Here is a 70,285-nt window from a genome sequence, read left to right as displayed (position 1 = left end):
TTTGATTTCTGTCTCATGAAAAGACTTTCGATTGTGCCTCTCTTTTAAACCATTATCAGCTTATAGGGTATGAGTGACTTCAAGATCCAGATAAAGCAGTGTGCATTGACTGAACCCTTTTTGAATTTTATGTGGGGGAGGGGTGGCCTGTCTTAAAGACCAATATGAAGATAGGACCAGCTCTGGTCAATGAAATGGTTTGCTGGAAAATGTGATTCATTGTCCCCAAGATCACCTTAGGGAAAAACAAATCAATTACAAACATCAAGTTTTAATCCCCATTAGTGGGCTGCAACAATGGACAGAAGAAAGAGATAATAAAAACTAGCACTGAAATAAATAGCCTGTAAATACCGTAAGAATAATATTTGAATTGAATATTACATTTTGTATTGTAAATTTATATTGTAAATTTGAATATTATATCTACATTACATTTATTCATTTTGCAGATGCTTTTGTCCAATATTATATTATATTATATTATATTATATTATATTATATTATATTATACCCCTATTGCCACCATGACCCTAATTAGGACAAGTGGGCAAGAAAATGGATGGATGGATGGATGGATGGATGAATTATATTATATAACAGTATATACTGTTTCACAAGGGGTAACTCAAACAACTAAAATGTAAGTCTGCCAACCTTTGGGAAATGTTGATGACACCACAGAATGCTCCCCCAACTGGAACTCAGTTGAGTCTTCCCTTTATTTTTACAGTTCATGGTCAGTAGATGTGAATTCATTGCTAAAATTGTACAGATTCAGGTAAACTGTTGATATATGGCATTGTGCGTGGCAGGATTGGTCCATGAAACAATCCAATTTCTCTTTAGTACTTAACAGTTGCATCAGTTGCTGGAGGCTCAGCCCATCAACACTCACACAGAAGCCACCATCGTTATTCTGAGGTTGCATGAGGCAAGTGCACAGTCCTTATTTCAAAGTTGGGTCTACGCTCATGAGCTCCGTGCAAAAGCAGATCGAGTACCTGGTGTGATAAGACAAAAGTGCTGAACAGGTGATTCCTTTTAATCAATGCAAGGATTATGCATATTCAAGTATACCGCCTCAAGGAAAGGGCACAGGTTCGGACCCACATCCCTCAGAAGCATCTTACCGATGCCCAAAAAGGGGGTAATATAATGCCAAAACCCTTAATCTCGATTTGCTTTTAGCATCGCAATATTTTCTCGATGATATTTTTCGTTAAATCTGTAACTTTCTTATTACCGTTGTATTTTGTAAAAAGTCTTCACTTGAAAGTATCCAACCCATTTATTTTCAGCCATCTACAAATTGCCTTTAAAAGCACATTTGATCGAGTGTTTAGGAGACCATAATGTATGGCAAACGTAAGCGCTTGAGTACATCATTCTGATAAATTTACAGCATTCATATACCGAGAGAGCCTTTAGAAATCTAAATTAAGGGACATTGTTATTTCAAAAGGAATGAATTCAAGAGCGGAACATTTTAAACAAGTTATATAATCTCGGCCTGCAAACAACATGTAGGTGTTATTTACTGTTTAAAAGATGCTGGAATGACTGTGTGAAAAAGGAGGGAAAAGAAAGAGCTGGGAGGAGCGGTCATGGAACAATGTTGCAAAGCAGGGGGAAAAGAGGGACGGGATAACTGATTTCCACTTTCTTTAATCGTGTAAATGTCATCGTGTTCCACCTCCACAAACATTTGTCATCTCCCTCCTTGAGGACAGCTGCCTCTGACACAAGCGCGGTGACACGAAGAGACTGGAACCACGCGATGGAGAGGCCTCTGCCAATCTATCCAAACATCGTGCGTCGCGCCGTCATCAGAAGGCCACACATTTCCCAGCAGGGACTTTATTTTCCGTCTGGCTCATTTCGGATGAAGTTACATAAGTCTGACATCCCAACCAGAGGAAAATTATTGGTAAAAGATTGAAGGTGTGCTCTTATGTAACCTTACCACACAAAAACACAAACAAACACACTCGTGCGTAACATCACGAACGTACTCATACGCTACCGTTCACTGGCTCATACACCCGGACTGACCGAGAAATCGTGCTTTCGAAAAGATCGCCGATTCACTCGTATCGCACCCTGAAGAAGAGGAGTAGGCTCAGCCTGATTTTTCCCAAAGGAAAAAAAGATGCTTGTAAATGCTCTGGGATCGCATTGCTTCCGCTATGATCTCATAGTAAGGTATGGATCTCGACAGCTTTTGAGCTGTCAAAGGATCTGAAGCCTAAGTAGAAACTGATTACGCGCTTGAGCGTCGATCGATACCGCAGCAGAAGCGTTGACCGGAGGGAGAACTTCAGAACAAGGAGAGGGGTCATCGAGGGAGGTTCATGTGTTTTAATGAAACACACCAGGGTAGGCAATATGCTGACAACACCATTAAGTTTTAGATGTTTAATCCGGGGGCTCCTTTGGACCTAGGGAGCCTTTCTACTAACACGTTGTGCCTTATTAATGGATCTCGTTTGCTGGAAGGTTCAGGACGTGATGGAAAACATGTTTGGCAAAACATATCCTTGTGCATTTTAAGGGCCTCAGTTAGCGTTTCCACAAACTCGGGAGGAGCTCGTTCTCTGTTTTTTTTGCCGCTGACTCTCCCGAAATGCTGACAGCATGACTTTTTCCACATTGTAACTGTGACAGAAATGCGCACCAGTGTTTGCATCCTAATGAAGCGCATTAAGTGTTTTTTTTTTTTTCTTTTTTACCCAGACCAGCAGATGTGAGCTTCCGATAATTTCTACACTGACAGCACATTTATGACATATCCATGAGCAATTATGCAGTATTGATTGTGCTCAAAAGTTCATAAATGCTGTCCGACACGATACCCAGCACTTAGAATCCCCTCCTCGATGAACGATCGTTAAGCCTTCAGCGCTAATAGCTACGCATTTCCCTTAAAAATGCGACTCCTACACTTCCCCCTCTCCCCAACCTGGTCCAGAATACCAGAAAAAAGGCCGTTTAGTGTCATCATCTGCAGTAGTCAGCATGATCTGGTTTTCATTACACACAAGACATTACTGGAAATGAAGTCTAAAACTGGGAAAGGTCGCTACTTACCTGCTGCACGGCTAGCCCATGCCAAACTTGCGTACCTGCACAACATTCTATCGACATAATTTTTTTTTACAGTTTTAGTACAATACATCCTGTTGTTTATACTGTGAGAAAGAATTCTGCAGGATCCCAAAGGTTTACACACACACACACACTGTCTGAGACCACTTGTCCCAAGCGGGGTTGCAGCAAACTGGAGCCTAACCCAGCAACACAGGGTGCAGGGCTGGAGGGGGAGGGGACACACCCAGGACGGGACACCAGTCCATCGCAGGGCACCCCAAGCGGGACTCAAACCCTGGACCCGCCAGAGAGCAGGACCCAGCCAAACCCGATGCACCACTGCATCACCCCATCCCAGAAGTTAAACGTTGAGCAAAAGGCAGAGAGCAGGTCGGAGAGGATAACCTGATGCATGTGCTTTCATAGTTGTGCAACCAAGAACATCTTATCAACATTCATAATTATTATTTGTCTGGTTTTCATTTTCGTTCTTTTATTTTTATTTCTTCAGTTTAAAGGCTAAAATGCACAAATTGTTTTTCTCTGAGATGCACATCGTTTTGGAGAAAATTATCTGCCAAATGAATAAATGTAAATGTAAAATTATGGAATTTCTGTGTGATGTTTGAGAAAAGATAGCCTTGAAGTATACACATTAAATAACCATTAGTAATTATAATTAATAACTATATACTATTAAGTATTCATAACTATAATTATGTTATATGGTACAATGCACAGGATTCTGAACTCAAACAAAGCATTTTTATATAATGTTGACTTTTGTTTTTGCTCTGAGTAGTACGTAAACTTTCGGTTTCACTGCGTTAGTCTGTGATCACTGTTTTTTCTCTTATAATGGCTTAGTTTTCCTCCAGAACAATTTCTTAATCAGTGCTAATTTACTGTAACAACACCCGCTTATCTGCAGGACCCACGTTTAGCTGTGAACAATCAGATTTCAGACGTTAGAATTTAAAGAGGACGGATGTATTTTTAATTAGTTTTCTGCATTTTTACATTTTGAAAAACAGGAAAAATATTATGCCTTTCTTTGGGAGTGCCGATGACTCACGGGACCTTTAGGATTGTTCCGGAAAAATTTAGAAAAGCTGGTGGTTAGGCCGTAGTACTGATGAGGAACACCGTGTTTGTGTTGTTTATTGCGAAGATAATATCGGCAAGTTTTGCTCGGGAAATACAGTATATTGGATAACCAGAACAGTTGGAGGAGGGTAATAACAAGAAAACAACAACAAGATTTTAGAGAAGGGGATGTGGCAGCAGGTCCAGGGGAAAGGATTCAGCAGCAGGACAACTATATTTTATTAAATTATTGTATTTTTTTCAGACATTATACGTTTAATAATTTACTCCGATGGGTACATTCATCCATAGATCCATTATAAGTAACGGCTTGTCTTAAGCAGGGTTGCAGTAGTTTGGATATCGTCCTGGAAGTATAAAGTGTGGGGCAGGGCACACCATGGATGGAGTCAGTCCACCTCAGGATCACACACACACACAAAGGGCAATTTATAGTCAGCAATTCACTCAAAACACGTCTTTAGACCGTAGTAGGAAAACCCCACGAACACGGGGAGAACATCCAAATTCTGCACAGGCCGAAGCCGAATCAAACGTCTGAATGAACAACCCGGGAGCTGTGTGGCACCGGGCTACCCACCGCACCACCTTGCCACAGGTCGTTTCAGTTCTTCGGAATTTCACCAAAGTGAAATAATGTAATCTCCTCAGGCAGATGAAAACCCATGAAGGTCTGGCACCATCTAATGAAGAACCAGTTGAGAGAAATCTCCCTAGCTGATAACCAGGAGGAGGGCGACCCTTTGCAGATACGGATCATATGCCGTGTAGCGAAGAGCGTGCGCCGCCACCCTCTGCCGTGCTTTCATGCTCCTTAGGAAGCACATGTTCCGCAAAACAAACGCCATCGCAGCCACTTAGAGTTTGCCAAGAACAAGCGCTTCGTTCTCTGGATGAAGGTCTCAGCTAATTAACTTTTCATCAGCATAAAAAGATTTGTGGTAATAGAATGAGAGACAGAACAGATTACATCCCTTTTCCCCATCCACCGCTCTCTAACAATAGACGGGATCGTATTGAACCGAAATGAAGTTCGCGCGCACTGTATTTCCCACATACAAAGTGCTGAATATGTAATTATATTCGGCTCCTTGTCCTTCCAGATTCCAAGTTGTTTCCAAAAAGAAAAAAACTTCCTTTTATGCAGATGTTCGTATTTTGCCTGAAGTTTGTGGAGAATATTTGAAAAAGAAAGAGAGCGGATTGGTAGATGGACAAACCACAGGTGATGTAATTTCTGGCAAATTTCTTTTTTGAAATCACGGGATTACAAATGACAGCGGTAAAAATCTCATTTTAACCGAAGGTCCAAATCTAGTGGTAGAAGTTGGTACATTTTATCCTCATAGATACTTTTGACAGTTCTTTCATAACTAGAATTGAGTATTTGTCCATTTATGTACTGTAAAGCAAACAAACTTGTCATAGGTTGATGGAACTGTTTGTTCCAAAGGGGCTCCTAAAATTGGAAACACTTTAGGAGCTCTATGGAACAGATCATGCAGCTAACCAGAATTTCTCTGGTTTTCCTCTCTGTCTCTGTCGCACACACAATGTTTCATAGTCTGAATCCTGAATGATAACTGTACTTTGCAAGTAGGCCTGTGGCAGCATTAATGTCCTTTTTTCTCATTTCTCCATTGCAGATTTTCTCCAGGTCTCCAATGATACACAGAGAGTATCAGTAGACACCCATTGCAGGATCACAGTAGGTGGTCAGTGCATTCAAATATAGGATGTGACTGGACTGTTTCAGAATACCAGTATTCTTACTTTTATGCCATTAGGTTGTTCTTCTAGTTTTTTTATCATAATTATTTGGAAACCTGAATATTTGCCCTGAATGTAGATCTTTTGCAGAAAGAAACAAGTTCTCCTACAGGAGATGTACGTGATTCAGTTCATTTCACTCTTGATGACTACGTACCAGGACCCTCTACTGCAAAATCTTAAAAAAATAAATAAAAAATGTGTTCTGGAATGAGGGGCGCAGTGGCGCAGTGGGTTGGACCGCAGTCCTGCTCTCCGGTGGGTCTGGGGTTCAAGTCCCGCTTGGGGTGCCTTGCGACGGACTGGCGTCCCGTCCTGGGTGTGTCCCCTCCCTCTCTCCAGCCTTACGCCCTGTGTTGCCGGGTAGGCTCCGGTTCCCCGTGACCCCGTATGGGACTAGCGGTTCTGAAAATGTGTGTGTGTGTGTGTGTGTTCTGGAATGTCTCACGGATTGTCTTATGCTTTGATGCTGGACTTTTTGAGAAGTGGTTTCAGTGTCGTCTCAGGAGTTTCAGTTGTGAGGGTTCGCAAAGTCAGTAATATAAACAACGGGTGGCACGGTGGCACAGCAAGTAGTGCCGCTGTCTCACAGCGCCTGGGTGGTGCGAGAGGATGTGGGCTTGATCCCCGTTCAGTTTGCATGTTCTCCCCATGTCTGCATGGGTTTCCTCTGGGTGCTCTGGTTTCTTCCCACAGTCCAAAGACATGCTGTTCAGGTTCCCCCCCATAGTGTGTGAGTGACGCAGAGAGTGTGTCCCACTGATGTATGGATGAGTGACCCATTGTAAGTAGTGTATCTAGCACTATAAGTCACCTTGGTGAATAAGGTGTGTGGACTGATAACACTAGATCAAGTTCATTGGAAGTTGCTTTGGAGAAAAGCATCTGCTAAATAAGTAAATGTAAATTATTAAACACTGCAGAAGGGAACTGTATGAAGGTGGCCCTGCACTCATCTTCTGCTTGAGTGCGTTTTGTTTCTATCTAACTGACAGGTGTGGAAATGCAGGTTCCTTTGGCTCTGCAGTAGAAATTTGATTTTTTTTTTTTTAAAAAAAAAAGGATGACAAAGAAAATGACTTTAGGAAAAAATAAATGTTAGTGTCTTGAAAAAATTTCTACGTTGAATGTTCTTAGTATGAAGAGTCCAAATATGCAGCTTGGTCTTGTAACACAAAATAATGAGAGTATGGGGTAAAAGCTGCATAAGCAGAACATTTTAAATAATGAAAACCTAAAATATAATGCATAACATTTTTTTAGTTGCAGGAAATGTTTAAATGTGACCATTTTTATTTTTTAATGCTCTATGAGATCCATTATATTGATGTTTAGGTATTTACTTACTAGAACTGCCTAGAAAATCAGAAGGTACAGTAATATTAATACTTAGATATTGTTTGGGAAAGATTTTGACAGTTGGCAAAAGGCAAGAAAATCCTGAGATTAATTTTCAATACAAATGAAAGTATTTGAGGGTGAGGAGCTCAGTCACCCGGGAGGAGCTCGGAGCAGAGCCGCTGCTCCTCCGCATCGAGAGGAGCCGATTGAGGTGGCTCGGGCATCTGTTCCGGATGCCTCCTGGACGCCTCCCTGGGGAGGTGTTCCGGGCTTGTCCCACTGGGAGGAGGCCTCGGGGCAGACCCAGGACACGTTGGAGAGACTATGGAACTGGAGGAGGTGTGCGGGGAGAGAGAAGTCTGGAGGACTCTGCTCGGACTGCTGCCCCCGTGACCCGGCCCCGGATAGCGGAGGAAGATGGATGGATGGATGGATGGATGAAAGTATTTGCATATAGAAGTATTAAAAACACAAGCAAAAAAGATCCATTGGCACATGTACCACGAAACACACAAAAAATGTTACTCTTATTCATTTTCTCTTTTATTTGTATTCTAATCCAGAGAATCTAATTCTACAGGGCCATCATAACAAAACCAAACATTTACAGAATGTCCAGTTGCCCCCCCCCCCGCCCAGTCCAACAGCTTGCCCACCCCACACCTCACTTCTGTGGTTAATGAGGAATTTTTCTCTCCAAAGGAGCTTGAGAAATGACACTCATTCTAGTCCTCTCAGGAATGACCTGAGATACAACTCAGTACACAAGCCTTGATTGAGTGTTCTGTACTTCTGCTAGCTGTGATTATCCTGGACAAGAAACATGATCCTCAAATGTGGTAGTAACACTTATTCATTCTACCGAAGCATTCTTAATCATAGCTGTACAGGAATTTGGTTCTCATGTTTTCCGTTACAATAAATCCTCGTTTTCCCTTTAAAATGACACAAAAGAAATGAGAGGCTTTATGCTAACAGGCACCCAAGTCTAAAATGCAGGTTATTTACATGACAGTACAGGGCAAGAGAGAAGTAGATGTTGAGTCACTGTATCTGAAAAGGCTCTGATGTATCAATTAAGGTGCTACAAGTTTTGCATAATGTGTGCATGGAAGAGTACATGGAAGTACAGGGAGCTTACTAGGAGCATCAAAGATTTCTACGTTACAACTATTGCCATATGTAACGATCTGGAGGAGTATGTGTAATGAATTTCAAACTTTGGGTGCCTATGTACTGTATTTACAGCTATTATTCCCACTCTTTGCTCTGAAATGCATTTAAAGTGCTATGCAAATCTTTTCTCTTCTAAGATATAGCTGAAGTCTAATGAACAAATATATGATGAGTAAAATTGAGAACTCTTTTTCAGACAAAACTTGCTTTCAGTTGAATCGTATTTATATTCTTTTAAATAAAATAATTTATTATATCATACTTTTCTATAAGAAATATGATTTTAAGTTTATTGCCATGATTCTAAATCCACATAACATTCAGTGTAATTTCCAGCCTTATATCACCGTTTAAATCTCCGTTTAAATAAATCTTGAAAGTAAAAGATTTTTGGCTAGTGAACTGGTATGAAAATGGAAAAAGAAAGTGTGCATTATTTTCTGTAAAGATTTAAGTTTTATACAGCAACATCTGGTTCAAAATTAAAATATAGAATGTGATTTAAATACAATGTTTAAGGAAAAAAAGTAGTCAAAAGCTCTTCTTGCATAGCACAAAGCAGAATAGTGAAATGTAATTTATGCATCTAATGTGCAAAATGCATACAATATTTATTAAGGAGTGTGTCAGTGTGTATATATATATATATATATATATATATATATATATATATGAAATCTTTATAGTCATGAAAGTAGACATACAGGTTTACATCTGTATTTATACACATATTTCAAGGGCTTAAATCAGTCTGAAACGGACCCAGTAAGCCCAGTTGAAAATGGAGGTTTGAATTTCAATGCAAACATCCCCTTTCAAAACTAGTAAGTGGACACACTGTCCATTCCGATCCTGTATTCACACTACTTAAGGGGTCTTCGGTTTCTTTTGCAGTTTTTCTAACACTTTCTTTAGTTCCCCAGAAACCACATCACACTTCCCTAACCTTCTTAAAATAAATAAAATTCATGATTTTTTTATTTGATTCAAGACCAAAGAGCAAAGGAGCAAAGAGTTCCACTCCTCTCAAAAGTGTCCTTTTAAATTTAATGTTGCACTAAAGTACAATATAGCTTTCAACACAAAACTATGATTTCAATTTCCAGAATATATAATGATTAATTTTAATTTAATTCGGATCTCAAAAAGCCCTTTCTAAAGAGATATTGCTACATTAACACAATTTGATATGCAGTAACTAAGGTAACTTTTCGCAGACAGTTTAGTTTGGTTTCCTTTTTTTTTTTTCCTAAATTGGGACAAATCACTAAGAAAATAAAGCCATTAGTTATTATTATAACACTACAAGACATTATCTGCAGGTTGCAGCAATAACTTATGTGTTTATTACACATTAGCTTTTTAAAATCAACAGACAGTAACAAATGTGATGAAAGAAAGACCTGCCTGTATCTATTGAGAAAATGATTAAAGGCAGTGTAGCTGGTACTTTTCCGAGCATTTGTGAAACGGTCAACAAAAGTATTGAACTAGTAGAAGAATATGCTAAATGATGTTTTTGCAATGTACAAATAACCTTTATCCAATCCTTTAAATATGAAAGGCACTGCTCTGCTCTCTTTGTTCTCAATAACTTTGCTCCAAGCAAACTGCTACTTTCAGTTTTAGAACTGTCTAAAAATATGCTATGAATCCTTCAAGACCAAAGAACCATACATCTCTCTTCCACTAAAATCACAAATCAAAATACAGAATAAGTGATTTAAATCTAAATATAAAATGCATTCCAATAATGAAATAATACATTTACATTCTACCTCCTTACTAATCCATTCTTAAAATGTGTGTTAGAGTGTAAATACACACATATACATTAGAAGGTTTTTAAAATTATTTTTCACTACGATTTTCAACACTGGGAACATAAAACCAGTATTTAGTGGAACACGAACTTAGTGAAGAAACAGTCACTCTGAAGTATCTGTAATTTGTCTCTTTTCTTTAGCTTGAGCTTTCTGAAATCCATGTTTGGAATATGTATACCTTATTACATTTTGAAAAGCTTAAACATAATACTGACATCTCTAACACTTGATAATATTTACAGTAAAACTAAAAAAGCAGTATGCTTAATGCTGCATGTAGTAAATGGTTTTCAAGTCCATGAATAGAATCCACTGAGACATGTTTTATTGCTATTGCTGAAACCCTATCTTGACTGTTGTTAAAAACAGTAATAATAAAATAAACAAAGTGAAACATCAACTATGAAATATGAAGAATTGCTGACTTTGACTGAGGCAAACATTTTGCTATGTAACTGAAATAAACCAGGCTATTTCTTATAATGGTCTTGAGAATACATTAAAAAAGTCCCAGTCCATGCAAATACAACTTTAAAAAAGGGGCGGTGTAGTGATAATGTAATTTGAAAAGAAGGAATCAAAACAAACAAGGGAGATCCTTAAGAGTTAGGTTATGTGCATTTGTAGAATAGCATTCTCTTGTGTGTATAAATATTTTGATATATATATTATATATATAGTAGTATGCTGTAGAAGTAGATTAACCACCCTTAATGTGTCCCATTTATTTTAACCACACTGCTCAGATTTCTAGGATCCTGATTTAGTATGGTATGGTAAAATCTGACTGACACAGAAACAATGTGGGAACTGGACATCTTTTCTCGCAAACATAAAAAGTAATGAAAAATAAATCAAATATTGGGATTAGTGAGGCTGAAGATTCCCCTGCAGTTTGGGCTTTTTATTCAAGTAGGTGGCCCAGTATACGAGGTTGAAGGTTCCAAATAGAAGGGGGAAAGCTATTCTGGCAATCCTGTCGATCTTGCTTACACTGTTGAAGGTCTTCTTGGCCTCTGGTGGCTTGGGCTTGGGCTCCTCCTTTGGCTCAGTGGGTGGAGGTGGAGCACTTTTAGCGATTGTGGCCAATCCTGGGTCTCTGGCAATGTTTGGTGCAAAGGTTGTAGCTGTGGCGGCGGTGTATGTATTGTTTTTCTTTAGAAGGGATTCCTTTTTCTTCTTTTGCTAGGCAGAATAACAACAGGTTAGTGAAGAAACAAATGTGGGGAGTGTGCACTGACTTTTCGGATATCAAATTTCAGTACAGATTAGACCTTTCTCATTTATGTACATGAACAGATTGAATCAGACAGTATTAAAATTTTGCACAAAGAACCTTATACTAGTATTATGTCAGTACCCTACCAAGGTCTTTTACATCTAATTCAGAGTAAGAAATATTTATGTTAACTGTCAAATTGCAAAAAAGCACTATTGTTTCCATGTCAGGAGGAATGAAACCAATAATTTGGTAACCTGTGCCTCACAACTCCTGGGCTGTGGGTTTGGACATTGGTTCGATCTGGCTCACTCTTTGTGGGGTTTGTATAGGTTTCATCTGAGTGCTCTGGCTTCCTCCCACTTTCTCGCAAGACACGTTTCAGGTCAATTGTTGACTCTAAATTGCCCTCAGTGCTTCTATTAATATACTTTATTGTGTGGAGTGGTAGATTAATTCAAGTTCCTTAATGTACTATAACCAGTTTGTAAATGAATAATAAATATTTCTGAGAAACAGTGACAGAATAACCTATAAATGCAAAAGTACATGTCCCACGACACTCTTCAGTTAATTGGTATAGTAATTAATAAATGTAAATGGCATAGTAATCTCATTTTTGTAAAACAGTCACTGTTTCATGACTTAGATCAGTACAGCCCAAAAAATGTACAAATACAAGTAGTTAATATATAATAAAGGTGCCTATATTCAGTGTGAAACTATGTATTTTAGATTCTCTAACCAGATTCCTGCTTAACAAAAATACACCGCCCTTTCCCTGTACATTCCCTCTTCCCTCCATTTTAAACCTCACATCATAAATTAGGTCTGATGATGGTATCATTCTTGATTTTTTCATTTTCACTTTGACTTTGACGTGAATTAGTCTGTTGTTAAATGCTGTTTTTACAGAAATGCAACAATGAGTGACAGAAATGTGCACCACAGGTGTAGTCAGATGTATATGAGAATAAAGCACACACCTTCTCTGGCACCACACTTTTGCCATCCCAGGCATAGCCCCGTTTGGTGAAGTAGTTGACTGTAGCAAATTCGATAAGAGCAGAGAAGACAAAGGCGTAGCACACAGCGATGAACCAGTCCATGGCAGTGGCATATGCCACCTTCGGGAGGGAGTTTCTCGCACTGATACTGAGAGTAGTCATGGTCAGTACAGTTGTAACTCCTGTGAGAATGAAAAAGAGACTTTGTAAAACACAGTCTGAAGACATTGTATATTAAAATCCCAAGAGGGGCAGTTGTTGCTCTGAACAAGTTGTTTAAATCTGAATTGCTTAATGTTTAAAAAAAAAAAAATCTTCAAAAAGAAACACAAAAAGCTATCCTGTACTAGAAGAGAAAAAATAATAATTAATTATTTTGTCCAAGGGGGCGCGGTGGTGCAGTGGGTTGGACCACAGTCCTGCTCTCCAGTGGGTCTGGGGTTTGAATCCCGCTTGGGGTGCCTTGCGGCGGACTGGCGTCCTGTCCTGGGTGTGTCCCCTCCCCCTCCGGCCTTACGCCCTGTGTTACCGGGTTAGGCTCCGGTTCCCTGTGACCCCGTATGGGACAAGCGGTTCTGAAAATGTGTGTGTGTGTGTGTGTGTGTGTATTTTGTCCAAACATAGTTTCTCATGACTTTGTTTATGTGGATATTTACACAACTTATATGGAACTTCGCTGTGTACTGCATACAAATCCACTGAATACATTCTGCTCTTCAGTCCTCAAAATAATAAACATACTGCTGTGGTGAAACGTGTGATTTTGTAAATCTAGACTTGGATACAGTTTAGCTGGCCATGAAATAAAATTGGTTAAATGGATGAAGTTTAAGAATAACATTTAGTGTGTAAGGCTTGCAAACTCTCCTGGCATCACAATGACAAACAGCACTGCTTACCCATGCACATACAGTATGCGTTCGTATTATAAACATACAAAATTTTTCGATTCGTCAACATTATTACATTATAAATATCCTAATACAGTTTTGTAAAATGCTTTATAATCTATTATGATTAAATATATACCTTACATATCTGTTGTTTTGTCTTACAACATTTATAAGAGATTAGAAAAGCTTTAAATTATAATAATCAAAAATAAGGTTTCCTAAAATTTGCTGATGAAATAATGAAAGGCAAAACATAGAGTCATGGGTGAGGGGGAACTGGTGTGTGATTAACAAGAAGCATGTTTACGTTTAGATTTACATTTATTCATTTTGCTTGACACTTTTCTCCAAGTGACATATATCTAAAAGAAAAAATACGATGAATGCACTACATCAACAGAAGAAAGTTTCCAAGTTTACTGTTCCAAGTTTACCAGCATGTTTCTTGTTCCCTATGGATTTTAGCATGTTGCTTTTTAACTGGAACAGCTGACGGATGCTTATGACTAACACTATGGTCCAACTGTCCATTGGGCGTGGGGGGGGCACGATGGCACTTAGAGCTGGAAATGGTCACAAATCAGAAAAAGTTGTCTGCAGTATCAACTCATATACTTTTTCACTGGAAGAAAATATCACCAATCCTGACATTGATGGAAACTATAATGTAATTTTCCTAGTTGCTAACTAGAAAAAAATTTTAACATTTTTTTGCTTTCAAGTACTTATACAGAGGGGGGCGGTGGCGCAGTGGGTTGGACCACAGTCCTGCTCTCCAGTGGGTCTGGGGTTCGAGTCCCGCTTGGGGTACCTTGCGATGGACTGGCATCCCGTCCTGGGTGTGTCCCTTCCCCCTCCGGCCTTACGCCCTGCGTTACCAGGTAGGCTCCGCGACCCCATATAGGACAAGCGGTTCTGAAAATGTGTGTGTGCGTGTGTGTACTTGTATAGAATAGAGAAATGATGAATTTGTATTAAAAAAAAAAAAGTAATGCTTTCCATCAGAATATTTTTTCGCTTAACACCTGCTGCTTTCAAAAAAAACTTTTGCTACTGAGCTGCTCATTTTGTAATGGCAGAGAATAGGAGGCCACTGTGGAAAGCAGTAGGCTACCTCTCTCGTTGGTCTAATTTAACTACCCAGATATCCTGTTCTTCTGGGGTGCTCTATGGCTTTCTCAGAAGCAGGAGGGAAAAGCTCAGTCTTTGGAACAAATGAGATGGTCTACATAACACTGTGAATGGTGACATTTTCTTTATGTGCCATGCTGTGGCCTTGGCCTAGACTGCATGGCACCTACTGTGTCTGCAGCACTCACCACAAACGAAAACAGTGTTTTTCATCCATTGCCAGCGCTTTTGCATCATTCTGCATGCAGTGTGTGAAATAAAGGAAAAACCCAGAAAAACTGCCCCACTGTTGACATCCGTATATACAAACAATTAAAATTTGAATAACACCTGCTCTATAAAAAATAAACATTAGCTTTTATAAAAAATAAAACCTATTTCCGAACCCATCTCAGAAATTATGACCAAGATCCTACCTTGTATGTGGTGCATACTATTTTATTGGGAAATTTACTAAAACTTTTTAAACCCATATTTGTGCTGTGACGAACGCTCAAAAACAAAATCACAAAAGCAGCCAACAGTGAACAATTACATTCTGCTTCCTTGTCACTTTCCATCAGAATTATTTAATTGCTGCTGTTCTGAATAACTGCAGATGACTCATTCTCCCTTTACTCATATTTAGTCAATGCTGGGTCAATAGCACCACATCAGGCATAATAAATGGGCATGGAAGTGATGATGTTTCAGCTCATTGCAAACTATTCAAAAGGCATGTTTGCCATTGGCTTTATCACTGTGTGGAATGATCAGTCGGACTGCATTTGCTCGAAGACGTGGATGACTGCACTGATCCGCCAGGCTGCTATGAGAACTACCCATGTCTCTTTGCTCTTCCTGGGTGAATGCAGTGTCTGTTGTTTTCACCATTATCTATCTGAAAAGCAACCATCTCACCGCTTCACTACACAGATGTCTTTGCTACATGCGATGCCACCTGTGGCAGCCACAATAAGGATTTGAACCTTTTTCTCAGCTGCATTGCTCTGGCTGTCTCGTTGTATTGCCACATCAGGTTGAAATCTCTTTTCTACTGGTGCCCTTCCCAGCTCAGAATTTCTCCCATAATGGAAGCACATTTTGTGTAAGATTTTGGCTTTTTGACCTCAGTCTTGCCGTTGAAAGATATTCAAAAAAAGATATCCACACTATAAATTGGACAGAATGCTGAGGCTTCCATAGGTCACAATTTGATGAGCTGTCTAGTTGGATATATACATAAGTAAAGAGCTGGGCACTGCCACCTCTCAGCAGAGAAGGCCCTTAGAGAAGGTTAAACTAATATGTGACAACAGATCAGGAACACGGGATTGCACTATACACCAACTGAGTTTGCAGTCCTTGTTCCACATGGGATCTTAAAGGATACACCTTTTTACGCATAAATGTAAAAGGCCCTGTTGCCATAGAAACCATTTCACAGTATTAACTTTGTTTTATGTGCACTGCAGAAATAGTGCTGGGGATTTTCACTCCCCTCTGAAATAACAAAATCCCAAATGAAATTTTGGTGACACATAAAGGAAGGCTCATTGCTTAACATGGGTGCATTTCAGTCATCCTTACAGATTATGAGTGACCTTCTCAGTCAACTAAATGCAGGGCTTTAGAAGGCCATAATTCAGTGCCAGTTTCAAAAAGGTTCCGTCTGACAGCTCGGACTAGCACACTAATGGCCTAATGGGCTGTAGTATATTCACAGAGGCCTAAATGACTATAGTCACTCATCTGGAAAGTTCTTGAAAGGACTGGATGGATAACTCAATTGTTGGGACTCTTCCACTCAATTTAGTTTCATGTATGAAAACTCTAAAACTTAATTAAGATGACACACATCTTTAAAAAGGTTTACTGTAGAACGCAGCACAGAGAAACAAAAAAAAAGCCAAGATTAATCAGTGACGGTAAGAAAAAACACACATCGTGGAAAAGACATTAGAGACTGGGTAGTTACAGATAACTAATACAGGCTAAGGTAATACAGCAGTTATTCTGCTCTCCTAAACCAGAGAAGAAAAAACCAACTGACCAGCACAAACTAAGTCCATCTTTGAAAATATCGGCATACCTTGATACCAGCCACGAATTGTATACAGGAACAAGACAGGCAAATTATTTTAAACATATATTTTTAATGAAATACATAGACTTATTCACAAGCACCGGAGAACAGGCACTTTAGCCTTGACATCCACTATGTCTTAACAACTGAAGCATAAAGTGGCAGCAACATCACAATGGCCAATTACATAATACTCTAGCCAGGACTGTAGTTTATTAAATCACTGAAGTACGAGCATTAGTTCAACACATTTGAAATTATACCACAAGCTTGGCAAAACAGAATACATCTCAGTGAACTGCATATAAGAGAAACTGTGCCAGTTCTCCCACTCTTCAAACAAGTCAAGATGATCTCTAAATGTAGACTCTTTGTATCATTCAGAGCCAATATTTATTTGGTTCTATATGTGGTTAGTGAGTAGAAATGAGAACAGGATAACTATTCAGCTGTGTTATACTCACACTGTAAATATAATCACATAATTTTGCTATTAAAATAAAGATGAAAATAAAGCAATGTTATATTTTTATAAACTATCATGTGCATAAACTACAGCTTACTGTACAGATTTATCCTGGAACACAGTTGTGCTTTAATTTTGACTGAATTTCAAACGTGTTCTAAGACAGTGATCTTATGTGTATGTCTAACTCTTAATTTGCTAATTATTATGAGTCTGACAATGATTCTGACAATGATTAGGTTGAGGGTGTTAAAACAGGGATCCCTCTTGACTAATGAACTAATCAAATCATTAACACAAGGATGCATATTTTTTCAATGAATGGATCCTAATCCAAATCCTCTGACTGAACTGACTACCTATCAACTTCATACCTATTTTGTACCTTTGTCCCCTTCCTTACTCTCTGATGGGTCGTAAATCGGATAACCACTCCTCAGGTGTCTGCAATCTCTTTTCAAGTGGCATCCTCTACTAGGGTGCTGATGGATCCCGCACACACAGCTGACCCTTCCCATCACTGCATGTAGTGGCATCCATTCTCATTACCCGGAAGAAGGCATGATGGTAATTAAACAGAAAACAAAACAGCATTATCTCTAGCTGTTACCACCATTGGCCCAATTTCCCTTGTCACCAGCAGATCAGCAGACAGGGACTCATGTGCTTTGGGCCTTAATCAGCAAATACATCAAACAGCAGACTTGTGCAGGCAGTAAACACAACCAAACCACTCTCCGAGTGTGGAGGAAAGAAAGCTAATCTTCTAAGTGCCACCGATGCTGATGACAGCAAGAAGAAAAACGATGGGCTCTGGGGTGTAAAATAAAGACTAATAGAACACATTAATTTGAGCTGCCTTAGAGTGTATGTCCCCCCCATACCTGTTTTTTTGTGATAAATGCATATATTGAAAATAGTTACACTATTTGAGTATACTGTAAACCACAGATTGATAATATTACAGATAAATATGTCATCTTACCCAATGCTGTAATTTTAAACTGCCTATTTATTTAAAGGGTAGTGTGACACCAAGGCACAGGTTTAACACACTGAATGCTTTACTGAAATACTTAAACATGCAACTAAAATACTTAAAAAGCTAAACTAGCAAAAACATTATTCAGTCCTGGCAAATGTCCAACATTCACTTTATAATGCACAGTAATGGGAGTAAATCTCCTCTCATGTTTTATGTGAATAATTATTAACCTTTTCCATAAACATTGGTCTTAGTTTGAAGACTCATGCCACATATAATGCCACTTGTTACATTTTGTTTTCATAAGAGCCAAATTCCACAAAATAACTTTAGTATCCATTTTGTATACCCTAGGTCAACTATGTTCTTGCAGACATAACAGTTATAATTAAATGCAATGTTTATCCAGTTTAGCAAATATTATCTGGGTGGCACACTGAGAAGTGCTGCTGTTTCTCAGCTCCAGGATGGTGGAAGAGGATATGGGTTCAATCCCCACTCAATCTGTGAGGAGTTTACATGTTCTCCCTGTGTCTGCATGGCCTTCCTGCCACAGTCTGAAGACATGCTGTTCAGGTAGATTGGTAACTCTAAATCACCCATAGTGTGTGTTTCACTGATGAATGGATGAGTGACCCATAGTAAGTAGTGTATCTAGCAGTGTAAGTCACCTTGGGTGAATAAGGTGTGGGCTAATAACACTACATAGTGTTCACTGGAGGTTGCTTTGGAAAGAAGCATCTGCTAAATAACATAATGTAAATGTAGCACCAGCAGTCTTGTGCAGTGCATTTCAAGTAGCTACAGCTGTAAGATTAGTCATTCAATGCACTCTGGTCCAATCAGATTACTGAATTCTGTGGAGGCAGGCAAAATCATATTATTCATAATATTTCAACACACACAAGTTATTGTTGTGTCATTTGTCCAAAAGAGCCTTTGTCTGGTCAGCAACAAATATTTCCTTGTACAAAAATCATTGTTCATTCAATCAAACAAGTGCATTTTTTCCTCACGTAGGAAATGTGCGATGTTTTAAAGTATCAGCAGAAAAGAATCACAAAACCTACATAAGAACAGTAAAGTCTAGCTAGAGTACCTGTAGAAACACAGGTGTGTAAGTTCAAGATGTTATAAGCTTACTTGTGTCACCCATGTATAAAAGAACTGACTTCCTCAAAGACTGAATAGACAGTAATAAATAGTAGCAAGTCCTCCCAGAGAAAAGAGTTATCTGATGTAACTTTAAAGACTGAAATGCATCCATGAAAAACAGGGAAAAGGTAAAGCAAGGACAGTCCAGCAGCTGCATGCCTAAAAGAAAAGCACGTGGCCTTAAAAGCAGAGAGAAAAAAAAAAAAACAATTCTGTCCAAGCTCTCTTACATAACTCCTCAGACACTGTGTTCAGACCTGATACCGCAGCGGTCATTTCTTGCTTGGGGAATCAGGAGTTCCACGATCTGGTGTCTGCAGCACACTCCCCCAACCCAGCCTCCATAAACAAAAAGTGTGCATTCTATATTTAGTGTTGTCAAAGAAAAAAAGGCATATCCCAGATTAACATTCAGTGACTTGACATAAAAGATAAGAAAAAGGATGCCTCAGCTCAGGAGTCCCTTAAGGTCATCCTGTGTGGATATTTCAGGAGGGGATGAGAGATTGTCGGAGACCACGAATTCATTAGTTAAGTTTACTCGCCACAGGGTACTCACCAAATACAGTCCTGGCAGGGACTGACTCCCTGTTGAGCCAGAAGGACACCTGGGACAGGATCACTGTCATAATGCAGGGCAAGTAGGTCTGGATGACGAAGTAACCAATTTTCCTCTTTAAGTGGAAATGTGTCGTCATGACAACATATTCTCCTGGGAGATGAGAAATAATGGTTTTAAATAAACAAAAATCTCACTTTGAGTCATCCATGTTATCTCCGGGCTTAAAGAAAAAAATAACTCTTCACCTGAATTCAAATATGAGTCATGTCTCATGCCAAAGGTATTTTTCAACTTGGAAATTATAGATGCACCAAAAAGTAAACTTTGCATACATCATTAATGGTATTTGAGAAAAGCTGCATTCAGGAAAATGTATTGTTCATAAACTGTTAATCGGCAGCGTTGAAATGTAATTTAAAATTAAAGCAGTGAGTATAGATATATTTATTTATCTGCACAGGAAATTTATTGATACCGATGCTGATACCGATGCTGATACCGATAGTTTATTTTGTGTTTATTCTGCTCAATGGTATATTTTATGAATTAACATATTTGTAGTTAATTTTAATTACTCTAAATGCCAGTTACTTGATATTTACTCTCTAAGACAACATGAGAGGGATAATCAATACTTCACAATTTGGCAATGACTGTACAAAAGAAATTAGGTTCTAATTGATCATTCACCCTGTAACTTACCTGCCTCACTTCAAAATGATTGATAGTAATGTTACACAATGACTCAGAGGATACATTTAAAGAAATGAGCCTGTGAAGGTTATTTTAAACATAAAATGATGTAACTTCTTTTGTTGAAGTGGTATTTATAGAAAGAGGACATACAACAATATAAATGCGTTTTCTTTGAGAACACTTACAGACTAATAAGACTGTGGAAACCTTAAGGTCTTACAGTGTATCTAATTTTGCTTAACTCAACTCACAAGGGTTCTCACCTGTGCTGGACTGAACTACGCCAGAGTCAACAGTCTGTCCCATTAAGTCATACTGGTTCAGACGGGATCCATCTTCAGCAACCACCACAGACTGGGCTGCCCCCCTTGTCCACACATATACAACCTCTGCTCGTGTATATGCATCTGAACATAAATTAAACAAATATATTAAAGGTACATTTCCATAACACCCATGTTAAGTTCTAAATAATGGCAAGATGTTTACAGAAAGAAATCAACAGTGGTTGTGAATGATTATACTGGGTTACAAGGCAGAACCTCCGTACGACCAAAGTCCTCTAAAAAGACCAGGTTTGCTCTTCTCTGATCCACCATGGCGGAGCTGCAGAGTAGCTATTTTACTGCAAAGAATTTCTGCTGCAGAAACACTTTCATAAATATTTAAATATGAAGTTCAAACTGAGAAGTTGCTTTTTATCGATGGTGTGTCTTACTGGTGAGGGCCTTGACATTCCACCTCACCCCACAGTCTTTTTAAGGATGATTTAGGGTCAGTCTATTTAGCATCATGATGGTTCCAGCTGTGTTATCAGAAAGGATTACAAGGTGCAGACCCTCTGACATAGGGGCTGAATCTGTGCACTCCCACTTGGAGGCTGACAGGGCTGGGTGCCATTATTCTACTAGAAATGTGTGGGCTGAGGGGTTATTGTATATGGGTCAAGTGGACAGAGGACAAAATACTTACAGCTGCCAAACTTCAATGGGCAGGCATGCGCATCCATGGGAAAGTCTTCCAGGTGCATGGGGCACTCTGCCCTCACTGTAAGCCTGAGGGAAGTGAAGAGAGTGAAAGAGTGGAGAGGAAGGGGCATGTGAGTAAAAAGACAGCAGTTCATATTGTGCTTCTGTCTTTGTCTTTTCTCTTAAGAAGCCCCATGTGAGCCACACTATGGTGCGCATCTTAGGCCGTCGTTAACTCCCCCCCTTCCTCCATGACAGCTTGATGAAAAATGGAGCGTCAGCACCATATATCCAGTGCTTGTCACCCATTTGTCATCAGCTTGACATAAATATGGACCCATGTGGAGCACTAATCTCCCAATAAACGTGTTAAAAAGATGCTTTATGGGGTTTCTCCTTGACCCGCGCATTAGCACCCCTTTCTCACTTGCAAAAGTTGTCATTGCTCTATTTATGATACCAGAACAGAAAAGCAGACTGACGTTGCTGTACTTTCACACCAAGTGTGCTTTACTCTGTAACCACAGTACCAGTCTTTTTATCATCTCCTTCAGGCAAAATGCACACTAAATTATTGCAAGGCTTTGCACAGACACTGCTCATGATAATACCTAAAGGGGAAACAGAATCCTTTTGTAAAAATATTCCTTGGTGCATATAACGTCACAAAATAATGGCCGAAAGATCCTATTCAAAAAAAAAAAAAAACCAGTGTTGAAGCCATACACACACTAATAAGGTGAAAAAAGGAGCAAAGCGTCAGAGCTTTTTTACCTCATTGTGTACAGCAGGGTCCCTTCCTCAGTGATACGGAGCAATTTATTAGGCATAGTCATGTTGTGAGCGACAGATTTTTTTCCATTATGAAAGAATGTGTCTGGTGTCCAGATTTTACTGGCCATCAGGTTGTTCAAACGGAGCACAGCCATTGGACCTTTAAATTTAAGTCTTTCGTCTTTCCAGCTTTGTCGAAAAAAGACATCAATTGTGTACTCCTGCAAGAGAGAAAGAACTGATTACACCTTGCCACCGGGTTACAAAAGATGAAATAGTTTAGGACCTTGACATGTGAATAGAGCTGAAAGTTCATGCTCCTGGGGGGAAATGCTGTATACCATTTGAATAAACAGGTCTACTACCTTAATTTCAGGAAATAACTTGCTGAAGGGGAACATGAATTTTACTCAAATGTTATATAAATTATGTAGATTAAAGCATTACCTAAGCAACAGTAAAAAAAAAAAAAAAAACTATTGATAAGTGTTGCTAAGAAAACTGATATTTTCCTTATGCACAGGGCAGTTCTGCTCCTGAACAATAATAACCTATTAATTTTTCTTGCTAGTGATTGTCTTTTTTTTAGTTTAATGGCTTTCACAAAGGTTATAGCACCCAACAGGAGACATCATACAGCAGTTTTCCCATTTCTATAAAGTCCTAAAGGGCGGTATGTCACTTTGGACCATGCTGATAATTAAAAATTACTGGGAGACATAACACCAGCCAACAATGATAACAATGGCCGAGAGCATGTCTAATTTATTTATACATCCTGTCAAAGTCAGTATCCAAAAACCACGATATGTTCTTCTGTGGCAAGTTAATTAGTCTGGTTGTTAGCAAAGCTGAGAAGCTATGTGAGTGCACTGTGTAAAGGCAGGAATTCTTCCTTTAAACAATGATTCCATGATTCAGGAGTGAAGCCGATGGGCTTGTCCATATGTCATGGAACGCAATTATCCCAAATTATATCCAAAGCAAGTAGTTTAGGCAAATATCTCAGGAACTTTAAAATAATTATGATCCAACAGAACAGTGAATAGAATTTTACAGTCATGAGATGTCAGGAAAACTTTAAATTAATCCCATTACACTTTTATATAAAGGCACCACAATTGCAAAAAAAAAAATATTGCAAGAAATGTTAATTTGTTTGGAAAAGAATTATGTGCTACAAAGTGTTTGTGGTGGTGAAATATAATAGAACCTTTTGAATGGAAAACTTTTATTTAAATCAGATACAAAAAAGCCAGCCCGATAAGGAATGACTTCAAAATATTATACTAATGGTGCTGATTTATCCAAATACAATGCTTGAACTGGCACTGCAACTGAAATATATTCACCACTATACAAATATCTATCATTTTTCTCCCATGTGAAATCTTCCAGATAAAGAAATTTTCTGCAAATGGACTTTAAAAACTGGAGTGATTCAGGAGGGAGGGGGCACAGTGGCGCAGTGGCACAGTGGGTTGGACTAGGTCCTGCTCTCTGGTGGGTCTGGGGTTCTAGTCCCACTTGGGGTACCCTACAATGGACTGGTGTCCTGTCCTGGGTGTGTCCCCTCCCCTCTAGCCTTGTGCCCTGTATTTTTGGGTTAGGGTCTGGCTCCCTGTGTCCTTGCCTGGGACGTGTGTGTGTGTGAGAGAGACTCAGGAGGAAAATATCTTTACCACAGCTTCAAAAAAAATGGTTGGAGGCAAAGAAGACATGGAAGGGTAATGACATTTAAAAGAGGTAAAGACAAGCATACCATGTCATGGTCTGAGACAGGCCCGATACTCGTCACGAAAATGTCAGTCTTGACTTCAGTTACACGCTCTGTTGGGGCAAGAAATTAGGACAGTGACTGTCGATCAGCATTCTTCATTAATCCTAACTGATTCTTAATTCAAAGTCGCAGTTCTTAGCTTTGATCTAATCATTTCCAAATTGTCAAGAATCCCTGTACCAAACTGTCTCCTTCTATTTCTGTTTTTCTGTCAATCACTACTTCAGCAGCTACTCTTTTTGATCTGATGTTATTGCTGGCATTTCTAATGTGTACTTTTGAATATATAGTCTGTAAGAAAAGAAGGTTATCATCATGCAGACTGTACAAGCCTTTCAAGACTGCATTTGGATTAATTTTCAAAACTCAGGCAAAGAATTATCCAAGGGCTTACAAACTTTGTTTACACATCTATTACAATTAATTTACCCATGTTATTTCCCTCTGAATGAGCAGGCCTGTGATTGAGGCTGTAAATAATTCCAACTCAACAAGCATTTTTCATTTGCCTACTGAAAATAAAATTTCCTTTGCTCCTCCCTGTGTTGTACTGGCATATTGAATGAAACTGGCAATTTTGGTTTGTTTCTGTGCAGTTATCACCCAAATAAACTGTAATGAATTTATGAGCTCTGTTACGTATCTTGAGCACGTTTTGTTGTTTACACTCAAAAAATTACAATTGTGATGTCAAAGCATCTGAATACATTCATCTACAGTTTTCTTCAGAATATGAGCCATCTCAAAATCTTTCTCCACGCCAATCTGTTTTAGAGTCACACACTTTGCTTTTAATTTGTAGAAGTACATAAAGGAAAAAAATCTTGTCATGTATTTACATTGCATACACTGAGATTGCTACTTTATCCTCCAAGCATAAGGACTATTTTAAAATTCTTCTTAGACATTTTTTCAGAACCTACATATTGTTTAGAACTGCCCTCTTGAAAAATATCTGTGGAACATTTTCAGGCCTCCTTAGCCCCGAAATGTCAGCAACAAATGCAACCTAATGCGTTAAGATAATGGTCTTAATCTAGCTTTCTAGTTCACACTTGCCAAGTAGTTATTCTGAAAAATGAGATATTGGAACAATTATGCAACTGTATACATCCCAGGTAAAACAGTATACAAACTACCACCAGACACATTGCAATCCTGTTCACTCGTGGCACAGAAAATAAACAATTGATGGGAATGAGGGGAATGCCAGTTCCATACCTCCCAGTCCTGGTCTGAGTCGATTATCGTACCCATCCAGCAAGCTGTCCAGGATTCGGGTGAACACAGTGGTGTTGTCTTTCTTCTCATCAGACACGCCATTTTGCCCAGTGCTGGCAGTGAGACAAGGAGATTGTTATTTAAAAAAAAAAAAAGATGATGATGGATGTGGGGAAAAATTCCAACTTAATTGAAAAGACCAAACTGCAGGTCAGTGCATTCTTGTATACATTTAATTTAAATAACTTTGTTTCTGAACAATTTTATACAAAAGCAGGGAATAAAAAGTTTACCAGGAATATTATTTTTTCACAGCAATCACATCTTTTTTTCTTTATTGGGTATGACATCAGATCACTGTACTTGATTCCACGGTAAACATAAAAAAAAAAATCCCCCTTTTTAAAGGAAACACCATAAAATCAACTTGGGGACAGAGGCTGGTTTTCAAGATTAGTTAACACAGGCCTGAGAGGTTGATTATGAGTGTGAGACAGCAAAGAGGGAGGAGGAGAGAAAAATGGGCACCATTGTCAGCAAAGGAAATCTGAAATCTGATCTCTCCTGAAACTGCACATAATAACATTTCTCTGGCCTTGTACTTTGAATTACACTGTAAAACTGCTTCATCTAATTGTGACTGGACTCAGCGGTGTACTGTTAAAAGCATTATACTACTTCTGCATAGTTTTGTCTTATTAAGTTAACACATTGTAGTTTGGGTTATAACTGAATTATCAGTCATTACAAATAAAATTATTGGCACAATCTGAGATGGCAGAGAAACCAAAGATTTTACAAGAACTCAACCGAGTGTTCTTCTTCTGAAGCCGTTATTTGAAACTTAAAAAAAAAAAAAACTGATCATTGACTGAATCAGCATCAGTTATGCTGATTAAAAAATATAATCAGCTTTTTCACAGAGATATGTCATTTTGAAATTAACATAAACTTCAATACACTAAAAAAATACATTGTAAAAACAATGTGAATCAGTTATGGAAAATAGCCCTGCTAAAAAAAATTGTACTTTACTACATGCACCAGAAAAATGCAACATGCCTTTCATTCTTAGAATTACATTTCAACAGAAAAGTTAATAGTTTCCCTTACAGAAAAGAAATGAATGCCTCTTAGCACTTCAGTCAGGGTAATTATTAAATACATTATATAAAGAATGCCTTGTTGAAAAGGAAGCTACAGCGTACAGTGAGATGTGAGTGGCGACATGGAACAAACTTCAGCCATGTTTTAAGCTGGGGACACTTCCGCATAAAACATTGTACACCATCCCCATCTACAGGTCATCTGAACAGCAACAGTGCCTTTTCCTGCACAGTGTTGTACAGGGCCTAGGATAGCAGTAGATCATCTCCTCATTTTTACTTCCATCATCCCATCATTAGGCCAAATCCCTTCTAAATATAGCTATATGGGTCTGCCTTAGTTTTCTCAAGCTAAGCAATTTCAATTATATATTCAGATGGTACAGGACACTGCTATAACTTTGAAATTAAAGGACATGGGTTGAAAAGACTGTGGTTGGCGGTTAATAATACTTAGAAAATGTTGTTGAAAATTCAGTTTATAAAATGTATACATTTCTTTATTTTGTATTTTTATTTTTTAACTACACGTCGACACATTTTTAAATGTATTTATAGGAAGTCACATTTATACGTCACTGTTATAACTGGTATACGATTTTCCTGAAGTTCAGTGAATGCGTCATTCAGACAAACTGAAGGGTTTAGGTCTACAAATAACATTGCCATGCTTAATCAATTTTACACCTATATATATTGGGACATTTTCAATAAAAATTATCATATAAACTGACGTGTAGTCTTCCAGTTTTATGCAAGCTACTATAAATCAGCTCAATTACATTTTGGCTGTAAATTCATTTTCAGTAAAAACAGGTCTACGATTATCTTTTTGACTGCAATATATTTCCTGTTTGAAAGAAAGTCTCAGTGGCTGTCGTTTTGTTTTCTACAAATATTCTTCAAAAACCTGTGGCAACTTGTTTACAAAGTACAGAAAAAAAGCATTTGCAATGAAACAGTCTATGGATTTCAACGCTTTCTGCTGTTCTGGCAACATTGTTGTGTGAATTCTAAACGTAAAGGTCATGGCTTAAAAATCATAAGCTCAAGACAGTTTTTGAATACCCTTTCAAGCAAGACATACTAGTTTAAATGGTTCATTAAAAATACATCCATTTTCAGATTTTACAATAGGTGCTATAAAATGGTAAGCACTGAGAGCTCATCTGTATAAAAGAATGTGCCAATTTAAGTAATACGAATAGTCATCACTCTGTTGCAGTCCTTAAACCATCATTTTGCAATGTGCCTTTCATTATCGTATAATGAGGCTCAGTACACTGTACTTAGGTGATACCATAATTACAAACATGTCAGCTTATAATGTATGACTAACAAATATGGGACACTGGAAGACCATAATTACTACAATCATACATTACCTAACTGTATAACACTGTTCGCTGACAGTCTTACCAACTACATAATGAATTCTAAAAAAAAAAAAAAAAAAAACCCACCATGATTGCACTGTTTACCAAATGTGTTTAAATGTAGCTTTATGTGGATCTCAGAAGAGATTAATGTCATCACCACAATAAGAGTTTCATTACAAATAAAGTTAATAAACTCGCTGCAAAAAAAACTTGTTTCAAAAGCATGGTTACCTTTTTCCGAAGAGGACATCTGACACCAGCACGCAGGCCCACAAACTGAGTGTGAACGTTCCAGTTCGTCCTAACATGGTTTTGTTATGTGAATTTCACTAAAAAAAGTGGGAGGAAATTAGATTATGTTTACAAAAATGAAAACACATAAGTAAACTTGTCTTTCTATTAGAGCAAGGGAAGATTCCCCAAGGGAAGCACACATCACACAGGTAACTTCTGTTTAAGACCCATCTTAACCAAGACAGGTTTTTTTGTGAATAGCATGCCTTCATCTGTGTACTGTTGTTCTTTGTTTGTTTTGTGGGAAATGCCAAGGAGTGTTTTACTGATGGCTGTGGTCTAGGAGAAAATCTGTTTCCTTGCTCCCCTCTGTCATACTGGCATTTTAAACACACCATAACCAATTAAACAGAGACAAGTCCAGATATGTTGTCGTTTAGCAAAAACGTTGTCATAGATCAATTGACGATTTATAAACGCTTGGTTTTGGTAGGTGATGCTGAAAACACCTGAAGTGACATTCCATGTCTTAAACACAGAAAACAGTGCATTTAATACACAAACCGGGGCTCATCAATGATCATGATCATCTGCAGAGAAATCACTGATTCACGTGGTATTCATGCAACCTTGGCTGCCTTGGTAAGTGCTGAGCATGAGGACGAAGAGCAGAGCTCAAACATACCACAGCAATAAACGTACAAACATGAATCGTGCTGTTGCAAATATCTCACTAGCAACAACACATTTGACTCCTCGCTCGCGATCGCCGCACTTCCACGCGCGACCCGCACATTTCGACCAGTTCCGCACGCATTTTAAACACATTTCCACCAGAACGACAAAGGAAATCTTACAGTTTTTTTGCCCGTGCACTAAATCGTTATGTCTATCCCCACAATTCGCCGGCACGGAACTCACACGCAAAACGCGGTAAATATAATAGCAAAGTAAATGGTTACTTACTGAGAATGCGAGCACTTCTGACAAGAAATCACATTCACCCTTTCAGCACGGAGCCTTCAGCAAACGCATTTGCCAATGGCAGAGAGAAAGCGAGGATTTGATGATGATGTTCATTGAGAAACCACACTCACATCAACATAAAATCAGCCGTGCCAAACGATGGGTGATAAACGACGTACTGTACGTAATGGGTTGTACAGTTTGCGAGCGGAGCGCTGCGGAGCGGAGCGCTGCTTCCGACGCGAGCTGACAGAGACGCCGTAGACTAGTAGAGACCGTGTGGAGATGGGCTCGGAAAATGCCTCCACTCGAGCGGGATGAGGCAGGGATCCGCATCCCACACTTCCCAAATAACTCCACGGAGAAATGCAATTATACGTATTCGAGCTAAAAGTTGAGCGGTGAAACGAGCGCGCGGCCGCTACGCGCGAATCGTGTTTAATGTTTCGCCGGTGTCTTTTTTTCTTGCATCCCCGAGAACAAGTCGTACTTCAGTAAATGGACGCGCTGAAATCCAGTCGAAGCACAACACGCGGCACGAAAAAAGACGCAGTTGTGGAGGGATGTGAAAATTCAGCAAAGGCGTATTCGTTTTTACCTCACAGTTGTCCTCAGCGATTCAGTGCTGTACAACAACTCTGTGTTACCATCCCCAACCGCCCCCCTGTGCTGTTTTCAACTGGTTAAAACCGAGTAAAAATGGGAAAAAGAAACACAGCGAAGTACTTACACCAGTTTATCACCGACACTCGGCTTGGTCGTATCCTGAAAACTTTTTTTTTTTACCTTTTCTACATGGATTCGCTGAGAGAAATCCAGTCAGATGTGAGACGTGCCCGGTTTTGGCTCGAGGCTCGAGGCTCGAGGAGCGGCTGCCGACCCTGCTGAGTCTGCGCGCGTCTCGCGCTCCGCGCACCGGGAACGCGCAGCCTAACTCTTCCCGCTCCCTCCCCCCTCGTGAATCGATAATCTAACTACAAAATCGACTTTTAAACGCGGAGATCGGAGAAAAATAAAGCCCCTTTTCTTAACCGAGACAATAGTAATGTGTCCCGGAGTAAACCGGATGTGGAATAGGCTGTGACTTCATACCAGCGAGATTTTGTTTTAGAATGGAAGGTGGTACCAATCTCTCATCTAAAGACCAATCCGCCCATTATTTATTTATTTTTTTTATATATGCAGCACAATTTTAACTTCCACTGCTGCCGACTTAATCTGTTTTCGGTGGCCGCAAAATCAAATCCTCTTAAATTTTCAACCAGATCCCTTGTTTCCTCCTGCACCAGGCTGATCAGTGATCATGTTTTGCTCTCTAAAAACCCTCTTCACTTCGGCATCATCTGAAATAAACATATTTTAAAAACCGCGATATTCCTTCGACAGCTAAAAAAGGAACCTTGAATCGATCGTTTAACTGACAAAAGATTAGCACTGTGGACGAATCAAATTGTGGGTAACCGCCTGGTGGTATGTGAAAGACTTAATTCTCCTTAATATTGTAAAATACATATTCCCAAAAATAAAGGCGCTGATTCACGAATGCAGCCCAACATACAAATCCCAATCCACACACTTGGGCACAAGACACAAGACGACCGCATCAGTGCGTAGAGAAAATATTTTGTCTTTTTTACGCGTGTATGTTCTGCAAGAAAGAGCAAAGGGATAAGATGCTCACTGCGTTAAATCTCTGCAAAGCAAATGGTAATACTGTTTCATTTATTTGACTTAAATCGCGTTTGGGGGTGGGGGTCAATGTAAATGTTAACCATACATGGGGACTAATGCGAACTGGTCTCAGTAAATTCCCCAAATGACTGAAATACGCATGTCCTTCAGAACAAACCCTTTCATTACGTGACATATATATATATATATATTATACAGATCTGAAATACGTGGTATTTGAGAGCGTCTGCAGCTTTGCTATTTTTACCCTCTCTAATAAAAGCGTAGGGATAGAAAGAGTGGATCGTGATCAGTTCGCGGTATGATAAAATAAGCGGCGAAAACACACTGATGCTGGGTTGCAGAGAACATCAGACTGATCAGATCTCCTGTGTGTTTAGCTCCCCATCAGCGCACGACTTTGACGGTGAGACTAACGCAATGATCCTGAAAACGACGCTCCATACGCGGAGACGATGCGCATCGCACTCGATCAGCGGTTAGGAAATACATTTAAATGAGGTGTGTGTCTGTGTTCGGAGGGGATGGGGGTGGGGGGGGTGATTGGCTTGGGCGGGGGCGTGTGCGCGGGCGCGGGCGCGCGCGGGCGAGCGAGCTCTGCATGCGCTCTTGTGTGTAATGCGTGTCAATGTATTTCGATGCGGTCCGACACGGACGTGGACGAACATTAGCAAAACGCCCGAGCGTCCGACTTTGGTTCAAATATAAACCTTGCAAGAACATATAATATATAAAACAAGAACAACAAAAAAAAAAAAAAAAACGTTCGTAAGAGCCACCGCCAACAGTATTATAGTGTCATTTTAATACTTTGCAGCACGGGATAATATAATTAAATATACAGTGTTTTAACTGCCACGAGCTTTGGTAACTAATATTAGCAGCAGGCGCGTGCCAGTTTCTTAAGATTATATCCGAAGGGACTGTTGCAATCAATTTCTGACTGATGAAAGCAATACTCAAGACAACACGTCAAAGTAAAGACAGGTCAAGAGAACTTTCGGAAGCCCAACCTGCGAAAGCAATTATGTACGAATGGAGGTTTACATTGCTCTGGTTGCCTGCTGACCCTGTCGCGATGCTGTCCGCAACGCTTCGGTGTTTAGCTCGGTACCTCAAGGCAGCGCTTCATGCCGTGAACCACATGATGATGACTGTGCATCTCGCCCCGAGGGAACTCACGAGTGTTTCAGCACCACGGAGAGCAACCCGGCAATGCGGCGCCGCGAACGTGACATTTGTGCCTTTTACCCTGGAGCGCGGAGGGTATTTGTGGACACGGACTGGAGCACCCGAAAGATGAATTCACTGCACCCATTTTGCACCTGTTAGCATAGATGCAGGACACAAGTTCATGTGGAGTAAATCAATAGCAACCAACCAGTGTCAAGAACCGCTTGTCCCGAGCAGGGTCGCGGCGAGCCGGAGCCTATCCCGGAGACATGGGGCTGGCCACAACCAGGTACCCGGGCACACAGCCGGGTAGAGGTACTGGAGCAATTGCAGGGCAAGCACCTTGCTCAAGGGCACCACGGTGGGGGTCGAACCAACAATCTTTGTAAATCAATACAACTAGTGTAAAAACCTGTTTTGATGCATGGAGAGTATTGGGATGCCAAGGGCTATGATGAACAGTTCTTTCTTAAGGTAATATATTGGAAATTCATGGGGTCTTCCCCTATATGATGCTCATTTGCCTTGAAAAGGTTTGCCTTATAGAGCTATTTTGACGTTGGAAATAATGGAAACGTCGTTAAAATTTTGCTGGATATGACACTGAGCTTTGTTAACGGTAAGTACTGAAAACCACTATTCCAAATCTGTGCTCTAAACATTTTAGATGATTTTAGAGTGAAGAAAGTATTTAGGATGCTGTAAGTACATTGGGGGTGCGGTGGCGCAGTGGGTTGGACCACAGTCCTGCTCTCTAGTGGGTCTGGAGTTCGAGTCCTGCTTGGGGTGCCTTGCGATGGACTGACGTCCCGTCCTGGGTGTGTCCCCTCCCCCTCCGGCCTTATGCCCTGTGTTGCCGGGTAGGGTCTGGTTCCCTGTGACCCCCTATGGGACAAGCGGTTCCGAAAATGTGTGTGTGTGTGTGTACGTACACATTATGGTAGAATCGTAGGAGGCTACAACATAATCTACTTTTTGGTGCCCTAAGAAACATATGATACTGTACTTTAAAGACATACAGGGCACAGCATTTCCATTAAAAACACTTTTTACAATGATAATGCAATTTTTAAAAAAATAAATAAAGGAATAAATAAATAAAACTCGTTTTTTTCAACTTGTGGTTTAAAGTTGAAAATCTTCCCTCTGTGGATCCAGTGACCTATCTGAGGGGTAAAAGTGTATATAAAGTGTGTTTTACTGAGGCATGGTCAAAAAAACAGTAGATGTGTATCAGCAAAACAACTGAGAGCAGGCTGTACTGTTTGGGGGCCTCTCCACACATCTCTTATTTATAATCAATTTCTCCAAGAAATGTTTGCCAAAATGAGGAAGAAATGCATAAGCTAAAGCTTTACTTAAGCATCACGAGTTAATAATCAAACAAGTGTTCAAGGTGCTATTTTTGCTTGTTGAATTTAAACTGGGATGGTGTATGACTCCATCACTGACATTCCAATGCTGGAACAGAAGTTCTCAGACTCCCATCTTAAAACGAAGCCTTAGGTCAATATAACTGCAAGAAACTGGAATATTGTACAGCTGCAGTTAGTGTCGTTTTTGTCTTGCCTCATTCAATCACCTAAAATTGTTATATAAAATCAAGAAGCATATATGTTCACTGATTCCTCCACTTAACTTCTTCTCCAAGTCAGGATTTTAGCAATCAGGAGCCTATCCTAGAAGGATAAAGTACAAGGCCAAGCAAAGTACACCTTAGATGGAATGGCAGTTCATTGTTGGGTAGCTGCCTGATATCTAGTTAGCATTTAATATTTTGCTGATATTGTCCTCTCTTGAAACTTACACTGATTTACCCATTTATACAGCTGGGCAATTTTACTAGAGCAATTAAGGGTACACACCTTGCTCAAGGGTACTACAGCAGTAGGTGAGATTTGAACCAGCAACCTTCAGATCCAAAGGGAGTAGTTCTAACCACTACACTTCCAGGTCCCCCTACAACAAAGTACTTTATTAGACAAATGAAGAAACATAATCAGAACTCTATATGTTTACCTATCTTGTAGCTGAATGATAATTAAAACTAAAGGTATAGATTGGATTCTGGAGTTGTACAAGATATGATACGATTTTCTTTTCATTGTTGATCCTTCTCTTTGCTTCATTTATCTCTACTCTTGATTACCAGTCTTTCTCATAATAAAAAAAAGGACTCACTACAGCTTACTAGTGTTACTGCTTGTATGTTAAGGATGCTGTGCCTTGTTGAATGGTAGATCCCTCTGTGCCCAGGTTTCCATTTGAAAAGTAGAATGGGCATCCATTTTTCCTAACTGAGAGGGAAAAATATATAAAAAAAAGGATTTATGAAAGTGCATTCACCTTTTACGATCTGTTCATTCTTCAGGGGTGAGAAAAGAATGTTATCATTGAGACCTGTATGAAAGAGACAGAAAACTGGTCGTGGGGTTTACAAAAGGGCAGCATCAATAGATTGCTTGTACACGGCAACATATCAGCCAGGTCTATACCAAGTAATGGAACCTAAAAATTTGAAATATTAAGTTAGGGCTATGCTTCGGGTGCAGAGTGAATCAGCCCTGACTCAGCTGATCAGTTCAAGCCACTGCAGAACATCAGACAATCAGTGTGGAAGAGCTGCCATTTCTGTGCAATTAAGCATAAAATATCCTTAAAATGGGTTACAGTGGCACACAACACATATTTTGGGCCAAGTCACATGATGCTGAGAACCTAAAACGTGTTCTAAGGATAAAGATTATTTTCAGAAATGGTCATGAGGGAATGTAAAGAAGCCCAGATGCAGTGCTGTTTATCTGTCATACTTAACAAACACAATGTATAGAGGACAACCATTACAAAAGAACAGAGATGTGAAAACTGATTTAATAGTTTAAAGATATTCAGAAAATATATATGTCAGAGAAGCTCACATACTGTTGAAACTTTCTTTTTTTTTTGTATTTTGAAAGTGAAGGGTGATAAGAAATAGACACCATTCACAGACTCAATACATCAGAGACCTTCATCCTTTGTATTTTCCAAGCCTGGAGATGGATTCACGGGAGGAGAAGAACCATGATGGTGCATTGCTCGCACCCTCTGACATGTGCAGCAGATATGGATTACAAATGGTGAGATGTTCACGCAGGCATATGCTGCTCCTTCAACTAGATGACAATAACTGATGGTCTGTGTCCAATAAAGTGTCACAAATACTACAAATGCAAATCATTAATCAACTACAAATAGTTAATTTACTTTTAATTGAACTATGATTACGCCAATTATGCCAGAAACCCTCCATCACTTAACCTCTGAGCATCGTTCTGTTGATTTAAGTTTCCTCTAATCTGTTCCTTGAGTACCTCACGAGTAACCTTGCCTTAGATGGCATACTACCGACACATTAAAAATGAAATGAGGAGCATTACATTTTTGATGCCAGTGTTAAATTTAGTGTTAAGCTGTCAGCACTACATTCTTTGTCTCGTAATCAGGACAGCTTCTACAGGCCCCGTTGGGTGAGACTCCAGCTAATGCATATTCTTACAACCCATTCTCAATGTAAAACACGTCATAGTCTTCGGCCCCTTTCACATGGAATTATTATGTTGATGGTTCACGTTACACTCGCTGACATGAACTGTGTTCCATAAACCTGCAGATCGTGGTACAGGTAGTAATGTGTTCTAGCGCAAAACATAAACTCACTGAATCCATTTTGCTGTTGAGCCCCAATGATATTATGCAGCTCTGCCGCATTTGTAGTGCTCTTACGTTGTTACCACTTGTCTGTTAACACAAGGCATTGAAAGATATGCCACGATGTTTGCATTTAGTATGGGTGAGAGCACCACACTCCAGGATCCCAGTGTTTCTCAGTGCCTGCTATACATGGGGGGGAGGGGTAGGGCACGAGTCATCCCACAGAGCTTTGCGTAGGGAATACAGGCAGACGGCACCGAGCTCGCAATCCGCAGTTTACATAACACCGATTATAACCCTCAGACTTATGAAACAGCAACAGTTTGGCTGTAATGGTAAAACCGCACTGACCATCTGTTCTGCTGTTTTTTTAATAAGTATGTATGTACATAGATATGTAACACACATGTATGTTACATATCTATATATATGTAAGTGCATGTACAAATATAATGTAAGTATATGATGATACAGGATGTGCTATATGTGTAAAAATGTATGCACTGTAGAAAAGCAATATACTGTGATTTACCATTAAAATGGTTTAAAATATAAGCTGAGGGAATCAATGATTTCTTCTTAAAAGTGTGGGTCATGTTCCAAATTCTGTCAAGCAGGACACCTGCACTTGGGATTTCAAATAATTTGCATTAAGAAAACACGACATACGCTCTGTGGAATTGCAAGTTATCATAAATGAATATGAATGAAGTATTATGTATTGTTAGAAAATAAATTGCAAGGCATGCAGTATATTACTGTCGGTGTTTGCTTTAAATGTTTAGTGTGAAGATAACAAGATGCAGTCTGAGTTAATCTGAATTCAAATTTCTGACAAGTTCACATACTGCTTGGTCCATTTTTATTGTATTTGTCATGCCAGCACCCATGTGCCAGTATCCTAAACTAAATCAGTGGTCAAAACAGAAGTAGTGATGTGTAATAAAACACGTGTAAGGTGATTAAATAATGATGTTACTGTGTGTTCTTGCAGAAACTGCCTGTGTATTTGGTGGCTTGGTTTTTACCTTGATGTCCTACTTTTCTTCCGGTATTCAATAATCAGAGCACTTTTGGAAGATTATGTTTGTTAAGAAGGCGGCAGCTTCTGAACAATGAAAAATGTGGGATTTTTAGAGACACTTTAAAGCCTGGGTAAAGCACATACACAAGACACACGGAACAAGGATGCGAAGACACACCTTACAAATGACAGATGGACACCTATGCAAAGTCAGATGAGGTCTGACTGGGGTCATGACTGTGGTCTGCAGGTCCACCAAAACTACCCAGAATGGTTTCCCCTTGATCTTGTTGCACAATCAGTAGCAGCACTGCATTGTGGGAGAGTCACAGCTCCCCCCCACCGCTGCTACAAACAATATACTGAATATTCTGCTTGTGTGCTTCCCTTTGTCCCATGAACGAGTACGACTGTCACGATAGACTTATTTTTATTTCTTTTATTTTCTGAAAATATTGGAAAATATTCTTAACGTTGTTTTACATATTTTTCATTTCGTTTTTAAAACTGCTATATGTGCAAAAGCTTTTGTGCTGCAGAAAAACACTGTACTGTCATTTTACTAAAGTGTAATGTTGCACTGACTCCATTATCATTACGATTTTTAACAGATCAGCCGAGGGAATTCTTTCTTCATTTTAAAAGTGTGGGACATGTCCCAAATTCTATCACTTAGGTCACCTGCACTGAGGATTTACGATTATTTTAGGAAAACATGACCTGCATTATACAATTTCACCTCATAGAAAAAGAATTAAAAAGAAGACATATTCAGCAAACGTGAGACTGCTTTGGATGATATAATATTTTATATCATGGTCCAAATATAAAAAAGATAATTAATAATAAATTAATTCCCCTTTTTGTACCAAAGCATTATAGGACATAAACGCAAAAAAAAAAAACAGAAAAAATCAATTTTTTCAAACATTTGTATCCTTTAATGCCTTTTTTTTTACATCAGTAACCAGTGTATGATAAGACATTAGTGCAAAAAATTCCGTTCAGGTGGCATTATTCTCTGCATTCTGAAAATGCATATTTTTATTTGAGCAATTCTTCAAAGTGGATCCATTTGCAGGCAGTTTAAGTGCTTCACATGCGCAGCAATGTACTCACCGGAGCTCCGTGACACATCTTGATAAGACATTAAACTGCCTTGTTCCTGGAGAATGAAATGTCAGACTTCCTTATTTATGTCATTGTTTTTTGTTTAATAGAGAAAACATTCATCAAAACAGACCTCTTCCTTACCTGTGCAACTTTGCCATCTTATAACCTGCCAAATCAGTGGTTGCACAATATACTGTACAACACAGTAATACCTAACTACCCTGGATAAAAAAATTCACATTTTGCCATTTGTTCACCTCTTCAAGTAGCTCATTTCTTCTTCCGTTGGTGGTCAACAGTTACAGATTTACATTTATTTATTTATTCAGCAGATGCTTTTCTCTAAAGAGACTTCCAATGAACTCTGTGTAGTGTTATCAGCCCACTCACCATATTTACCACGGTCACTTACACTGCTAGATACACTACTTACGACGAGTCGCTCATCCATATATCAGTGGAACACACTCTCTCTGGCACTCACACACTATGGGTGAATCTCAACAGCAGGAGGAAACCAGAGCACCCAGAGGAAACCCACACAGACATGGGGAGAACATGCAAACTCCACACAAACCCACATCCTCTCGCATCACCCAGGCACTGTGAGTTAGCAGCAGTACTCGCTGTGCCACCGTGCTGTCCTTCCAGTTTCATAAATGAATGTTTCCTCCATATACGTAATTAAACATCTCAGGGGTTAATTGCAATCACGACCGTATCGGGCGCTCAGGGTCATTCCAGAAGTGCTTCGCTATTGTGATGAGGGTCACCCGAAAACATTTGGCCTGTAGTACATATTGTGGGAAGATTGGTTTCCCAACTGAGGAGGAAGACCACATCTTGTCAGATCCACATAGACTCTCTAAGAATTTTAAAATAGGAGATGCTGGGTCAGGAAAGAACACATTGCCTGGAGGACTAGCAGCCTTACCAGAGTCCAGGCTTCTCTGGAAAACAGTGTTTAATAAATAGACATTGAGGGGGTGTTGCATTCTTTTGTTTTCATCTATTATAGCTCTTCAACAAAGAGGAACAGGAGGTGGGAATGCTTTTAGCAGGAATAATGGGAACACAAAGGTGTTGTTATTTCCGCTGTAAGATGCACTCCCTTTCATTGAAAAACAGCGTATGCACTGCAGCATGTCCATGTGGTGCTTCCATCGGAGTGGGGGGGGGGGGGGGGTGTAAACAGGTGTAGATGTATCTTTTTGAAATGCAAAGATGCAGGGTTTTCAAAAGCACATCGGTGGCCTTATTGTCTGTTCACTGTGTATGTCTGTGTTATGGCCAACAAAACGAATGGGCCCATGACTTCAGGAGAGCAAGGAGGTAGAGAAAGTCCTTATTAAAACCCAACTGTCTTACACCGTAAGGGCAGAATCATTTGCCAAATACAAAAAAACTATAAATTCCAAAGAGAGTGTTAAATCGTTTTGCTGCTACTGCTGATTACATTTTCATTTATTTATTTAGCAGATGCTTTTCTCCAAAGTGCCTTCCAATGAACTCTGTGTAGTGTTACCAGCCCACACACCTCATTCACCGCGGTGACTTACACTGCTAGATACACTACTTACACTGGGTCACTCATCCATACATCAGTGGAACACGCTCTCTCTCTCTGTCACTCACACACTATGGGTGAACCTGAACAGCATGTCTTTGGATGGTGGGAGGAAACCAGAGCACCCAGAGGAAACCCACGCAGACACGGAGAGAACATGCAAACTCCACGCAGACTGAATGGAGATCAAACCCATGTCCTCTCGCAACATCCGGGTGCTGTGAGACAGCTGTACTACTCACTGTGTCAGCGTGCCGCTGATTATTCTCTTATTTTTTCAGTGTTTTTGGGGCCACAGCTTATTTTTATAATACATGTGCTTAGTCTCGATTTGAGGAGTGGCTATGCATTAAAATAGGCTCCAACTGTGTGCATAGCTCCCTGACAGTTGTGGGGGTGCAATGTAAATTACGTTTGCATCCATCATTACACGACCGGCTGACCTTGGAGCGGAGGCAGGTGGGGAGGGGATTGAGCCACCTGGCTGAGCGCCACCTGGTCATACTGGATCTCACCGCACCATCCTCTGTTTCAAAACTTCCCCCACGCCTTGTTTAGCAAGACGAATGGGACGGAGCTGCACAGCGACTAAAATCATCGCTCCTCCTTGGTTTCTGACAAAAGCTGAGGGGGAGGTGATGGGCGAGGAGATGCCGGGGCAGTAGAGGATTGCCATGGCAAGGGGGAGGGTTGCGGGAGAGCAGCCACATTTGGCAGGCCGGCCACAAGTGCTGGAGCGCCGCTGAGCGGCAGTGGCCCCCTAGTAAGTGGTGATCTCACGCAGTGCCGGGACCACGGGGGATTCTGGTCGGGGGGGCTGAAATGGTGACGGCTCAATATGTCACGCGTCGCGCGCAGCCTCTCGTGCGCAGATCACAAAGGCCATATGGATAGCCAAAAGATATTTATTAAATACTTGTTATATTAAAAATTGTAATGTCTCATCGCCACATAATTATTCAATACATTTTATTAAACTCATGGACTCAAATATTGCAGATTCATTAGTTATGCGTCAAGGTATTGAACATGACGATTATAGTTTAATACAAATAATAGCTCGGTTTTTCTGAATCAGAGTTTTGATTTGTTGCAAGAAAAGATTGGGGATGTGCAGAATTGATGGCTGATAGTGACATTTTGAGGAATTATTACTTTGATTGCTCCAAACAAGTTATGCCAAAGAATTATATAACTCTTTCAATTGTCTCCATGGATGCATGGATGCTCCTTTGTGCACGGGAAGTAGCGTTAAGGTCACTCAGCTATTCCCAGTAAATTATAGAAACAAAACACAACATGATTATTTTAATAAGTCAAAGTCCATCTAAGGCTATTTTTTGATACTTATCAATACATGGGGCAGCACAGTGAGCAGCGCTGCTGCCTTACAGCACCTGGGTGATACAAGAGGATATGGGTTTGATCCTTGCTCAGTCCATGTGGAGTTTGCATGTTCCCTCCATGTCTGTGTGGGTTTCCTCCGGGTGCTCTGGTTTCCTTCCACACTCCAAAGACATGCTGTTCAGGTTCACCCACAGTGTGTGAGTGACAGAGAGAGTGTGTTCTACTGATGTATGGATGAGTGACCCAGTGTAAGTAGTGTATCTAGGAGTGTAAGTCACTGTGCTGAATAAGGTGTTTGGGCTGATAACACTACATAGAGTTCATTGGAAGTTGCTCTGGAGAAAAGTGTTTGCTAAATAAACATAATGCATAATACTCATTCAGGTTGCAGTGAGCTCGTATAACGGAACTGGATATATTTAGTGCATGTTTCTTGATGAATAATAGCTGCTTTTTATGCATCTATCTTTGTGGTTCTTTCACCTCAGTGATTTAAAAAAACTTGCATCTTGTAAGTTGCACGTTTGTGCATGAAAAGAAATGCATTTGCAAAAACACGGCATTTTACATTTGCAAAACACGGAGGTCTTGGGGAGTTCATTGGTAAAGGCACTAGCTCTAGGCTGTTTTGCACAAAGAAAAAGTGTTATCTGCCTTGGAATTACCACATCAGAACATTTTTTTCTTTTCTTTTCTTTTTCTCTGCTTATTTAACCAGTGATGTTCTCAGTGGGGCTCAAACGTATGAAGTTTTCACATGGTAATGATGAGGTGACGAAAGAAAAGGCCTGAGCTCAGTTAGATATCAAAGGAAACACAGCCGCATCAGGCTGCAGGGGGCCGCAGGGCCCCGTTTTTCTACCTTAACAATATCAGTGGGGATGCTGGAGATGGGACGACCAAGTTCTTGAAGGAGCACTGTGGTTGAAAGGCAGCGTAATGCTGCATTTGCACGAGTTACAGTTCACACGTGTGTTCTTCCAATGTTTCCCTGAAGTTGCTCTTGACTCCTATTTGTGGAAACTGCAACTGATTTTTATTAAAAAAAATTAAATAAGAATAAGTACTTTTTTAAGCTAGCACCTTACATTAATTTAGCAGACGCTTTTCGCCAGTTCGATTTCCAGTGAACTCTGCGCAGTGTCATCAGCCCACACACCTTATTCACCGCGGTGACTTACACTGCTAGATACACTACTTACACTGGCTCACTCATCCATTCATCAGTGGAACACACTCTTTCTGTCACTCACACACTAGGGGTGAACCTGAACAGCATCGCTTTGGAGTGTGGGAGGAAACCAGAGCACCCGGAAGAAACTCACGCAGACATGGAGAGAACATGCAAACTCCACACAGACTGAGCAGGGACTGAACCCACATCCTCTCGCACCACCCAGGCGCTGTGAGACAGCAGCGCTTCTTGCTGTACCACCTTTGGTCATGAAATTTTATAATCTGGGATCATCACTTTTGCAACAGTTTACTCATTTATAAAATGGAGAATTCCTACTGTATTAACTGAAGGTAAGTACAATACTCAAGGCTACTACAGCAGGCGTGTGATTTGAACCAGGAACAGATTGCAATACCATAACTCTTAACATTTCCCTACCTGGTGCCCTCTGCATATTTATAAAATTTTATAGCTTAGCCAGTGCTTTCAATGACCTTTTTCAGTCATTTACATTTTCATTTACACCGACATTTACATTTATTCATCTATTAGACACTTTTCTCCAAAGCGACGTTCATCTCGTTGAAACTGCAATGTGTTCGTTACATTAGGAGAAAGAGACACAGTTCCAGATGTGTGATTCTTAAGTACAGTTATTTTGTTTCCTTCCACTATATGCACCGATGTTCCAAAGTTATATATAAACTTGGAACATTGGTACATATAGTGGAAAGTTATAATAATATAATAAAGAGATAATAAGGTGGGGTGGGCGGTGGCACAGTGGGTTGGACCGGGTCCTGCTCTCCGGTGGGTCTGGGGTTCGAGTCCTGCTTGGTGTGCCTTGTGGTGGACTGGTGTCCCGTCCTGGGTGTGTCCCCTCCCCCTCCAGCCTTATGCCCTGTGTTGCTGGGTTAGGCTCTGGTTCCCTGTGACCCTGTATGGGACAAGCAGCCTTCAGATTGTGTGTGTAATAATAAGGTTAATGTACCAAGGTTATTTAGTTAAGGTAAGAAGCGCTGGAGGATTTAACTGCAATCGAGGAACCTGAACCAGGAACTGTCTGCATCTTCCGGTGTGTGTTATGACAAGCGTGCGTTCAATACGCTTGAGCATTTGAAGCGGGATTAAGAAACCTATGTCGACCAGGCATTCCCACGCACGGGGAGCCCACGGCACCCCCTTTGCAGGCCCCAATGGACTTCCCGACTTTATGTAAGCCGTCCTTTAGCATCAGAGCACGACGCACCGGGCGCAGAGGCTGCTGGGGGAAATCGGCCAGAAAAACATTCGCTCGGCGCGTCGGCATGTCGAGCGCTTCTGCCGGAGCGTTACGTAATTCCGTCTCCGGGGCTTTTTGGGGGAACGCTGCCAAGAGAGCTGAGGAAAGAAAATATTACGATTGTTATTTACAAGGAAAAATTGCAAAGACAAATCTGGCAAAAGCAAACCAACTGCTGGGACAAGGTGCCGAAATTTAAAATAGAGCCTTCTCAAAGATGGAGCGGGTTGGCTTTGAAGAGGTGACCTTTTCGTGGCCCATTTTCATCGCTACCTACTATTTAGATGATGTCTTTGTCCAACATTATATGCAATGCCTGACAAAACAAGCTGCTTTATTATTTACTCATTTATACAACACAACGCTGTAACACTCACACTAAGGGCTAATGCAGACTGAATAATTTACCTGAATCATGTTTTATTTTTTAGGAAACAATCTCTTAATACTGTTACTCGATTCATGGATCTATTTTTAATAACTGCTTGTCCAGTGCAGAGCTGCTGTGATCTAGAACCTTTCCTGGAAGGACAGAGCAACAGGCTAGTTAGGGTGCCCCCCCCCCCCCGCAAGACAGGACACCAGTGCATGATAGGGTTCTTACTCATTCACTCACACACACACAATGCACAATTAAAAGTCACCAATCAACCTGAAAAACATATAGATAGATAGATAGATAGATAGATAGATAGATAGATAGATAGATAGATAGATAGATAGATAGATAGATACTAATGGGGAGAGCTGTAGTACCCTCTGTTACTCATCATAATACTGTGTACATTCCTTAGTTGGATATAGACAAGCTGTAATGAATGAATGAATGAATGAATGAATGAATGAATGAACAGCAGAGCCAAGGCTGTAATTAGAAAATGGTGAAATTTACCAGTTCACTCAATGTTAGGTCATTATTCCATTCTCATCGGACTCTTATTTCACTCACATGCAGTTTATATTTACCAGTTCATTTAATTCTAGGCTGCATTGTTTTAACTCTATTGACCCATATGTAGTCCTGCAGTTTTGCTGGTCTGTATCCTCAAAATTTCTGTGATTCAGGAACTGATGCATAAGTGTGATATGTTGATTTACCAAACATACTTTGCAGTAAGCAAATAAAGTAGAGCAATAGCACACACACACACACACTTTCTGAACCACTTGTCCCATTCGGGGTCATGGGGAGCCAGAGCCTAACCTGGCAACACAGGGCGTAAGGCTGGAGGGGGAGGGGTCACACCCAAGACAGGACACCAGTCCATCACAAGGCACCCCAAGCGGGACTCAAACCCCAGACCCACAGGAGAGCAGGACCTGGTCCAACCCACTGCACCAATGCACCACCACACCCCCTTGGGACATAACGCAAAGGGCTGTATTTTCTGACACACCACTCCTGTACAGAGCATCTACGACTCAGCACAAGTTGTGTCGGCCGCCGTCAGCCTCTTGCACCAATAAGCTGTCTGAACACAGGACAGCCATTAGCTGCATGTTTTCTAGGGGCTTAAACTTGTCATGATACATACTTAGTACTCTTGTGCACGAAAACCCACTCAGCAATACACAAAATGCATAATATATTTTTTAAAAGCTTTTCTAGGGTAGCAGCCATAACAATGCATTCATCCTGAGTGATAGACTGGCTATAATTTTTTCAATCAGAGACATCTCGCCATGCATCCTCAAGAGATTTGCTCAGCACCTGAGCATCAGTGATGCCTCCTTGCAGCAGCATGTTGACCAACACTATTTTCAGAGCCTAGGAACTTCAGCTGCAAGTCACAAAACATTTGTACCTTTTTTTTCCACCCATTTCGAACAGTACACACCAGTAAATGCCACACTCCCGGTGTCTATAGATGCTTCAGAGGCGAGGAGGCCCGGCTGAACTCGACCAGCCCCCAAAAAACCACATTCAAGGATGATTAATGTGTCACTGTTTCAGCTGGCTTGCTGGATAACCATTTCCATTAATCTTGTTTTAATCCAAAATTGTAGAAGATTCTAGCGTTCTATGGAGTCAGTGAAGACTCATTCCTTAAAGATTCATTACTGTCCTCCATTGTATTCTCTTCCGCAATCTGTGTGCTGATTGTGAAACAAGCTCCGGGACAGTGTGCCTAGCAGGAGATGTCTAACACTTAGTTTGCAGAAAGAATTATTGGGCATGCATGAAGTATTAATTGCTGACTAATGGGAATTTAATTTTTCCCGAACAAATGTAGAAAAAGGTTCCATCGTCACTTAATATGTGAGAATTGAGTGCTGTGTAATTATATGCAAATATGAGTCAAAAGCCAGATGATCATGGCATAGACAATGCAGAAAACAAAATATAAAAGGAACAGCACTTCTATATAACCATCTTCATAAACCTTTTGTCTTGGTCAAGGTTGAGGGGTTCCAGAGCCAATCCCGGAACCAGCGGACACGAGGCTGAGGGGAGGTACACCCTGGATGGAATGCCAGTCCATTACTGGATAGCCACAGTTACCCTTGAACGCATTATGGGCTGTTTAGCAATATCAGTCCACCCACTTGGTACTTGCATATCTTTGGGAGGAAACCAGAGCACCCACCGGAAACCAACACAGACACAGGCAGAACACGCGAACTCCAAAAAGGCTGAGCTGAATTCGAACCAGTTACCAAACAACACGGACCCTGTGAGGTGGCAGCGCTTCTCACTGTGCCGACATGCTGCAAACTTCAAATCAGCCTTCATTTTTTATTTTTTTGAGAGTATAATGGCGTATCCGTTAAATTTAGCAAAATTCAGACGTTATCCCAAGATGCACACCAGCAGTGAAATGAAATTATAATTTTTTCTGTTCTCAATAGTGTATCAAATCAAAGGCCTTAGGTTGTTTTCACTTTCTTACCAACAATACACTGCAGACCAATCTACGAATTTCCATCGGTTGGTAACATGAGGGCTGTGGTTCCATTTCCGAACAGCGGTAAACTGAAAAGAATGTGCAAAAACATCTTGCTCCTTGGAGAGTTCATCTCTGCATTTATCCCTGATGTTCGTATTTATTTTCAGCGGCTGAGATGCTGATGCTCAAGAAAAAAGTTATTAAAATTGCTGCTAGTTGAACATAGCCAGAGAACTTACTGGGCAGTAGCAGGAACAGAAGGTGGCGCAATGGTTAAAGACACAGACCCACATCCTCAATATGCATCAAAGAAGGTATGGAAAACAAAGTTTTTTTTTTTATTTTCCCTTCTTTTTCCATCTACTGTTAAGATTACACAGTTGAATGAACTTATTTGATTTTGGAGGGCTCACTTTTAATCCCCAGTCAAATAATTTCTTTCCCAGTAACCACCATGTCGGGAAAGTTAAGAATGAGTGTGCAAATCAAATGAGGTCACTTGACAGTGATTTAAGTTAATTTTAGCTACAGCGCTTGAGGGATTTTAATTAGAACACACAGTTCCCTATCAACTGAAACAAGTACAATTTATGTCTTAAGCTTGAAACCAAATTATAGTTGATAGGTTTGATTTTACAATCCAGTAATCTCGGCTTCTAACGATTACAATGCAACTAATCATAAGCAAATAGAGCAAATGAGAAGTACTGGATCACTGATGACACTTGATCACTGAAGTTTAATTTACGGTTTCAGTAGAATTCAGCAACATCTGGCAGTGAATGACAGTGCTGTTGGGAAGCAGACCATTTATAGCTGAAAAGGAAAGGAAATAAGATGGGGTGACATTTGCAAACGATAATACTGACCTTAAGTGGAGATACGTAAAAAAGGACATTTAGCAAAACAGGTTTTTTTTTTTTTTTCTTTCTGAACTTATAAATACAAATTCAATCATATCTGCTGCCATGTGCAACTCATCCACAAGTCATCTTTCATCCGGGCTCATGGGCAGCTTGAGAAAAGGTCTCTAGGCAATTTCTGTGGATCGTGTTCAGTATTCTTTTCCGGTTCAGGGTCAGTAACTGTCAAACCGAATGGTTAAATATGAATTTTATTTCTTTATATGTCCACGAGCTAATCATTATCTGGAAGAATAATGGTGGCACAGTGAGTAGGGCTGCTGTCTTACAGCACTTGAGTGGTGCGAGAGGATGTGGGTTTAATCCCCCCAAAGGCTGTGTAGAGTTTGCATGTTGTGTCTGTGTGGGTTTCCCCTGGGTGCTCTGGTTTCCTACCACACTCCAAAGAGATACTGTTCTGGTTCACCCATAGTGTGTGAGTGACAGAGAGAGAGTGTGTGTGTGTTCCACTGATGTATGGATGAGTGACCCAGTGTAAGTAGTGTATCTAGCAGTGTAAGTCACCATGGTAAATAAAGTGTGTGGGCTGATAACACTACACAGAGTTCATTGGAAGTTGCTTTGGAGAAAAGTGTCTGCTAAATAAATACATGTACATGAATGTAAGGAAGACACAAAAAAATGCACCAAAATACTCAGAGTATGACCATGGCCTGTGAAGAAGGGATGGCAGTGAGTGTAGGGGTTAAAGAACGTAATTCTGTTTTATTTAAAAGGGAGGTCCAGAAGAAAAATGCATGGTTAATTTGTTACCACAAAGCACGGTACTTAACCTAAAGTGCCTCCGCAATAAAACTGTAAGCTAAGGACACTAAAACCAGATAAGAGAATAAAAAACAGACATATTGATTCGTTCTCCCATTGTGAAAACAGCGCAGCGCAAGGGGAAGCTGACTGCGCGACACTCGGGCGTCAACCGATTTAGCAGGTTTACGGTGGCACTTTCTGAGGAACAGCTTGATGTCTCAGACACGGGCGGCGGGAGTTCTGCATCTGTGACTCTTGTATTAATTCTCTTTCTCCTTCTTTTCTTTGGTCTGTTTCTCTCCTTCACTCCGCCTGTCTCTCGCTCTCTGCCAGTATCGCTGGAGTTGATCAATTAAAATGTAGGGGGACCAAGTGGGATTTAAGCAAAGCAAATGAGGTTGGCGTCGCGAGTGCGGAATGGTCCGCGGGAAACTTCGGCAGGTCAGGAGAAGGTTGCACATGCGTACGGTGCTCATTGGCTCCAGGCTGCCCTCCCTCCCCCTGGCACCTGTACTCTTCCAGAATCAGAGTAACAGACCCCTCTCGCCCGGGCCACAGCTTTTTTTCAACTCCGCCTATCCGACAGGCCCTACAGATCACTATGCGCCAAAACAAGATACTGTATAAAAACATTTTCCCCATGCTGTAATGTCCATGGCAGGAGCACGGTTGCATGGCAGGGTTGGCCTGTGCCCTCTCTCCGGTGGGTCTGGGGTTCGAATCCTGCTTGGGGTGCCTTGTGATGGACTGGCGTCCCGTCCTGAGTGTGTCCCCTCCCCATCCAGCCTTGCGCCCTGTGTTACCGGGTTAGACTCTGGCTCACTGCGACCCTGTATAGGACAAGCGGTTCTGTGTGTGTGTGTGTGTGTGTGTGTGTGTGTTATGTCCATGAACAGCTGACTGTCGCAGTGTTTAAATCTTCCTGTGCAATACTTTTCCCGTCTTAATTATTCCCTCATTAATTATTTATTTGATCCCTCATTATTTTCCATCCCCCGCTCTTTATTCCACCCTCCAAAGATGAATCGCCGTACGTACGTACGTTTATATGGGAGTATGTGTATGATTTTTTGTCTACAACATGTGTCATTGGGAATCGAAGCAAAATTCCTTGTATGTGTGTGCATACTCGGCCAAATAAATCTGATTCTCATTCTCATTCTCATTCTCATTCTTTCCCAGTCCATCAATCAGATGGGCTCTGATGCTTTCTTTCTACTCTTTAAAGCAATTAAAACCCTTTAAAACTCCCTTAAAACAAGGACATGTGTGCTTCCAGCTCCGAGGCAGCCCAGAAATAAATAATGTACTGAAAATGTCCAAGGCACAGCGGGGCTTTTATTATGATCCAGGTGTACAGCGGTGGGAGGTCACTGGTTTAGCACCAATAGGTGGCACTCTACCCTTTTATCTCAGGAAAAGTGACCCGAAAGCTCTTCGGAGCTTGTGGAAATTTCCGAGCGGCAAGTCTACGGCTCCATTCCTTAACAGTTTAGTCCCCTCAGAACCCAACAACAGGGCACCACGCAGAGGAAGGACGATCCTCGTGGCTTCAGAATCATGTTCCATCTCTTCTGTCGGTAGCCTGGTGGTACAGCTGACCGCATTACGTAATTGATGCCCGGTATCGGTGCCCTGCTGGGGGTGCTCCAAGGTTTTGACATCTCCTGCTCTGTTTTTGGCTGAGAATCACCAATTCATCCTGAGAGTTTTCAGCTGTCACATCTCGATTTGTCATATTGGCTTTAAAATGTTCTCCATCTCAGCATTATTCTCAAACTTTTGTAATTTGTGTCCAAACATCTGCCATTTGAAACACGCTGCGAGACAAAATAACAAAGACCTTTTCATGGTTGATGTCGGCATCACTGGCATCTGGCTGAATGAGTCAGCCTTGGCATCACTGCAGATGCCAGCAACTGTGAATCTATATCTCGCTGAAAATGATTCCTTCTTTATATGAAAAAGAGAAGCATATTAAGACAAATCGGGGGAAATGGTGTACATAACATTGGCAGCATCCCCATCATCCTTCATGCAAATGTGTTCAGCAAAATGTCAGACGCTGCAGTTATGAAAAATGTTCATACTAACGAAGCTGGTTTTTGAAATTAGTGATGCAATTATTGATTTAACATTTAACATGATACATTTTCCATGTAGTGTTTTCAATCGCTCTACAGAAGCAGCTGAAACACATTCAGTTCTTGCATTTTGGGGGAAACATCGCTTCTCCTGTTGGGTGGCACAGCGAATAGTGCTGGGGTCTCACAGTGCCTGGATGGTGTGAGAGGATGTGGGTTTGATCCCTGCTCAGTCTCTGTGGAGATTGCATGTTCACCCTGTGTCAGAGTAGGTTTCCTCTGGGTGCTCTGGTTTCCTCCCACAGTCCAAAGACATGCTGTTCAGGTTCACCCATAGTGTGTGAGTGACACAGAGAGTGTGTTCCACTGATATATGCATGAGTGACCCAGTGTAAGTAGTGTATCTAGCAGTGTAAGTCACTGCGGTGAAGAAGGTCTGTGGGCTAATAACACTACATAGAGTTTGCTGGAAGTCGCTTTGGAGAAAAGTGTCTGCTAAATAAATAAATGTAATGTTCATCTGAATGTTGCTGTGACCCTTTTCCATATATATTTCCCGATAAAGAGTTAAGAGTGTATTGCAAAAACTGTTTCATCTAAACTGTGGTTTGAGAGATGGTGGGGGGTGGATTGTGCTACTTTCCGAGTGACCATACAAACCTTTTATTAGGTCATCTGCCACTCGGCACATCAGTGTGTGTGCAAAACACAAGGCTGTCAGTGCCTTGCAGTGAAAGACCAGAGGATGTTTGCTGTGAACATCTTTGAGGGAATTTCATGATTGAAACTGAAGTTAACTGAAAAGATGTCACTTAGACCTCACTCTAAGGAAAAATGAACGACCCCTGGTCATGGCGCTTATTGCAGTACTGTCGCTCAAGCGACAAGGCAAAAAATGTGGAGAAATGAGAGGCAGAGATTCTTTTCAACAATCTGTACGTGGGACAATATTTCAAAGTACTAAGCTTCAGAAGCTGCAATAAGTTAGCAAATGCTTTTCTCCAAAGCGGCTTCCAATGAACTCTATGTAGTGTTATCAGCCCACAAACCTTATTCACCAAGGTGACTTACACTGCTAGATACACTGCTTACACTGGGTTACTCATCCATACATCAGTGGAACACACTCTCTCTTTCTGTGTATCACTCACACACTATGGGTGAACCTGAACAGCATGTCTTTGGAGTGTGGGAGGAAACCAGAGCACCCAGAGGAAACCCGTGCAGGGAGAACATGTGCTTTCACAAACCCATGTTATTTTGCAATAACTGGGCGGCACGGTGGCACAGCAAGTAGTGCTACTGTCTCAGCACCTGGGTGGTGCAAGAGGATGTGGCTTTGATCCCCGCTCAGTCTTTGTGGACTTTGCATGTTCTCCCTGTGTCTTTGAGGGTTTCTTCTGGGTGCTCTGGTTTCCTCCCACACTCCAAAGACATGCTGTTCAGGTTCACCCATAGTGTGTGAGTGATACACAGAAAGAGAGAGTGTGTTCCACTGATGTATGGATGAATGACCCAGTGTAAGTAATGTATCTAACAGTGTAAGTCACCGCGGTGAATAAGGTGTGTGGACTGATAACACTACACAGAGTTCATTAGAAGTTGCTTTGGAGAAAAGCATCTGCTAAATTAAATCAATGTAAATGTGATTTAATAGTCTCCAGGTTGTTTTTCTGATACTTTCTTGAACTGGAACAAAAATGACATTCAGTGACAGAATGAAAATCTTTAATGTGATTAGTTAAGGACGGCCTATTTTAAAAGGTGTGCATCCATTTGACTTCTCATGAAGGTCTTTAAAGAGAAGACAAAGTAAGGACAAGGGGAAAAAAAGGAGACTTTAAAACACATGACTTTAAATAGATGTAGCCTTTATTCAAGAAGGTCCAACATTATACATACAAATACAGTGGTCAGTGACTATATGGCTACTTAACACATATCAAATGTGTATGAATATAACACGTAACAAAAGCAAAACTTAATACATTTTTCTTTCATAAAAACAATCCATAACAAGATAGGCTGAAAATATTACTTTTATCATAGAAAATTAAACAATTTGAAAGGTTGAAAAACAGAAAAAATCACAGACCTGAGACCAATCATGCCTTATATATTGTATTTATAGAAAAAAGCATAATATGTAAATGCAAATAGTACATTTCCTGGAAAGAGAGTTTCTTGATGAATACAAATAAACCAGCAATCAGAACTGCAGGGCTGTTTGCCGATACCACAACCTCGTCAAGCAGAAAATAGAAAAAAATATCATGTCATCTGAATTACACTTGTTCTAATTTCTACAAAAAGTACACGAATGTAGCAGTGATTGACTTTGTCGAGACAAGTGGGCCATCAATGCGTTTACAGAAGACAGTAAATTCGTAAATAATTTTGGGAAAAAAAAGAAAAGAAAAATACAAAGTGATGCCAATTTCTGTATCGTAGTGTGTGCCAGTATCTATAAATATCTGCTTTGTTTTTATGCGCTTCCTTTTTTTAATTTCCAGTCTGGTCAAATCACTGTGTCCTCACTCATTTATATTTGATAACCTGATGTCACCCTGGAATAACTGAAAAGCGGAGAAGGCTTTTAAAGCACTGCCATCCTTAGCGCAGCTGGAAATTGACTGTCCCTGCAGCTACTCACTTTCTCTGCACAGGGAAAAGGATTGATTTACAATTTTCTCCCTGTATTTCTCCTATACACAATTAAGCAACAAATCAAGACGGTATACGGCTAATAATTATTTTCAGAATATTATCAGTTGACTTTTTTTTTTTAAACATCATGGCTGGACGTTAAGTCATCTTTATTCTACTGGTTTAAATGGCAGATTCGCAACTTTTCGAGTGTGTGTGCAAACAGCGGTCGCTGTGCCAGCTGAATGTGTGTGTACCTGCAACGGTTTTAAAAAAAATCAAGCCAATTAAAGCAAAACGAGAAAAAAAAAGGAGGACACGGAGACTCGTGAGAAGCATGGTGCATGCTGGGGAGGAGGGTAACGGGGGTCCCCCAGGGGGCTATTCACAATAGTGTTCGTGTGTGTGTGTGTGTCCATGTCTCGGGTCGCAGCTGCTGATCAGCTCGCCCGTCCGCCGGCCCACGAGCCGCAGAGTCGTTCAGGAAACTAGACGTACGTCAAATGAAGGTTACAGAGCTCGAACGTGTATTTTTCCAGGCATGGGAGGGGTTGAGTGTAAACTCTGGGAACATGCATTTCCCTTAAACCGCAAGTCAGCGGAGAAGAGGGAAAGGAGGGAACGGAGATCCCTGGTCCGAGGAGTGCGCTCGCCCCACCATCGACCCAAGTGCTCCTGCTCCTTTCCCAGCCATAAGACAGAAAGTTTAAGTGCAACAAGCAGAGGCAGCAGCGAAGACCCAGCTGTGCTTCCGCTATCCGTCAATTGTCCGCCGTTTCTCGAAGCTGCAAACACTCTTTGTGTGCGGGGATACCTATTGGCAGGGGGTCTGGGGGGGGGGGGGGTCACTGCTTGTCCCTGTCAACAGAAGACAGAACATGGTTAGTAGAACTCTGCTGAGCCAGGAGGCTGGAGACATTTACATTTACTCCTATTTATTATTACACTAATATAGGGCACTAATATATGTCTCCTGATCTCTGCTCAGTCTGTGTGGAGTTTGCATGTTCTCCCCGTGTCTCTGTGGGTTTCCCCTGGGTGCTCTGGTTTCCTCCCACAGTCCAAAGACATGCTGTTCAGGTTCACCCATAGTGTACGAATGACAAACAGACAGAGAGAGTGTGTTCCACTGATGTATGGATGAGTGACCCAGTGTAAGTAGTGTATCTAGCAGTGTAAATCACCGCGGTGAATAAGGTGTGTGGGCTGATAACACTACATAGAGTTCATTGGAAGTTGCTTTGGAGAAAAGCTTGAGCTAAATGAATACATGTATTTATTTAACCGAAGCTTTTCTCCAAAGCAACTTACAACATTAGTCTACCTCCAGTTATTTACCCATTTATACAGCTGGGTGATTTTACTGCAGCGTTTTAGGGTGAGTACCTTGCTAAAGAGTACTGCAGCCAGAGGTGAAATTTAAACCTGCAACTTTTGGGTCCCACAGAAGCAGCTCTAACCACTACGGTACCAGGTGATACGGGAGAATAAGAGGCTGGTGTGGTGAAGGTCAGCAGTGGATATGGAGATGTGTAGATTAGCACCTAAATCGCTTTGTGGCAAGCAGTGTGGAACAGGGTGCTGAAGGTATTCTAATCTGATTTCCCCCACAGCCTGACATGTGAGCCTGTCTACTGGAACAAGCCCTTCTTCAGAAAAATCTTGTCAAAAAACGTTTTTTCTCCTCTTATGAATTTAAAGGTGTATTTTAACAGTTATGTCTATATTAATGATGCACTTTTTTTGGCTTGTGCCTCGCTGCAGTTCCGGTCATGTGCATTTCCCAACCCGAACGGTTATTTTCCAGACCAAACTGGAATCTGCATGCAGACTAACAGTTTTCTAGATGACATTACAAACTGATAATAAACATGAATAACAGACGCACACTGGCTGAAGCCGCTAGTCCCAAGTGGGGTCGTGGAAAGCCAGAGCCTAACCCAGCAGCACAGGGCAAGGGGCTGGAAGGGGAGGGGACACACTCAGGGCGGGACGCCAGTCCACAGCAAGGCACCCCAAGCAGGACTCGAACCCCAGACCCACCAGAGAGCGGGACCCGGCCAAACCCGCTGCACCACTCCACCACCCCCACTAATAAAATATTTTATGTAAATTTTTCAAAAATTTTTTTCAGATGTAATTTTTAACATTCTAATATAAAATGAAACATTTCAGTCATCTTTCAGCCCGTTTATACCAGGGATTCTGAATCAACCCATTTGTTACCAGTATGCTCACGTAAATCGTACAATGTTTACATATAAGCTGGACAAATGGTACACGACAGAACTAAAACAAATCTTTCAATTATTACACAATTTAAATATAAGAATTTATCCGATACAAGTGTGTCCTCAGTAAGAATGCGATGAAAGGAAGTGTGTAAACCATTTTTTGACAAATTATAGGAAAAAACTTAAATAAGCAGCAAAATCTGGGTGTACTAAATCTACACCTAAATGTGTTCCATTTTTGTTACCAAAACATACAATCATTGCAATGAATGCAAATATGGGAATCATGTTACATTTATTTGTGAAGCAGACACTTTTCTCCAAAGTGACTTCCAATGAACTCTATGTAGTGTTATGAGCCCACACACCTTATTCACCACAGTGACTTACACTGCTAGATACACTACTTACACTGGGTCACTCGTCCATACATCAGTGAAACAAACACACACACACACTCTCTCTATCACTCACACACTATGGATGAACCTAAACAGAATGTCTTTGGACTGTGGGAGGAAACCAGAGCACCTGGAGGAAACCCATGCAGACACGGCGGAACACGTAAACTTCACACAGACTGAGCAGGGCTCGAACCCCTGTCCTCTCACATTACTCGGGCACCGTAAGACAGCAACACGAGTTTCTGTGCCACCTTGCCATCTTAATGGGAAATTACCGAAGTATTTTGACAAATTAGCACGGCTTTACATTTTTCAGACTATTATATTTTATTGCCGAAGGGGGAGCAATTGAAGGATCATTACGGTGCAGCATTGTAGCAAGGGCAACTGCTGCAGAATTCCATATGACGTTTAGTGGTTTTGATTTATGAGTGACAGAAGAAGCAGCTTTTTCTCCTGCACTCCAGTAGACTGTAATGAGTGAGTTTATCGCCTACAGGTAGATTCCAGTGACATAAGCCCTGGCCTTCGAAAGCTTCGACAGGCAAACATTATTTTCTTAATGGCCAATCTAAATAAACCTCCATTTAAAATCCGCCACTGGTAGGCAGTGTGAAAAATTACAGGTCATGAAGAGTAAATTCAATTTTTTACCTGCATTTTACCCTTCAAATGCAGGTGTCTCTCAGTAACTCTGCAGTTTCTCTTTCATTGGGATTTGTTTAATTTGCATAATTTAACAAAAGAAGTGAAAACTGTTTGGTGGACCCTTCCATCAATGCATTTTTGCAAGATTATTCACTATTTAGGGGGTGCGGTGGCGCAGTGGGTTGGACCGCAGTCCTGCTGTCCGGTGGGTCTGGGGTTCGAGTCCCGCTTGGGGTACCTTGTGACGGACTGGCGTCCCGTCCTGGGTGTGTCCCCTTCCCCCTCCGGCCTTACGCCCTGTGTTGCCGGGTAGGCTCCGGTTCCCCGTGACCCCGTATGGGACAAGCGGTTCTGAAAATGTGTGTGTGTGTGTGTATTCACTATTTAAGGAGGTGTGGTGGTGCAGTGGGTTGGGCTGGGTCTTGCTCTCTGGTGGGTCTGGGGTTCGAATCCCGCTTGGGGTGCCTTGTGACGGATTGGCGTCCCGTCCTGGGTGTGTCCCCTCCCCCTCCAGCCTTATGCCCTGAGTTGCCGGGTTAGGCCCTGGTTCTCTGCGACCCTGTATAGAACAAGCGGTTCAGACAAATTCATCCATCTATATATTAAAATGTCTAAATAACACCAAAGCTGAACATAAGAAGATGCCAGGCACTGAAGTGTATCCAGTGAGACTATGAAATAGGAGTATTTTGAATACCTGGTACAAAATGTAGGATTCCGTGGCTGTTGACAAATAGTCTTTATGAAGGTTCGAGAAAGGATTCGTACATCCCCACTCTGTTCTCTGGCTGCCATTTGATTTTTGATCAAAGATGTCATTGAAAACACCTGGATGTGTCTCAAAGTCTGCCAGTATTCTGTGTCAGTTTCCGCTAACATTGGGCAAATATACAATTTGCCAGTCTCACACCGCCTGCGTAGGGCGAGAGGATGGGAGTTCAATCCCTGTTCGGTCTGTGTGGAGTTTACATGTTCTCCCCATGTCTGTGTGGGTTTCCTCCGGGTGCTCTGGTTTCCTCCCACAGTCTAAAGACATGCTATTCAGGTTCACCCATAGTGTGTGACTGACAGAGAGAGTGTGAGTGTGTTCCACTGATGTATGGATGAGTGACCCAGTGTAAGTAGTGTATCTGGCAGTGTAAGTCACCGAGGTGAATAAGGTGTGTGGGCTGATAACACTACATAGAGTTCATTGGAAGTCGCTTTGGACCAAAGTGTCTGCTAAATAAATAAATGTAAGCGTAAAGTAATGTGACAGGGGTGTGGTGGCGCAGTGTGTTTGACCAGGTCCCGCTTTTTGGTGTTTCTGGGGTTCAAGTCCTGTTTGAGATGCCTTATAGAGGACTGGCGTCCCGTCCTGGGTGTGTCGCCTCCCCCTCCAGCCTTACGCTCTGTATTGCCGGGTTAGGTTCCGGTTCGCCGCAACCCTGCTCGGGACAAGTGGTTTCAGACGATGTGTGTGCATGTAATGTAAGTCAGCATATTACATTTAAAACTGTTAAGCTGTTACGAAAGGGACTGCATAAATAACTTTAAACATGTTAATCACACTGTATTTCTAACCAAAAAAATTCGTTTTGTTTGCGGTGGAGTTAATTTTAAATGCGGTTGGCAAGATGCTGGACTTGTAAAACTAAAAGCTTATTTGCGTCAGTGTATCTCTAACAAAGTAAAGTTGAAAATAAATCAACAACGAAGGCTGCAATTTGGAAAAACAAGAAACAAGACGAAACTGTAACCTGTCTTATACCCGTCCTTGCTGCATTAATTCAGTGCTTCTATGCTAATGAAACCTCATACACGGCATGTATGTATTCATCTGAAAATTTGCATCTTTTCATATTGCCAAACAATGCATGAAGACGAGTCTTTCGGCGCCCTTCGGAGAACAGATGGAAGAGCGTGAATGTGTGTGCGTGGTTTTGTAACTGCGTCTGCGTGTGTTGGCGTGGGCGTCGTGTTGGCGGAGCTTCGGGGAATGGTTGGATACCGTGCAAGAGTGTGTTACTATCCCACACACAGAGCGATACGCAGCAGTGCTGCTCCGCAGAAATAAGCAACAAGAATCACAGAATGTGCCGCTGCTGCCTATGTGCCTTCTAATTGAATCTCTGTCAATAAGAGTGCCTTTGGCCAAATTTCGTAAGTCCAGCTCAGACCACTCATCATTTGTCGTGTCTTATCTCTGCAGTGCCTGTCTGGCTGACAGTCAAAAGGACATCTGACCACACATGTGCTTCTAAAACAAAAGCACTAAAAAAAAAACATGGAAACGACACATTCCGTAGGTTACATTACAAGTACATCGCATTTATTTATTGTAAAAGCGATGTACATGTAATTTATAAATTAATAAATTGATTAGTAAATGTAATGTAATTTATTATCTAGTTGAATAAATGAGGGGTTTTAAAATCATTAATTCATTGAGGTGTAAGAAATCTGATGCTGATCAAATGGAAAATGACAAAATTTCTTAACTGGTCCTGAAAATAACAATAGATACTTTTTTTTTTTAAAAAAATCTTTTTTTCTTTAACCCTGAAATTCTCATCAATGTTAATCCACCCAGTTCCAAACTTCTAAAGAACGAGATCTCATCATCATCCGTCCGAACTGCTTGTCCCATAAGGGGTTGCAGGGAGCCAGAGCCCAACCCGGCAACACAGGGCGCAAGGCCAGAGGGGGAGGGGACACACCCAGGATGGGACACTAGACCGTCACAAGGCACCCCAAGCAGGACTCGAACCTCAAACCCACCGGAGAGCGGGACCAGGTCCAACCCACTGTGCCACCACGCCCCCAAGAATGAGACCTTTATATTGTAAATAGAAAAAAAAAAAAAAACAATATTTTATGAAGTTGAGCTTAGACCCAAGGCTGACTAAAGTGAAAAAATAATCAAAAATCAATAAGTAACCAAAAAGCAAAAAAAAAAAAAAAAAAAAGCAAGCAATTCAGTAGTTAATGAAGTCATTTGATTTGCCCATCTAAAAAGGTGGAAAGCTGTAGTCAATATGAAATCTGGACAATGAGGCCAGATTGGTACTGCTCTGGTTAGGACTAAGCTTGACATGTCGCAGTTTAATAAAATAATATTTAAATAAGTGTCTGCTTGGAAAAAAAATATCAACAACTGAAATGTTTACACTGTCACTTTAGCCTTTATTCAGAGTAATGAAGTAAATCCATGTATCCACTTTCAGAAACGGCTAACAAAATACGCGGCCAATCCCAGGGGGCATAGGATACGAGGTACAGTACACTCTTACCATTGAGGGACGATCATATGTACCGTCACTTAGACATACACACACTAACAGGAATTTAGAGTCACCAGATGACACGCATTTGGACCGTGTGAGGAACACTGAGTTGGATTTAGGCCTAGTTTCCAACCCTGTAAGGGAAGAATTACCCTCTCCCATCCCAGAAAGAAGGTAAACGGTACTGTAAATACCTTCCTTCATCAGCACAAAACTTTTTACAATACTCTAGGCAACTCAACAAAGAAATATGTTATTCAGTCGTTTTTTTCATAACTGCGAAAGAAGTACATAGTTGGGAATTAAAGGGTGATTTCGAATCCAAAAATAGAAAAGTACAAGTAAGCTGCTGTAGTAACTACTACTACTTTTACATTCGTTCCTATGCACAGCAAGGTATAAACAGAGGCGTGCTTTAAAGTAAATTATATTATTCAATATAACACATATTTGGGTCCATACCTGGAGAGCTCCATGGTGTCCTTTGTGAGATAAACAATCCAGTAGACCAGATTGAAGGCTCCAAATGACAGGGGAAAGAGGATGCGTGCATACTTGTCAATGATGCTTGTGCCCGTCAGCACGTTGTTGGCTGGCACAGCCGTGCCCTGCTGGAGGAAGGTTGGCGCCGGGCCGGGAGCGAGCGGCTCTGCTGACGGCTCACTGCGGCCCACCGTGTTTGTCCTTTTCTTCAGGGTGCCGCCACCATCCAACTCGGGCTGCAGGGTGGCAAGTTGGACGCGGGTTGGTGGGATGAGATTTATTGCTTGGCCTACCCATTATGCCCTCAAACATGGGTTAGGCTACCCGCATTATGTGAGCCACATTTTTTGACTGTCCCAGAGACAATAAGTCATGTTGCACACATTCAACTTTTGAATTATTTACATCTGTCCAAACCAACATGCAATATTAAGGTCACAGTTATTACAATCTTACAACTATTTGCCCCTTTAGAGATCTGGGTGGTTTTAGTCGAGCAATTCAGGGTAAATAGCTTGCTGAAGGGTACGACAGCCAAAGGGAGGCCTTGAACCTGCAACTTCTGGATGCAAAGTCAGCAACCCCAACCACTACGCTGCTAAAAGAAAAATTCAAATTTTCAATTCTAAATTTTCTGTGAAGCTGACGATGTTCAAAGGAAGGCTTTGGCTTTAGAGTTGTAACTATTGACGTATTAAAAAATTAACAGCAACAGAATGAGAAGAGCAGAAGTGTGTTTACTGGATTTACTGGACTGTATCAACACAAGCTCCCACCGGGAGCTCCTTCTGCTTTCCAAAGCCTCCCAGAGACATGGTTTGAAAGGGGCGGGGGAGGCAAAAGCTTAACTGGCGTCTATTGAGGGGCCAGGTTGCGGCAGCAAATGTCAGCCACCGAATGCTGCGCACACCCTACCAAGGTGCGAGATCATGCAGGGATGATGCTCATCGTGTTGCTTTCTTGCCACTGTTATTTTTAAAAATGTGCCATCAGGCTGGACCTCACTTGGAACAGGTCCAGAGCCCAAGCTTCCCTATTTTTCAATGGGTTAGCATGAATTCTATAGCAACGCTGCTATAAGAAAATAAAGACTTGGTTGCAGATGGTGTTTGGAAACACCAGTATTTCTTCAAAACAACGATTAAAAAACTTTAAACGAAACAAAATTTACAAAAAAAAAAAATCTGGGATTTTAATATTGTGAATCGTTGCCTGGAACACAAATAAAAATTTAATTATTGGTTTAATCTCATTTAAATAGCAGACCATGTAGAGTAAGACTTGTTGACACAGGGCTTACTATTAGTGCCTTAGTGTCTCAGCTGTCTGTAACTTTGGCGAGGTTTTGCTCCTGACACCATTATATAACATATCTTTAATAGATGATAGTGGAAGATATCCGAAAATAGCTCCGCCAGACTTTTTGAGAAGTCTGTGAAAGATGCAAATCGCTGCATGGTGCAGCAGCTGTTGCCATGTGGATGTTTCATTTTTAATTTCCTTTCGCAGACAAGCGTCAGCACGTGTGTTTGGAGCAAGGTACCCTAAAACAGATGACCATGATCTCTTTAAAGATGCTACATCAGGCTAAGAAAATTGGCCTCTTGTTGTTGTGCAAATCGTGCCCCAGAGTACCACCTGTGTACTCATCTACATCGTCTAGGCTGTACCACTGAGAACGTGGCGGAAGAAAATCCTAAAAAGCCACGTCAATCCAATATCATCTAATGGCAGGTACAATAGAGGTTCTCAGCAGGTGTGGAAAGGCGTTGAGTTCTTACAGAGAGCACCTCCTCGTCGCTCTCAGCACCGGCTGCCTCTTGGGCGGCCGCCTTCAGTGCCGCTGCCTTGCGCATCTCCCGGTTGGCCTGCAACGTGGAAAAGTAGTTGACAGCGGCAAATTCGATGAGCGCTGAGAAGACAAAGGCGAAGCACACAGCGATGAACCAGTCCATCGCCGTAGCGTACGACACTTTGGGCAGCGAGTGCCGCGCACTTATACTCAGAGTGGTCATCGTGAGCACAGTGGTAATACCTGCAGAATACACAGAAGAAGACATTAGCTGAGGCTTGACAAGTGGAGTCCATTATTACCCTCTATGCCCTCTACCAGAAAGTGACTTAGAAACACAAAGCCTTTCGTCTCTGAACTTAATGAATGTCAATGGTGATGCTGTCCAACAGAAACAATCCATTGAAAGCCAGTCAGAGCCATTGTGTAGAGGGTAACTGAACACACAGAAGCTTGCATGCAATGGAACTGCACTTGGGCAACTGGCCTCAAGCTTAGGCCTTCCTCCCTTGCATTGGAATGGAAAACTAAAGATGGCATCACCATACAACTAGAATTCTCATGGGCTCCAAGAGAACTTTCAGCACTTGCAACATGCATAAGTCTTACAGTAGCATCAAAATAGAGGTGGACTGACTGGATTGTACAGTATTGTGGTAACAGTACCACCTAATGAAAGCCAAAATATATACTGTTAATATGTTAGTTAACTGCAGCATCATTTAAAGTGCAAATATTTATGATAATAAATCTAAAATAGTGAATAAAACAATATTATAATAGAAGAATTTAACTACCTTTGCACATGTCATGCCTTTGCTAGATTACACATATCTCAGTCACATTCACATATTCCTGGTCTTTTAAAACCCTCATTTTTGATCAGAGATGCATTTGTGTCCATGTCCCTCAGTGCCCTTGGAAAAAAGGTTGTACTGATATAGTTAAAAGGAAAAAAAATCTTGGCTATTTGTCTTATCACTTAGATGTGGTGTTTCATTCCCACAAAAACTACTGGAAGCTAAGCGGATCTGAGCATTAGAATATTCTCTTGGAAATATTCATACTGAGACGCAACAGGAAAAGCAGCTCCAGATTTAGTGAAGACACTAAAATAAAGGCTCTTCCGAAGCGACAAGGTCACCGATAAGTTCTTGGACATGTATCCAAACACATCTCAGGATTTTTTTTTTACACTCAAAACTAAAAATACAATGAGAGATGAGCCACCAATGGACACTGTCATACCGGCCACGGTTCGTGCAGGAACAGACTCTTTGTTGATCCAGAACACAACCTGCGACTGTACGACAGTCATGATCAATGGGATGTACGTCTGAATGAGGTAGTTGCCTAGTTTCCTTTCCAGAAAGAAATGGACTACTTGGATTGAGTACACACCTGGAATGGAGACAGGATGGAAAGAACTGATGAGGACAGGTACAGATGGAATGAGTCAGGCTTTACATGTAACACGTTTCAAAGGGAGCAAAAATGCCAACCCCTTAAGAATGAACTAGTGGGTAATTCTGGCAGGAAGCTTCATTGACAAGACTTAAAATTCAAAATGAAGCAATGTGAGAGTCCCAAAGTCATTCATTTACAAAAAAATGAACCCAGATTTCCAGATCTGTTCTGGCGAATGAGAGGAAATTAATCTAGACCTCTTCACACTTTGAGCTCATGCAATAACAACGTACACTCGTAGGCTTCAGTACGACCTTATGCATCTGAACGACTGATAAAAATTAGATCAAAATCTTTTTTTAATTACAGCTTATAAAATGACAAAGCAGTCTGCAGACTGTGTACACATTAAACTGCATATGTGTAAAAGTGTTGCATATCACCTCTTCAGCAAGTTTCACAAAGCGCACGGTCGGAATATTAAAAAAAAAAAAAAAAAAAAAAAAAGGCTCACAAAATGCTTTTCTGCTGCTTTGCAACTTACTTTTAACAGGAAAAAAAAAAAAAAAACATACTTTGTGTTGATCCAGAAATACAACGAGTGGTTAAAGAGGCACCAGCATCCACTGGTGTATGATTAACAGACAATGCTAGCGAGAAAAATCTGTTGGCAAGACTTATAAACTCAGTGTGGGCAGCTTTTCACACTTCACACTAGATGCGATGTCACATACGGCAGAAGCAAATTGCATTGAAAATGTATCGGTGCAAAAATTTTGCAAAAGCAATCCCAGAACTGCTAATTGCTGATATGTCAGCCCTCATTTTCCATCCTAACACATAAAGGCACCTTAGAGAGCTGCGATTTATACAACGGCGGAACGGTGCAACCGTAGCAGGCCGTGAAGGAGCAAATAGGAAACCCGGTGCTTTTATCAGCAGTAACAATTTAATTTACACTCCAGACACCTTAAATGCACACTGAGTGGGATATCACAGAAACCGGGTACATTTCGTTTTATGATATTGCTCTTCTCACACTTCATTGCGAGTACATTTCCTATTTCCTTGCTAGTTTTATACTCATGTGCTTTGATTTCTTGAAATAAAAATACAGAAGCGATTCAGGTTGTCGTTTAAGTAAAAATGTCTCCTCCGTCGAAAGCCAACGTGAGGCGTGCCTCATGCAGCCCGTTTAAAGCAAACCGGAAATTTGCGCATTCTGCAAATGCTCGAAAACAGAGGTAAAGAGAAGGAAAGAAAAGCAACAGGGAGAAATAAAAAGGGAAATGAAGGAAACAAAGGGACAAGAACAGGAGCATGGGAAAGAGAGAGCCCTCTTCGTAGCGTCACCGCGCTTGGTAAGCGCATCAATGGGCCTCAGGCATCAATGTGCTTGCCTGTAAAGGCAAAAAGCAAGGTACAAATTAGCCTCACTCAGTTAAGCCTCTTAGACTGCAGCCTGGAGGGGAGCCGCTGCTCTTAAGCGCGCTCGGCCTGTAATACTGCACAACAGCAACGGCTATTGTCCTGCGTCCTGGCGAAGCACTCCAGCCAGCTCCTCACTTGTTCTAGCTTCATGATTGCTGGGAGTCACTCATCTAGCTGGGTCAGCCCCTCTTGTTGCTATTTACCTTTATTTACACACACACACACACACACACACACACACACACACTGTCTGAGGCCGCTTGTCCTGAGCGGGGTCGAGGCAAGCTGGGGACTTGTCCGGCAGCACAGGGCGCAGAACTGGGGTTGGAGGGGGCACCCAGGGCAGGACGCCAGTCCATCGCAAGGCACCCCAAGTAGGACTGGAACCCCAGACCCACCAGGGAGCGGGACCCAGCCAAGCCCGCTGTTCCCCCCATTTATTTACATTTACAATTATTTATTTAGCAGACGCTTTTCTCCAAAACAACTTCCAATGACCTCTATGCACTGTTATGAGCCCACACACCTTATTCACCGTGGTGACTTACACTGCTAGATACGCTACTTACAATGGGTCACTCATCCATACATCATACATATTTGATCTACAAAAAAAACTAACACGTACTGAGTTTAGAGCCCCCCAAGTGGTTATTTGCCACAGTTTCACTAATCTTAACATTTTAAAAAAAAACAAGTATAAATCCCCTTGATCTGCACCTTGGAAAGAGGCAGCACACTTAAAAAAAATAAAGAAAAAAAAACAGCCTTGAGCACAGCCTCGGCAGAGCACTTAAACATCATCACAACAGTAAGCTTTTTTATTTTTTTTTTTTTAAATTCTCTTCCTTTTTCCCACTTTTAAGCATCTAACAGACTAAGGTTGAGTTGCAATGAGTTAAGAATGTCTGTGCACATGTTCCACTGGGCAGCCAAGGTTGTACTCTTCTGAAGTCATGTGCGTCTGCAGCGCTGGCCTGGCTGTCAATGCCTCTGAAGTTCTAGAAAGGAACCATCAACAAAGCCTGGCCATTCCACGTGCATGCTGCATTCAGCGAAGCAAATTAAACTGTGGATCCAAAGGATGAGAATTAAATGTAAGAGCTCTCTACTCCTAAGGCAAGGGCCCGCTCAGCGTAGCATGCAGTAATGTGTACAAGCAAGACCGGTGAGCCTGCAGGATTACTCCAAACAGTCCCTGTTCTGAGATGCCCGCTTTACAGTAAAAAATTTTCACACTTCTGTTTTGCAAAATGAAAGCAAATTAAGGTAATCTGGTGTGCAAAAAACCATCACCACTCTGCCACCATCCTAGAGTAAAAAAGCAGTAGCTAAATTAAACTAAAAAGAACCCTAAGGAAAAATTTGCGTGTCAGACATGTATATGTATATATATGTTTACCATGTTACATGTAAGCACAGCAGACATAATGACTGACAGAATGCACCATGAAGCGACCACAAAGATCACAGGCCTACCAAATACAGTTCTAGCAGGAACTGATTCCTTATTGATCCAAAAAGACACCTGAGAAAGTATTACGGTCATTATGCACGGAATGTATGTCTGAATCAAGAAGAAGCCCATCTTCCTCTGCAGGTGGAAGTAAACTGTCATAATTACGTATTCACCTGTCAGAAAACAAACGGAATTTTTGTGGCACAAGACAGTAACTCCTGGAACAATTCACCCAACTGTAGACACTTTTGTACTGAACACACAATGCAGTATAACTGGGAAACGAAAAACACAAGGATCAATTAACAACACGTAGCAGTACTCTGCTTTTTAGATAAAGACATGCAGTTGCGTTCTACTGTAAACGGTTGGCTCTTGCATTAATCGAGCAGACTGTATAAACTCAACACCTACTTTTTTTGCTAATTTAATATGTCAAAGGGCTGAAAGTGAGCTTTCAATGTACCTTACCTGTGTTGGACTTCAACCTTTCGCTTGATACCGTCTGCCCTATTAGGTCATACTGCAGCAAACTTGATGACTCCTGCGGTACTTCGACTGATAGCAGCGGCCCCTTCTTCCACGTATAAATAATTTCACTGATGGGGTAGGCGTCTGTGGTTCAAGGAAACAATAGTCAGTAAACACTACTTATCACACATCGCTGTGATTGAACGTGATCTCCGACTGACTAAAGCGACTTACAGCTGCCGAACTTGAGTGGACAAGCGTGTCCATCCATTGGAAAGTTCATGAGCCTCATTGGGCATTCTGCATTAATGGTTAGTCTGCAGTAAAACAACATAGCCCACTTTATTTTATTTTATAAAGGAAAGATGAGCGGCATAATGCACGCTCCTCTACGTTATGTAACTGAAAACTCAGCCCTGTGTTGCGCTTAACAACGACCTTTAGCTATGAAGGCATTCACGAAACAGAACTGCCTGTGACACATCATTGCTTTAACAGAAAATAGCAGGGTAACGCTAGAAAATCAACAGTGTGTGATTTGTTGTACCCATGTGGCAATAATGAGAAAAATCATGTTAGTCTACGAAGACACTGGACAAAAAAAAAAAAAAAAAACATCAAAAAACATCAAAAAAAATGTAAAAAAAATGTAAAAATAAAGCAAAAATCATCTGAATTATTTTGGGACCACTGTACCTCATGGTATAGAGCACTGTTCCATTCTGCATGATGCGGAACAGCTTGTTAGGAGTGGTCATGTTGTGCGAGATGGACCTCTTCCCATTCCGGAAAAAGGTGTCTGGCGTCCAGATCTTGCTGACCATGAGATTGTTTAACCGAAGGATCTCCGTGGGCCCCTCGAATTTCAGCCTCTCATCGATCCACGTTTGCCGGAAGAACACATCCATGGTGTACTCCTGCAATATGCTGGTTTTCTTTGCACTTGCCCCAAAACCATATTGCTTCATAACAGGCAGTAAGGTAAAAATCACAACACGGGAGAGTCTAATGCAACCCCACATGAAAACTTGTTGCCGTTTCCCTTTTTCCACAAGCGTTCACTTCTTCCTGGCATATTTACTCTTCATCTATTGTGTATTTATATATTTAAAAAACATGTAATGAAGCAGTTCCTCTGAAGCCTGTTTCAAAAAAAGCAACTGCAACCATGTCAACCTGTGTCCTTTTTACCATACGGAATTACTAGACAGTTCCTATACAGTAGGTGGTTTGTAACTTTGTAAATTCTTATCCATGCTGCTTATAGCAACTTAATAAGGTGTCAGATGATGATTAGAGTGGCTTTGGATGCTATTAAAATAGTATAGTGTGCAACAGAAATAAACCACTGATCTGGGACCTTCAGTCAGGGATTGTCAAACAGATTAAAATCCCTAATCTGCTCTAATGACATCTTGCCCAAATGTCAGAATAATGAAGGCAGTGTTAGTTGGGGTGACCAAAGACATGGAAAGGCTCCACTCAGCAATTAAGTAAAAGATGAGTAGACATGTTCTTACACAGGCAAACTTTATCCTAGAAGAAAGATCACCACCTACCATTTCAACATCTGAAACGGGACCGAAGCTGGTGACAAAGATGTCTGTTTTGACCTCAGTAACAGGACCTAAAAAAAAATGTTTTATACCTACATTTACATTTATTCATTCAGCAGACGTTTTTTCTCCAAAATGACTTCCAGTGAACTTTATGTGTAGGGGTTATCAGCCCACACACCTTATTCACCGTGGTGACTTAAACTGCTAGATACACTACTTACAATGGGTCACTCATCCATTCATCAGTGGAACACACACACACTCTCTCTGTCACTCACACATTATTATATACTTTTTTATGCTGCCATGGTTGTTCTCAATCTTTCAAAACGACAAAACTGTTTCCTCTAGACACAGCTTGCACATGAGTATCTTTGACAGAACGTCCTAACAGGAGTAACGCCTAAATGGCGCTAAAACCCCTTGAGTCCAAGTAGCTGAGCTTTGATGACTGTTCTGCAAAAGTCAAGAAGAGGACCTTGGAAACTTTCACCCTTTTGCCAAAGCTTTGCACATCTCAGGAATTCTGGAGGGTAAAAGTATGTGTCAAAATAGATTTGCCAGAGAATCAGTACATGATGGGGGGTCCCGGTACGGGAGGCTCAAGGAGATCGAAACGCCGGCGCGTCTTTTAGCGGGAGCGACAATTCGGCGCCGCTCAATCAAGTGCGCGGCAACATAAAAGTTCTGAGCTCACGCGAAAGCGCTTTGATCTCCGACGCACTTTTCCCAGCACCTGTTACCGGCATCGCCGGGCTCAATACCTCCGAATCCAGGTCGCAGCCGGTTGTCGTATCCGTCCAGCAGTCGATCCAGGATTCGCGTTATGTTGTCCAGATAGACGCGCGGTTCTGCCTGCTGACTCCCCCACGCATCGCCCACCCTGGAAACACAGCACACACTTTAGAGCCCCTCTTCTCCGCAACTCTCGCCCGCATCTCCACCACACACACACACACACACACACACACGAGTGGAAACAATGAATGTTAAGAAGAGCAGCGATGCAGCGTTTATTTTTTCAGTTGTGACTGATTCTTTTATTATTTGACATGATAACGCAAATAATAAAAGAATCGCAACTAAAGATAAAACCACAACATTAACACCACTTTCGGTACCCCGCACACTGTGGTAAAAAAGGCGTGCAGAACCAGTTTAGTTACTCACCAGGAGAGTAAGATCCAAGTGATGAGGAAAGCCATGCCTTTCAGAGCTTCTATAATAAATAATGTTTTTTTTTTCTTTTTTTTTTTTTTTTGAAAAAAAAGCGTCGTCAACTGAAATAAAGAGCACGATCCATACTTGGAGGGGGGGTGGGGTGGAACTGCGGCTCTAAAGCTTACAGTAAATCATGGGAAAACTGTCCTCATCGACTTCCCCTGTGCGGTAGGTCTTCGTCTGACCGAGTAGTGTGTTCAGAAAAAGAAAGAAAAAAAAAAAAAGGGAACAGAAATGAAGGAGCTAAAGAGTTTTAAGAGACGGAGGAGCAGGGAGGGAGAGCATTGACAATAATCGAATAAGGCATTATGAGAGATTAGGAGGAAGAAATCCACTGATAGTTTTGGCAGGGAATTAGCAGGGAGCCGTTAGGAGATTTGGAGAAAAAAAAAAAAAAAAAAAGGCTACGGTGTCCTGCTGCTGGAGATTACGACAGAGATGGTCTCAATTTCTCTGGCAGAGAGCATTCCACAGATGTTAATTCAGAATAAAGTTTAAAACAGGATCAAGATCCATACTGTTGAGTGATCTTGCCCAGATCCACTTAACCTTTTGTGTTTCCATGTGCTCCCTCTTGTATTCTGCCACACTGATTTTATCTGTTTTTTTTTTTTTAAATTTAATTTAGCAAGGATAACATATGTGGCCACCTATTTTCAAAGTTTTCAGTGATGCTTGGAACTTCGGAACAGAGGCAATAACAAAAGAGACATGACAAATCTCGAGGTCATCGAAACCTCGAAATTCGTCATGTCTCTTTTGTTATTGCCTCAAAACCTCATCTCCAAGCCTTTACAGGATGCAGAGACTCAAAGAACTGAGCATTAAATAAAAATGCAGCCATGAAGACAGGTAAACACACAGAACACACAAAAACACTACATTTTACCATGAGCCAAAAAGCTGTGATAGATCAGATGTGATAGAAATAATTTATTGCTTACTAAAGGCTCTTTATCTCGATATTCCCGAATATCAGATTAGATTTTCAGGATACATGTTTGACACATGTATGTAAACAAAATGCGTAAATACTAATTATGGTAAATTTTTTTATTCTACTAGGATTGTCTTAAGGATTCCAGTTATATGAATTTGTTAGAGATATGTTTCAGAATATCTGGCTATATGATACAATACATTCTTTATTATAATAATGGTCCAGACACTGAGAGTAAAAAGCTATTCAACCAATATATTGGATGAAGTTATCATGGATACAGAGTGAATATTATTTCTATTTGTCCTTTTCAAACACCATTCTGCAGCATGTTTCCCACACAAGTGTTATAATTATCTAAAGTCTGATGATCTAATGATCTAGTCACTTTTTTTTTTCTTTTTTTTGTCAAAATCCTTGTAACTGCAGTGATTTGTAAACACGTTCAATTTCCATTGTAGCAGTACTTGCTCTGGATCAATCACAGGAAGCAATTTGCATTTTTTGAAGCTGAAACTCCACTTATTTACAAGCAAAGTCAACAAGCAAACTTAAATTTAACTACTTTTTCATTATATTCTTTCTCATTTATTTTTGTTTATTATTCTAATGTAATTGGTTGTTCGGATGATATTTTTGCTCAAAGAGAATACAGCACTGTTCCCGTTAATATTTCTGAACGCTCTAATTTGGGGTG

General features: G+C 41.0%; 2 protein-coding genes across 12 annotated transcripts; both read right to left on the bottom strand.

Annotated features, from left to right (window-relative positions):
• Positions 1-9,125: 9,125 nt before the first annotated feature.
• gabra1 (gamma-aminobutyric acid type A receptor subunit alpha1) lies at positions 9,126-30,412 on the bottom strand. 5 transcript variants are annotated; one of them, XM_018752253.2, is made up of 10 exons: positions 29,648-30,412; positions 27,949-28,046; positions 25,233-25,345; positions 23,994-24,061; positions 22,232-22,452; positions 21,462-21,544; positions 20,753-20,896; positions 19,791-19,943; positions 12,516-12,718; positions 9,126-11,489 (listed from the first exon to the last, which is right to left on the bottom strand). In XM_018752253.2, exons 2-10 carry the CDS (start codon positions 28,023-28,025, stop codon positions 11,178-11,180), a joined length of 1,374 nt encoding a protein of 457 aa, XP_018607769.1. In that variant the 5' UTR covers positions 28,026-28,046; positions 29,648-30,412; the 3' UTR covers positions 9,126-11,177. The 5 variants fall into 5 exon arrangements, with proteins under 5 accessions (XP_018607769.1, XP_018607765.1, XP_018607766.1 ...); XM_018752249.2 differs by having other exon boundaries at positions 9,126-11,495; positions 29,648-30,411; XM_018752250.2 differs by having other exon boundaries at positions 9,126-11,495; positions 29,704-30,411.
• A 22,002-nt stretch (positions 30,413-52,414) lies between these two features.
• Positions 52,415-69,303, bottom strand: gabra6b (gamma-aminobutyric acid type A receptor subunit alpha6b). Of its 7 annotated transcripts, none has more exons than XM_029251165.1 (10): positions 68,598-69,303; positions 68,192-68,310; positions 67,428-67,495; positions 66,565-66,830; positions 66,103-66,185; positions 65,869-66,012; positions 65,418-65,570; positions 61,090-61,343; positions 59,288-59,544; positions 52,415-53,131 (listed from the first exon to the last, which is right to left on the bottom strand). In XM_029251165.1, the coding sequence occupies exons 1-10, from the start codon at positions 68,630-68,632 to the stop codon at positions 53,119-53,121; spliced, it is 1,392 nt and encodes a 463-aa protein (XP_029106998.1). In that variant the 5' UTR covers positions 68,633-69,303; the 3' UTR covers positions 52,415-53,118. The 7 variants fall into 7 exon arrangements, with proteins under 7 accessions (XP_029106998.1, XP_018607212.1, XP_029106999.1 ...); XM_018751696.2 differs by lacking the exon at positions 65,418-65,570 and adding an exon at positions 62,349-62,501; XM_029251166.1 differs by having other exon boundaries at positions 66,565-66,785.
• Between the last annotated feature and the right edge of the window lie 982 nt (positions 69,304-70,285).

This window comes from Scleropages formosus, chromosome 4 (genome assembly GCF_900964775.1).
Source record: "Scleropages formosus chromosome 4, fSclFor1.1, whole genome shotgun sequence".
Lineage (NCBI taxonomy): Eukaryota > Metazoa > Chordata > Actinopteri > Osteoglossiformes > Osteoglossidae > Scleropages > Scleropages formosus.
The sequence above is the reverse complement of the archived record's forward strand: the minus strand, read 5'-3'. Positions and strand labels throughout refer to the sequence as shown.

Coding starts and splice junctions, on each gene's coding strand:
- gabra6b (XM_029251165.1), bottom strand. CDS start 68,632: ATGGCTTTCCTCATCACTTGGATCTTACTCTCCTG. Junction 66,013..66,102: donor TCCACTCAAGTTCGGCAGCT/GTAAGTCGCTTT, acceptor CTTGAACCACAG/ACGCCTACCCCATCAGTGAA. Junction 59,545..61,089: donor GCGACGAGGAGGTGCTCTCT/GTAAGAACTCAA, acceptor GCCACCCTGCAG/CCCGAGTTGGATGGTGGCGG.
- gabra1 (XM_018752249.2), bottom strand. CDS start 28,025: ATGTTAGGACGAACTGGAACGTTCACACTCAGTTTGTGGGCCTGCGTG. Junction 22,453..23,993: donor CTGTCTCAGACCATGACATG/GTATGCTTGTCT, acceptor TCTCTCTTGCAG/GAGTACACAATTGATGTCTT. Junction 21,545..22,231: donor ACCCTGCTGTACACAATGAG/GTAAAAAAGCTC, acceptor CACTTCCCTCAG/GCTTACAGTGAGGGCAGAGT.